The sequence below is a fragment of the Adiantum capillus-veneris genome, chromosome 15 (genome assembly GCF_014529385.1).
Source record: "Adiantum capillus-veneris isolate H3 chromosome 15, ASM1452938v2, whole genome shotgun sequence".
NCBI lineage: Eukaryota > Viridiplantae > Streptophyta > Polypodiopsida > Polypodiales > Pteridaceae > Adiantum > Adiantum capillus-veneris.
Genome location: NC_140945.1, coordinates 36927359 through 36999447, shown reverse-complemented (window position 1 = coordinate 36999447; position 72089 = coordinate 36927359).

Here is a 72089-nt window from a genome sequence, read left to right as displayed (position 1 = left end):
GGTGATTGAAGCTCCAAGCATCGAGTTACAACCTGTCAAAGCTAACAAAGAACGGGGGTTACAAGTTACCATGTGATTTATCCTCATTTTTTGACCAGCGGTTTGGAGCCTCAAAAGTGTCAAAATACAGAGCAAAGAGTCTTATGCAAATCTTAGGACATGGGGTTTTGTATGGTAGTTACAAAGTGGTATTTGGGTTGGGGAGAAGTGAAAGGGGACGAGAAGAAGTAATCTTAAAAACGGTAGGGTTTTGAAGGAGTTAATGGTTTTATTAGAACACCCAAAGGAGGTGAGATGTGTGGGGCTGCCACATCTGCAAACATTGCCCCATATGAAATCTCTTAACATAATTTTCTATGGTATATATAGCGCTTTGTATACTCCCGATTAGCATCTCATAAGTGAGACCCTCTAGTTAGGGGGAGAGCTCATGGCTATGGTGTCCATGCGTGGAGCCTATGCAGGCCGCTTTGTTAGGTGTTGGGAAGTAGGCTCTATGTGCATGCAGGGTGGTGGCTAGGCATTGACGGCTGTTTTTGGTGGATGGTGGTTATTCTTAGTGATGCTTGCAAGGGATGTCCTCCCCCCCCCCCCCCCCCCCCCCCCCCCTTCCGGCACCTACCCCCAAATTTTTTATCGAGGAAAACCCTACTCCCAGTTGTGAGAGGGGGTGTCGTGTGTTGAGAGGGGATGCTTCCCAAGGCCCGATTCAACTTAGACGCCTCACACGTGGTGGTCAAAGAGTATTTTCTCATGCAAATAACCGTGCAAACTTACTGAAAATATTCGAGTGATAAATGGAGGATAGTGAACTTCAAAAAAGGTAAAAATATTCAAGTGATAAGTGAAGGAGAGTGAAGTTAAAAAAAGAAGAAGGCAAAAAAACCCTTTTTTGCATGTTTTTCAAGGAGGAGGGGGTTGTTTTTTTGTTTAGCAGAGATAATGGAGGAGAAAGAGCTCTAAGAGAGCGGTCTTTTTTTTGTATACTCCATCAAAACCCACCATTTTTTATAAGAAGCAATCTCTTGTTGTATCTTGTTGTTGGGTGCCTTCTCTCCCATCCCCATTTTTTTCCCCTTTTATTGTGCTACCATGTGGGGTTGTGTATGCACATGTGAGCCCCTCAAGCCCATTGTATGTGTGCAAAGAGAGAGGGGGAGCTTAATTGAAATTGATAATTATCTATTCATTGAAGCTGACATGTGTCAAAAGCATTAGCAATTAGTAGACTATGCAAAAGGATATTACATTTTATGTATATTTGATTATTCAAGTGCTCTTTATGAGCTATGAACATTATTATGTCCGGCCAGCCAGTTTGTACTCATTTTTAAGCATTCAAGAAATCTATAAATATATACGTGTAAGAGGAAAATTCTCACTCTTGCATGGGGGGAGATTGCAGCCAATGATAGTGTCTATTCATATCTCCTCTCCTCTCTTTTATCTCACCGTGTTGGTGTAGCACTCCACTCTAGGAAGTGCATATGCATGTGTTTTCCTACTCTTGTGCTCTCTCTCTCTCTCTCTCTCTCTCTCTCTCTCTCTCTCTCTCTCTCTCTCTTATTGCGTATAGCTTGGATTATGTACAAGGATGGTTGCGAGGCATGCAAATCTGAGGATGGGTGTGAGGTATGCAAATCTATTGTTTTATACCGTGTAATATGTTTTCAGTATTTTGCAGGGTCTTCTACGCTTTTTGCATGTAGCAGTGGAGAGCAGTAGGCTACGCTCCGCTGGTTATGGAAATCTTTGTATACCACAATCAAAGATAAAAGTTTGATCTCTTCTACAAGTTCATTTTCCTGTTTTCTTTCTTGCATGACTAGTTGAATGTCAACAAAAGATTTTTCTTCCCATATTTGTGTGTTCTTCACTTTCATAGAGAAAAATAATACAAGATAATAAGGATCAAAGCTTAAATGAAGAAAATTAATTATTGCATATATCAGAGATTTGGCAGCGATAGTGTTATAGTAGAGGAGAATAAGAGAGAGAATTAAAAATAAACAAATAAATAGATAAACACATAAACAATCTATCAATTTGTTTTTGTCTCTCTTCGTTAACTCCTCGTAGTAGGCAATCCTACAGAGAGAAGGAGGAGAAGCATTGGAACTAGCATATAAAAATAGTTTCATGTAACCTTTGAAATACCTCATATGCTCGATGAGAAAGAAACAAGAGTAAGATGGAATCCAAAAGGGGAATGAGAAGATTAAGTGGGGAGACAAATCTTGTTTAACTCAAAACAAAATAGGACCAATCCCAATAGGCGGACAAGATCCTTCTTCTTGTAAAAATGGCAAAGGAAGAATCCACCTTGGGCATCAGAGCTTGAGTACCAGGGTGTTGAGTTGAAAGAATGAGAACGATTCAATGTCTTCAAGGTCGTAGAAATTAATTCCAAGGAATATGAGAGGACTCTCAAGGTAGACCTTCTAAAATTGTGGGAGACAACCCTTTATCTATTTTTTTTTTCAATATCTGACAAGCCATAGTATTATTTTATTCTATTGAAAAGAACCCTGGGGATCCTCAAGACTAATGACCATGGGATCTTTAATGAAGACCAAGTTGTGGGATCAATGACACATATGTTATCTCAAAATTCAAAAACATCGTGCATCGTTGAATCTAGTTTGAGTTTAATTTTTTTGGCCGAGTTTACTTTTTTGCGTTTGTGTCTACCATAAAAGGGTTTGTTTTTCCTTGGATGCCATCAAAACCTATGCACCTACGTGGTTAGAAATAACACCTCTTAATGGGCAGCTCGTGAGTTTGATTCAGATGGCGGACATTGATCGTGGCTTTTTTTTTGGCCGTCCACTCGCCTTGAGATTCACGCGCTTTGCTCCTAACTGTGAAATTCATCTCTCCCACTTCATTAAATCATCCGTGCCACTTAGTGACCAAGCTGGGGGAGGAGTAACATCGTGAGTCCGTAGAAGACCACTAAAGATGGCATAGGCAGGCAAGGTTGCGGAGCAGCTGTCAGTCAAAACAAGACACAAAAGAGTATAGGTGGTGCATTCCATAGTTCTTGGACAGTCCCAACATGCCCCCCAAACACACCATTTGTAGCTAACAACCCTTGCATGGTGGAGCTACAGAAAGTGCACAACCACCCAACCTTGCATGGCTAACTTGACATCCTATTGTTACGAGACTCGGCACCCTCCTATTGCATATGGTTAATTGCAATTGGAATAGCTAGCTTGATGGTTAATTATGTGTTGTTTATTTGAATTTTACTAATAGTGAGTGCATGATGGTTTTTAGATTGGAACTCTGGGAGTTGACGAGGAGGCATCAGCAAGTAATAATTCTCTTAGTCATTTTATCCTAGCATAGTATTTTAGAAATATGCCACTATGGCTCCTTTGTAAATAGGACAGTGAGAACCCACCCTAAGAGGGTCATGCAATAAGAAGTGTGTACCACTCATAACTAAAGTAGGACTAAAGTGTAAAAGAGGGCCCTCTAATTTTGGCACCAACAATAAATCAAAATATCTAATACCAAACTCCACAAGAGAGGTTCCGTGGAGTTTGGGGCTAGGATTTAAGGTCTTTCTTGTGTAGATGCTCTTAATTTTCCATCCCCCCGCTCTTAAGATATTCTGTGTTTACTGTGTACTCACTAATTAAGTCTACATCTTCTCTTCCATGTTCTTACACCCTCTTACAACTTGTCTCTGTCAATTCTATGCTTTTAGTGTGTGTGTGTGTGTGTGTGTGTGTGTGTGTGATAGTCTAGGTGTGTGTGTGCTTGAAAATTGGGGAAAGAGGTTGACAGGTTGATGGTGATGTATGTGAGCAAGTGTTGAATTGTTCTAAGCAACCGGTCTCCTCTTCTCCCAACAATGGTGTCATAGCTTTGGTTCAAGTTATCGGCACAGAATTTTCAATTTGGAGAAGATTCTCGAATTGGCAGATTAATCGGCAATTTATTCCACAAATTTAACTGACCGAAAATATAATCGGGTATGTACAAATCTTAATTTGAGATAAATTGGTAAAATTTGATGGATTTGTGAAGACATGCGGGAAAGCTAAAGAAGGAAGAGAAGAGGGAACTTAGAAGAAGAAGAGGTGGAATTAAAGAAAAGCAGAACAAGGTCCATAATAATTCTTGGAGCAGTCGACAAATACATCACCAAGGAATTTTAGAAAGCAAAAACTTGAAAATACATCTAGTACAGTATTGGGAGTTCCCTCTTACAAACACAACGGTCAATTTGTAAGCCATTGAAAATGTCTAACCATGTGTGGTGCCCATATCTAGCAAGTATCTCCCATAGTCTATACTATCTGTATCATGTGACTATCTGTCCAACCCCATGTCTATGGTGTCTAGCACTCTCAACATCTCCTTTGAGGTGTCATAGAAGACTATTGGTTGCCTATTCATGCATTATATCCCCCATGATAATGATGTACCCATCCCTAGAGAACTCCCATATGTTATCATCAAGCACAAAGAAAGGAGACTCTCCTATAGGTGACGCCTAGGTTGATGTACTTGGAGCAAAGTAGCATATGGAAATATAGAGGAATCTACATGTGTCAGTATTCAATCTTACCCACATGTACCTAGCATGATCCTCTCTCCAAACAATATGTATAAGCGACAATAATTCTTCCCTGAAAATAACTGCTACCCCCCCTCCCCCCCAATCCTCTACTCCCATGCTTAGATCTTGCATCTAGCCATCTCCCACCTGTATCCAATCACATGCGGCATCATTTTACTCGGGGCATGATGAGTCTCTGAATAGAACACAATATCTCTATCTCTAAAGTTGTCCCATTAATGATGTTTCCTTTCTTTTAGATCTACCTTCACATTGGAACATTCACAATGCTTTCCACATAAGTTTTGTAAGATCTTTCAGAGGACCCCTACCTACACATCATATTTATGAGGATCCACCTTCACTTGTGGACCAAGAAGAACAACTCATCCTTGCACAAATAGTTGATCAAGAGACCACCACAACACGCAAATAATAATTCTCTCAGTCATTTTATCCTAGCACATTATATTAGAAATAAGCCACTATGGCTCCTTTGTAAATAGGATAGAGAGAACCTACCCTAAGAGGGTCATGCAATAAGCAGTGTGTACCACTTATAACTGAAGTAGGACTAAAGTGTAAAAGAGGGGCCTCCAATTTTGGCACCAACAATAAATCAAAATATCAAATACCAAAATCCGCAAGAGAGGTGCGTGGAGTTTGGGGCTAGGATTTTAGGCCTTTCTTGTGCAGATGCTCTTAATTTTCCATCTCCCCTCTCTTAAGCTATTATGTGTTTACTGTGTACTCCCTAATTAAGTCTACATCTTCTCTTCCATGTTCTTACCCTGGGGCACTCACTTATCAAAAGATCCCTATATCACGTGCGTTCAAGAGGTAATTAATAATACCCCAATATACATGCTATACTTACACTGTGAGCCTATTTAAAAAACCCCGACCCCCCTCTAATGTATACATAAAAGTATACATTTTGATCTTTTAATAATCCTCTCCGGTTAACTCACATGATATCATACACATTCTAAAAAGTGACTGCCCCGGGGTTCTTACCCCCTCTTACATCTTGTCTCTATCAATTATATGCTTTTAGTGTGTGTGTGTGTGTGTGTGTGTGTGTGTTTGGAAATTGGGGAAAGAGGTTGACAGGTTGATGGTGATGTATGTGAGCAAGTGTTGAATTGTTCTAAGCAACCGGAATCCCCCTTCTCCCAACATCCGTATCTTGCAATCATGCCACGAGCATGCCACAACTTACCCATTAACACACCAATCCCACCCTCTCAAGCTAGAAAATGCAGCCTAGGTTGGCACAGTCCTCCTCAAATAATCCTGGAAAGCCCACTTCTTACAAACTCTCTAAATTACCTGAAAATAATCTTCTCCACTCTTGTCGACCAGCATGCAGTGCAAAAGATGGTGGTGGTTCAATGAAGCTTGCATGAGGCTAGAATTTGCTGAGTCACAGGCCCTTCATTGCTATCATTTGAGCCTATGATATAGTGCAACATTGGGCGTGTCCACCACGCACGTGCTTCTACTTTTCTTTTGTGCCATCATAGAAGGTGCATCATGACTCCAAGATGCTTGTTAATAAGATAAAAAATAATCTAAGTATAGGGTCCGTGCTTGAGACTCAGAGGCTTGCTGCATAGAGTCAACATTTGTGGTGCACAATAAAAATCAATATTTGACTCGTCGTGCTTGTCTGATCCATGCATCTCATGCCACACACTGGGCACTCGGTGGAAATGATGATGGATGCAATTATTGATAATCATCATCCGACGCTATCATGTTGGCCATTGTTGCCTCCTCTTCTTTTAACTTATCCTTATATTCATGCTGACCTTTGATTTTTCCCTAATTAATTATGATAATTCTCTTGGTATGGGTTTCTACAGCAACAAACCCCATCCTTTTTCTTATTCTTCTCAATAACTCTCAAAAAAATTCTCTTCTCCAGCTAGACAAAGTATTATCTCATTCCCTATCGCCAAGCACTACACTCAATTGTTCACCTTCAAAGTACCTATGTGTGTAAAAGTGTGAACCAAAAATACAACTATGTATGGCAAAAACCAATAACACAAAGTTATCTCTGTCAATCAGCCATAACTAGCCACTTTGCACTCAAATCTCATCATATGGTCTTCAAGTCGATGAAAGATACGTATGTAGACTTTTGTAATCACTTTTGTAATGATCTCATAGCTTTCAAGCGCCAAGTGATATGTCAAGTGTATCCTCTCTCTCAGTAGGTGGCTTGTGGTTTATTCTCATTGTATGGGAATGAAAGTTATTTAATTAATGCTGGCTTCCTTCCTTTCACTAAGTGGTTTTTGAGTTTTAGATCGATCAATTGACCCGCCTCGACTGGAGCGTCACTCTTTTTTGTGGATAAATTCAGGCACTGACAAAGTGATATCAATATATTGAGTTATGTTGTTCTCTCTCTCTCTCTTTCTCTCCCTCTTCTCTCTCTCTCTCTCTCTCTCTCTCTCTCTCTCTCTCTCTCTCTCTCTTTTGGGTAATTGATTCATAATCACTGAATCTCCTTAACCCTATAGCCAACACTAAACTTTGTATCTAGAAATGGCCAATGTAGGTTGCTACTGAGTTTCAAATTATTAAGAATGACTGCACTTATTTGCGAGCTTGACCATCACACATTTTCATAGTATTACCTTCTTCACTTTGTACAATCAACATATGTAATCAATGATGAAGATGCTTAGCCATAATTGGATTCAAAGACTTGGTCCAGGTCTATCTTTAATATTATCTCATACCTTACAAGGTGAGAATCTTCCAAGGATCTTCTACTAGATAACAAGGTGGAAAGCACATTCCAAGGGAATTACTATAACAATATTAATTGTTCATGGGCCATTCTATCGGGGTCTTCAAGTATGTACATAGTAATCCATGTCTTCAAGTTTAGATAAGACTCTAAGATCCTAAGTATACTTCAACGGTCACATACACAGTTTATGATTTTACAGAGTGAGATATGCATGTTTGTAAATTGTATCTTTTTACTTCAGCTAGAGACCTAGGAGAAATCACAGTCTTTTTACAGCCACATGAAATTTTTAAAGCCTTCACAAGAATTTAAAACTTAATCATGAATTAGATCATTTGGAGATTCTTCAAACTATAATACACTAGAATTTCATAATTTTTTTTTTATCGTAGAGTCCCCCTTAAAAAACAATTTATACTTGGAGGAAACAAGGAAGACATAATAAACATATGAAGTGCAATGTCTCCTAACTACAAGTGCTATGATTAATATTTCATTTGCAGTTAATGTATGAGCTTAGTATTGTTTTGACACAAAAAAAAAATCCATTTGTTATCCCATCTTTTGAAACCATTCTGTTAATAACACATTCATTATTCGCTTTTTGGTGCTCAAGTCTGCCTACTTACAACCCCAACTTTGCATCACTTTTATCATTAAAAACTTTTAAAATATTAATGCATTAGTGTATAATTAAATTATTCTTAAATCTAACAAAAGATTGTTTTTAGTGCTTTGTCTTTGAGACACACTTTTGGAGATAAAGCTAAGTACAATGCTATCACATCAAAAAACCCTCAAGTATGAGATTTTTCAATGTATTCTAATAATATGCCTCTAGCAAAATCATTTCAATTATCTCTAATAAGTAAGCTCTATCGTTATCGATCCAAATGTCATATATAATATACCATCTATTCTCTTCTTTTGCTTAAGGTTCTCATATTATACAACATCTCTTACAATATCTTTTTATTAAAAAATCTCCCAGTTTACTATATACATTTCATAAATGATCACTTTAATTATTTCCTTGGAAGCTGCTCTGTTTACAAATATTTTCACCAGGCTATATATTTCAATAGGCAAGAATAATGCCGGACACTTTTTGAAAACAATGCTCTTGTACTTGTCTACATTGTGTTATAAGCTATCGAATAAATTATCTGTAATGTCTTGACATTGTACTTACATTGATTGGAATCTCTGTTGACCACACTGGGTCAACAAGATGTCATAACTCAACAAAGCCTTATTTTTTGAGAGTTATAAAATGTTGTGGATTATGGCTAAAAACATAATTTGTAATGAGTAGTAAGTCTAGCTGCAGAAGCCGGGGTGCAATGGCACTTCCAAATTGTAAATACAAAGCCATTTTACCCCTTGAACTCAATTTTAGGTTTAACATATGGTAGCCTTTGTATATAAGGTACCTAGGTCATTTTGTAAGGAGAACTTTATCATAATCTAAGTTTTAAGCTGCCGTCGACTGTGTGTGAGAGAGGAAGAGAGAGCTTCATTGTGGTGCTACTCCCCGCTCATTCATCACATTGGAGATTCCACTGCACCATCGTGATAGGCTCAGTGAAAGCTACGCATCAATGCCAAGCATTCCTTGCGGAACGGAGCACGTGGATTGATGCATCTATGAGCTATTTGTGGCTGTAAATATATCTAATGATGTCTATTTTCTGTGTGCAAGTAGTCATTAGAATTGTGGCAACATAAGCTACGCATAGATATTCACATATTTCAGTTTCAAGCACTTCCAAAATTCAGCTCTGTCTTCATACGCGTTTTCTGGAGATGGGTCCAGAGTGAGGTTTTTGAGTGTAGAGGCTTTGGGACAGGTGTATCCTAGTGAGGGAATGGTGTTCCATAAGTTTTGTAGGATTCTGGTATGGTTCAATGAGTTTCCTTCCATTTGTGTTTATGTGGTTAAATGGTGTAGTTGAGAGCAATGAGATTATTGATTGTGGTTTAGTTAGCTTCATCCTAGCGCTACTCCCTGCTTGTTCATCACATTGGAGATCCGACTGCACCATCATGATAGCTCAGTGAGAGCTATGCATCAACGCCAAGCATTCCTTGTTGCGGAACAGAGCATGCGTGCTAACGCATCTACGAGCTATTTGTGGCCGTAAGTATATCTAATGCTGTCTATTTTTTGCGTGCAAGTAGTCATTCAAATCGTGGCAACAGAAGCTATGCGTAGGTACTAACAGATTTTAGTTTTGGCACTTTTGAAATCTGGCTCTATCTTCATACACTTTTCTATAGATAGGTCTAGAGTTATGGTTTTGAATGTAGAGGCTTTGAGACAGGTGTATCCTAGTGAGGGGATGGTGTTCCATAAGTTTTTCACGATTTTGGTACGGTTTAGTGAGTTTCCTTCCGTTTGTGTTTATGTGATTGGGTGGTGTAGTTGAAGCAGTGAGATTATTGATTGTGGTTTAGTTAACCTTCCAGAGTGTTGTATGCGTGGGATGGTCTCAGCTTGACAAGCTAAAGAGATTGCCTTCATGCACCTATCATGTCATATGTGTCCTCGATTGATATTATGTTGATCTAGGTTGTGTTGCATGCACTTTATGGGTGGTGGACTCGCTCCCGCAACATCCAAAATTTGTTGTAATCACATATTCTTGTTGTATGCATCGAGGAGTACCTTGGGTAGAAGCATAAGTAAAATCTGATTAAAAAGACATCATTCACGTAAGATGTCTTAGAGGCTAGATTTGGGTTCGACCTGACATTTGAGTATACCCTAGTATCCTAGAGCATAAAAGAAGTCCCTAGCCAAAATTTCATTGAATTTGGAGCACATTTGGGCTAAAAAGCGCCAAAAGATAGAATTGGGCAAATTCATGCTTGTATTGATTATAACTTGCACAAAAAGTGGTCAATTCAATTCTGAAACTTGATGTGAGTTGCCAGTGTGGTGAGGAACCTCTAGAGTAAAATTCACTTCAAACTAATTAGGTAGACATCATACGCGTTTGATGTCTAAAGGACACTTTTAGATACCAAAATTGAAATATGAGCTTACTACGGTGCTAAGCACAACAAGACAAGCTTACTGACCAAGTTTGGGCCAATTCTGAGCACATAGACATCATACGCATATGATGTCTCAAGGAATCATACGTGTATGATGCCTTGAGACATCATACACGTATGATGTCTCAAGGCAAGATCTGACAGTCCAATTGCATTTTTGACCACACAAAGGGTTTGGAAATGATGTGTTAAGCTTTCTTTCAAAATTTCATCTCATTTGGACATGTACTTTTGCATTTAAAGAGATTTTTGCAGACACAAGAAGGTAAAGGTGAAAAAGTAGTGATTTTGAGCAACTTTGACATCCAAAATTTGTTGTAATAACATATTCTTGTTGTATGCATCAAGGAGTGACTTGGGAAATATAAGTGAAATCTGAGCAAAAAGACATCATATGCATATGATGTCTTAGGGGCCAAATTTGGGCCAGATCAGACATTTGAGTATACCCTAGTATCCTAGAGCATAAAAGAAGTCCCTAGCCCAAATTTCATTGAATTTGGAGCACATTTGGGCTAAAAAGTGCCAAGAGACAAAAATTGGGCAAGGTTCTACTTGTGTTGACCATAACTTGCTCAAAAAGTGTTCAAATTGAATTTTGAAAGTTGCTGAGAGTTGCTTGAGTGATAAAAAGTCACTGAAACAAAAGTCACTTCATTCTGCCACAAAAGACATCATACGCATATGATGTCTCAAGTGCCAAATTTGAAGTCAAAACTTGCATATGAGCACACAGAAGTGTTTGCCAGCATACAATAAGCCTAGAGACCAAGTTTCATTCAATTTGGATCACTTTTGGCTTAGTAAACCTTCTTGAGAAGTTGCAGACAACCAAACAGAAAAAGGATTGATAGACCTAACTATAAGTGTCAGAATCACAAACTAAGACTTGGAGTGGTTAGAATACATCAAGAAGAGTCTAGAGTTGAAGTTTGGAACAATTCTGAGCCAGGAGACATCATACGCATATGAAGTCTCTAAGCACAGGTTGAGGTCAGACAAAACTGATTTGGCCATAACTTGAGCTTCTGGCATCGGATTTAGAAACTTTTGTTTGTTGTTGGTCAGTGTCTGAAAAAATGTCGTTTAAGGTCTCAAAAATCATCCGAAAGTTAGGGGTGTCTAAAATTGACAATTTGAGAAAATTGTGAGAAACTAGTCGTGGTTTTGGACATAGTTTTGACTTTTCCCTAACTAAAGTAATTGAACACAATGGTCCAAGCCTTCTTACCTCAAGCTAGAGCTGTTAAGCCCATAGATCATGTTCTCTTTGGGTCAAACTCAGCTTATAGAAGCTTTGGAATTGCAACGATAAAGGAGCCTTCGCCCATGATGGATCTTCTAAACTTGCAATTGATAAAGAAAAAGCTTGTTGAAAGAGTTTGGATAACATGTCATACGAGTGAAGGACTATATATATATGTTGAAGATAGTGAGGTCAACCTTTATAGGTGCTCAGAGCCCTACCAAGAAGAGCTAACGGATCACAAGCTCTTATATGTCTATATATATGGAGTCGACTATCAATGGAAGTCTATAGTTGTTGACAAGTATGGATGAGAATACAAACCTATACAAAGCACAAAACTACAGATTGCGTTAAAACTTGGTGGAAATTTGGTCAATGAAGGACCACAAATACATCCACCAAACATGAAAATTCCTATAAGAATTCCAAAAAAGGGAGCCAACTGGATTCCCTTCTAGAGTAATAAGGAGAGATGAAGTGATCACAGAGATGGCAAACATGCCTTCTCAAGGACTAATCTCCAATAGGACAGCTAATCCCTTCAAAGAAGAACCTAGGCATAGCGGATTACCTTAAGCGAGAGAAGGATTAGTTGGGTCTATGGCTAGACTCATAGATAATCGGGGAGTTAGACCATCCCAAATCCAAAAATGGGTAAATAGGAAATATGCCAAAGATAAAGATCCAAGAGATCACGTAGCGACTTTCAAAAGAGTAATTAAAGCAGAGAAAGTTTTGGATTTTGCAACAGACTTTGCAGGATTTGGACTGACTCTGGCAGATGACACTGCTACATGGTTTGACTCAGTAGAGAAAGATGTGATTTTGAGACTCTAGACGAGCTATTTGAGGAATTCATCGAAGAATTATTGCAAAAAGACATAGCTCATAATATGGTCTCACAAATTCATAGATTCAAACAAAAATAGGGTGAATCAATACGCAAAGCGGCATTACAGCTCAAGAGATATGTCAAGTTCTGTCCGAGAGCTAAACTTCCTATGCAAGCACGATTGATGTTGATCTTTATCCAGGGAATGAGGCATGCGGGTCTGTAGAAGGATCTGCATATGATAAGGAACCTGATGCTAAAAAAATTGATCAAAGAAGCTCTTTATCTGGTGGATAACTATAAGAAATATAAAGAAAACGATTGTAAGAATCAAGAGGATGACACATCCTCTCAACCCAATGATTCACACAGGTGACTCCATTGCAAAACTAGCGGCACCTTTCAATCAAGAAACATTTATCAACGAAATGGTCAAGAGGTTAGCTCCTCTTGTAAATGTTGATTTGAGGGAGATTAAGTGGTGTAAAATTGAGTGGAAATGGCCGTCGTGCCATCGCAATGCTCAATCGCACACTCTCTCTCTCTCTCTCTCTCACACACACACACACACACACACACACACACACACACACACACACACACACACACACACACACACACACACACACACACACACACACACACACACACACACACACACACACACACACACACACACACACATACACACACACAAAGAGGTGAAGAAGAAGAAGATGGAGATGGAGCAAGAGCACTCTTCAATTGCACAAATGAGAGAATGAGTGCGCCCATGCTTAGCCAACTAATCCCTTGAATGTTCCAGTTAGAGTGCGCCTCTCATCGGCGATCAGTCTTACCCTTTTCCTATTGGACCGACAATCCTAGTACCTGACTCTACCAAATAAATAATACAATGTCCGTCGTAGGTGATAGGGATGTGCGTGAGGGTTAACAGGTTGTTTGAATAAATTTTTGGCACATTTCAAGCCTGTCCTTTTCTTGTTCCGCATATGGATATGTCATCCACCTCGATTCTTGAGTTTGGTTGTTTTTGAGCCGTGTTTCATAGGCTTTTAAGAGGGCGTCTAATGGCTCATTAACCTTCTCGACCAACATTGATCCTCCTGAGCTAGCACTTTTTGGCTCACTTTCCGTTGATGGTTCTTTGGAGGTTGAGTCACCTCTGTAAGAGAAGGTGCAACCCTTTCCTCATGTTGTCTTATCTTCTTTTCAACTAGGGTAAGTTTCTCAGCCAGTGATTTCTTCTCTTGTTCCCTACGTGCTTTCATCCTACCCTTTCTAGCTTTCCATCTATTCTATTTGCTCTTGGTTTTTTGACTAGGTGTGTCGGTCTCTGGCTCACCCATCTTTGACCTCGCATCAGTTTCCGTTTTCTCTGTCTTTGGATTCTTAGTAGCTTCCTTTTGAGCTTGCTCTCTTGTAATACTTGAACTGGTACGACATTTTAGTTTTTTGAGCTACTAGGTAGTTGAACAATTCTTGAGACATTTGTTGTGATCTTTCTGACTTGGTTTGGGTGTTTTGGACAATCAAGGATCAAGTGGATGACACCACAATCAAGACAATAGGCATTTACTTGTGTGATCTCCTTTTGAGGACATTGTTTGACCAAGTGGGTGTCACGGCTTTTGTGACAATCTATCTCTAATTGAGGAGATTCTTCTTGCAATCCCTCTTGGCTATAAACATGCACTGGCCTAGCTAAGCCTCTATTCACAATGAACCGAAATGTCCTTTCTTCCATCTCATACCTTCTTTAGGTGGAAACGCAGGAGGTGGAGGTTGTACCGGCCTCACCACTCCATTTTTTTCTCTCATCTTCTGTCGCTTTGAAGGGAAGTATCCACTTTGGTTGTCATAATACATTGTAGTTGGTACTAGAGCTTGTTTATTAGATGCTTCCATCATCTATGTGTATCTCATGTCTACAAGCATTCTGACACCTGGCAGCACAGGTTGTTGTCCTAAGACAAGATGTGTCCTTGAAACTCCTACTGGACCTCGCGCATTTTCCCATATAGCGTATCTAGGTGGATAGGTGCTACTGGAATAGGCTGTACATACCTCTCCCTAGCATATTCCATGATATAGTAACACTCTTCCCTCATATGGTTTTTCGAATATCTCCCAGACCCAAGCCCAAGCTCACGCTCAGGCTTAGGCCTCAGTCGCCCTTTAAAATTACATATTTTAGCTTCACACGTAGCTAAAAATCGATTTTTGAGGACCAACGGAGCTTCAGGTGTCTGAACGTTGTGCTGTAAAGCACACTGCAACCCTCTGAGTGATATGCTCATTTCAAGCTATCACACACTTTAATAAAAAAAACCGATCATTAAAAAACATTAAAAAACATATTTTTAAAAAAACAAGTGAAAACGGACGCCTAAAAAAGTAAGCGGTTAACCTTCGAGGTTATTCGCCCCGACGCTTGTAGGGTGCCAAAGGCACATGCATCTACGCTCTGGTCGTGTGCTAGAGATGGAGCAACTAGAGAGAATTTCGACTTACACAAGTTCTCAATATCCACCTACTTTAGGTTCTAGGCCCTTGGCAGGGACCCAAGGTAGTACAAACCAAGAGCCGAACATTGCGGCTAGTGACTCTTCCTCTAACTATGACGTCATGGAGGGTTTCCCAATGCCTAATCTTGATAGCTCAAGCCAAGACATGCAGGCCATGGGTCCATAGTCCGGGCCGAGCGTGCTTAGCTGCTTGAACGAAACCTTTAGTAGAGCCACTCGCTCCGAACATGGAGGTAATGATGTAAATGAGGGGGGTGGGGAAGTAAATTCTCCATTCATGACCAGCGTAGAGCCTATGCCCTTAGAGAATGTGCACATGAATACTTCATTCACTGCACCTCCTGACTCTTCAGAGCTATTCCCCTCCGAGGTCATATTACCCTATGGTATAAGCCTTGCCGAAGTGCAAGAGGTTGAGCGATATATTATTGCGGCTAGGGAAAAGGAAGTTGAGAGCTTACGCAAGGTAGAGCAACGAAGAGAGTTAAAAGATAAATCCCCTATTTCAATATCCTTGCTAAGAGAGCAATCAAGTGCTCCTGACTTAGCAACCGCTAAGGGCCAACCCCTAGAAAGCAACATTGCATCTAGCTCAAAGGACACCCCTAGCACCTCAATCCTAGATGGAGCGTTCTTAAATGAGAACTGGGAGTACGAACTAAAAACGGAAACTCTAACCGACCTATACACAGGTCACACCTATCACATGGGTTGGTTAGATGTCCTACAATCCACAATGGGTACTACTAGTGTGGAGGATCAACAACAAAGAGTTTGTGAGGTCATCCATAGGGTCATTGAGTTAGAGAGACAGAACAAGGGGATCAACATGCCGTCAACAGGTCTCATGAGATTCTTAGATACAAGAAAGGCTAAACAACCGACCTTATCGCAAATGGAGACTCCCTTGATAAGTCCTATGGATCCTCCATATGTTGTTTCGCTAAGGGTCTCAGTGCAATCTGAGCCCACAAGTGATAGCTTTACCTTTCCAAGTTGAGCTCATCTTTCCCTTGATGACACCACGGCTACCATGCCTACCCCAATGATGGGCATGCTGAGAAACACGCCATGGACCTCATTTGTTAGTAAAGCACCACTACATGGTAGTTCAATGCTTGCAACAATACCTACAAGTGTGTACCAATCGTATGCACCTATGGGTCATCGCACTCATGTAGTCCCTACCTCTCCCATTGTTTCAACAACCTATGCCCCACAACCACAACACCCCAAGTTCTTATTTCCATGGGACTATACCGGCTAGCATTAGCATGTCACATCCAACGTCTGCTATGCCTAGGGCCACACCTATGAACTATGGACCGCCACATGGAACAACCCCGTACCAAATGTGGAACCCGAGGGCTTTATATGCACCAAGACCAATGCCAATACCTACTCCATATGTAGTCTCTGGAGCACCTTCACCCACGGTGCCTACTCACTTAGGTGACTTGGCAACATTTGCTCAAGCTATTGGTTGATCTATTACTGAGAATATGCGTAACACGCCTGATAGAGAGCCTAGAAGTAAGGCAGTACAAATAGCCAAGCTCACACAAAAATTTAGTGGAGACGGGGATGCGAGAAAGCATATCGAAGTGTTTGAACAAATATGTGATTCTCTAGGAGAACACAATGACCTGCATAAGAGTAATGCTTTAAGCCTAACCTTAAGTGGGAAGGCAGGGGATTGGTATAGAACCCTAAGGATGGAAGAAAAAATGATTTACCCTACTCTTAGGAGACTGTTCTTGAAAGAATACATACGAGAGGGAGTGCTTTGGGGTGTGGCCTCTCAACTCCAGAAAGCCCAACGAGAGGAAGGAGAGTCGGTGAGAGACTTTATAAGTTGCTTGAAGCATTTGAATTCTCCTTGTAATCCAAATGAATGCTTCAACAATAACCAATTGCTTGATAGATTCATTAGGGGATTACGACATGAGGATATCTACAATGGCCTATTCATTAGAGGTATCACCACTTGGGAAACAGTCACCACCAATGCGATCCAATTGGAGGATAATTTAATGATTCAAGGAGAAAGAGTGTCTGTTGAGCCTAAATCTATTAGCTCGCAAGCATCAGGGTATTAGCCAATAACTCTAAAGCCTATTGCTAAGGAGCCAAAGATATCTAAGATGACTTTAGCAGATCTCACCAAGGCTATTCAAGAGAGTCTTAGGGATAATCATGCTCCGCAAAACAATCATATGTATCCAAGAAGGGAGCAACAATGGTGCTCAGTATGCTATGGACCGCATAGTACCATTGAATGCCCTACTTTTAGAGTAAAATTCAATGGGAACTGCAATGGCTCTGGGAGGTATGGTCATCAAGCTAAGGATTGCATAGTATTTAAGTGCGCGATGGCCAATAGACCAATTTTAGCAAGGATAGACACACCTCGAGTGCCTGGATTGATGCCGGCCCCACCTCTTGAACAAACAGCACAACACATGGTCCCTAGGGCCCAAAATGTTGTTCAAAAAACACCCTTACCACCTCCAGTGCTAGGACCGCAACCACCACATCCAAGAATCACTTCTGTGAATCAAGTATATGTGTAGCAGAGAGAGACATGTGTTGTATGTGGCTTCAAGAATAGGGAAGCAATTGTGTAATTAGAGTGTAGTAAGCTATGCTTTTTGGTATGATTGTGTGCTTAAGAGTGTGAAACTAAAATTTTGTTGTCAAATCTTGCTATTTGATGTGTTCTTATGAGAGGAATGGGTTGTTGTTATTCAACTTGGGCTATAAAGAAGCGTGTGTGTTTTGTAGGTTGTGTTTCTATTTTTCCACATTCCAATGTGTGCTTGCAACCTCAATTTTCATGCATGACACCTTTGCTAGGAACATATCCATCAACGAGTCAAATTTGGTGGCCTCTCCTTTGCATTCAACATCAGGGTTATCAATATGCCTCTACAAAATCCCACATCATCAATGCCCAAAATTCAGAGAAGAGGACAAGGTTATTCCTTCCTCATAGCTTGATAGGAACACGCTCCACTAATCCCCCACCAAGTTTCTATCACACACTCTTTGAGGTGATGTGCCTACCCATGAAACGGATTGATATGTATGCCAAAAATGTTGTTCATGAATGAGTAGTGTCTCGGGCCCACAAGGATCATCACCTATCACATCTTTGGAAGAGACAGAACCAAGACAAAATGTCAATCTTAGGAATCAATTGACTTGACTAGGGCATGGAAGCATGACAAAAGTTTGTCAGTATCTTGTTTGAACACAATACACTCCACTTTGACACTCGATTTGCATTCTAACTACCGGAATCTTGGACTCTATCCTTCAATCATCTCACACAACCACATGCAAATCTTCAATAAAGACAGCTCCGACTGACTCCAAACTCAATAGGCATCATCCTGAGACTATATGGAATAGAGAACTCCCAATACGACACACAAAGAAAAATGAAATTTTCTCTAGCAAGCTAGATGCAAGTTAAATTTTTGGATTTCAAACTTTCCTACTAGGTTCTCCTAAGTTTTGAGAATCTCGTGCAATGGTAAAAATTGTAAAACAAAGCTTGAATAGTGAGAAATGTCACCTGGAAGGTTGTAGAAGTTGATGCTTGGTTTTTTTGAAGTGCTTGCAATGTCGGAATCCCCACATAGAGCTTGATGAGACAAACACAATGAATTCCAAGCATTCCTCGCGGAACGGAGCACGCACATTGATGCATCTATTTGTGGCTGTAAATATATCTGATGATGTCTATTTTTTGTGTGCAAGTAGTCATTAGAGTCGTGGAAACATAAGCTATGCATAGGTATTCATAAGTCGATGCTTGGTTTTTTTGAAGTGCTTGCAATGCAGGAATCCCCACATAGAGCTTGATGAGACAAACACAATGGTTCCCTTGGAATTTTGATGCAATAAGCGTGCGATGCAGTGCAAGAAATTGAAATTAACAATAGAGAGTATAAGAACACGATGCACAAAGGAAGCCTTATCCGCTCATTCATTCCTAATATTGATTCATCAAAAAACTTGACAATGTTGCCTTTTATACCCTAGCTCCGGGTTTTATGGTACAAAAGCTAGATTTTGCCACAATAGTACCAGAAATTACTTATTGGGCTTCAAGATTACATTCCTCTCAATCTTTTTAATTGCATCATAAATTACATCATGATAATAGATACGGGTTTTGGAAACAATATTACAATGAAGGGAACTACACATATGATGGGATTTCTTTCGGTACACACTTGGTCTTCAATGTTGTTAGAATCTTCCAACACTCCTCACCTCCTATTTCATGTCATCCTTGACATGAGTCAAAATTGATGTTACTGGTAAATGAGGAGTCGGCTTTTGAAGTAGTGTCGTGCTTGCTCTTGTAGCCCTTTTTGATATTATGTTGCTCTGTCTTCAAGGGAAAAGGGTTTCATTGTGTTCATCAAATGGAATTCCATCGTGTGATAGATTACGAACTTGCCCAAATGTTGTTGACTTCTGGTCAAAATAGTGTAGTGCTCAATGTGAAGAACCCTGTATAAAATGCTTCTTCAAATGTGCTCATGAAATATGAAGGCATGAACAGTAGTGCAAAGAATCCATGTAGAATTATTTCATCTGGCTGTTGATTGAGATCATAGACTAATCCTTTGTTTCCTTCCAAAAGTGACATCCATGGGGTTTTTGAGACTAAGGGTGTGTGATACATGGTGATACAAGCAACCATCATTCTACAAATCATCCTCAGCATTCGACTAGACAGATCAAGAAGCCCCTTATATTGTTTGGCTGTTGTGTGGAGAGTGTTAAGCATGTACTTTTCATCCAATCTTTCTCTTTCTTTGGGTCCTGGTAGCACTGGATAGTTCAACCAATTGCAGTGTCACTTTTGCAGTGTTTTGTGCTAAATCCATGTTCACACTTTGGGGCACTGGGCAGAATGTAACATCCTTTTTGAGGGAAGTGGGTGCCCTCATCATATGAATTTTCCATTTTGGATGCTTTCGCTAGCCACTCCATTCTCCACTTAGGTTGTCGCTCTTTTGGCTGAGCCTCTAGCAATTCCTACTCAATGGAAACTTTTCTTCAAATACATTCATATTTGATCAGGGAAGAGGGACGGAGTGGGTATACCAGTCCTCATTGATGGTTGTTGGTTTGAGGAGCTGCATATTAACAGAATCGAGAAGTGATATTTCCCATTTCATTGCCTTCTTCCAGTGCTCTTCCTCTGTTTCCGCAATTCTCTGTTTCATCTCAGTTATGGTCTCTTCTGCTAGGCGATGTGCTCTTTTGGCTAGTGTTTCAGGCTTGTTTCTCTCTTTGACTCGTCCTTTGAGTTGTACTGGTCTCGTGGATTTCTTGTGTAGCCTCCTACTTCCCTTTGTCTTGACCCTTACTTGATGTTGGATGAGTAGTTTCAGAAGACAACCTCGGTTGTGGGGTCTATTTTGGTCCTTGCAGAGCATCCTTCTCTCATTGTGAATCATCTTGCTTGCTTTGGTCATTGTCTTTGTGATTGACCATGTCAGTGAAATTTGGTTCCTTACACTCAAGCTTAGCCTATAATCTTGTGGGGGTCACTTAATAATTATGTGATAATCACGTGAGTGCAGTAGAAGGGGTTATTAATTTTGATTTTTTCTCACAACAAATGCAATTGGATTATTTTTTTTTACAAATTGAATAGGGAAAAGTTGTATTTTATTTTTCAAAAATTCGCAGATAAGGAGTTTAAAAAATAGTCCTTGAATACACGTGATATAGAAAATTTATACATAGTGACGCCCCTAAGCCTATAATGCAGCTACTAGGGCTTTCAAATCTTCATTTGCCTTCTTGAGATGTACACTTTTTTCCTAGAGGCCTTCCTCTTGAGCTAAGGCTATTGCAGTGGCATCTTGTTGCATTTTTTCTTGCACTCTGACTACCCTCTCTAGTGCTGAAATTCAACAAATTGCACTGAAAGATGTTGTAGTAGTTTTTTCTAGTTGTGTCAATCGAGGGCTAGCCTTCATTTTGTCAAATATGCGGCGCTGGGCCATTAAATCCTCTTCAGCACTTGTGAATTGAATTTCATTCATTGCTGATTTTCCAGTGTGTTAGCTTGGTTGAGGACATCAATAAAAATTGCTTGTAGATCTTCAATTACTTCTCTATGGTTGGCAATAGCTCGATGGACAAAAATTTGCTATCTCCTCATAAGATTCAAATAGTTTTTGTTGTTGGGAAAGTAGTTGGTTCTTGACTCTTGGACTTCTTGCCTTGCAATCTGAGCTTCTATGACTAAGTCTTCTTGTTCATTCCTGAGAATATGTAGCTCAGCATAGGCACATATACATGTTGAGATCCTGTGTGTGCTCTTGCATAGCCACATTATACATGTTGGCAGCTACCCTTTGGAGTGCTTGGTCATAAGAGCTGATCCTACTCCATTGCCGAGCATAGGTACTAGGTATGGGGATCAATCGTCTGATCTCCTCTATGACCACAGGGAGATTTTGTGGTTTTGGGCAGCTATCTTAGTCCTTTAGCTCCTCGAGGGTGTCATGACCTATGATGTTTTAGGCTAAGAGGTCTCACCTTGTTTTGTTTTGTTTCCATAATATTCATAGAAGTGTTGATCAAACTTGGAGTGCGAGCTCTCTAAGTAGAGCTATCTAGTTTTGGTCTCTCCTCCACCTGCTTTGCATCTTCAACTGCTTTGTTGGCTTCTTCTTCTGCTATCTTGGGTTGCTTCATTTGAGCCCAAATTTCCTATGGTTTCTTAACACTGACAGGAGTAGCCGATGAGTTTTTGGTGCAAATTTTGCAGGGTACCCATTTCTCAACACTGACGGGAGTAGTCGATGGGTTTTTGGTGCGGATTGTGCAAGTATCCATTTCTTGGTGAAATCCCCTTTATCGATTCTTTGCTTCTTAAACTCTTCATATCTAGTATTTCTTCTTGGGATTGCTTTTGTAAATTCTCTTCTTTACTAGGATTAGGTATGGGCATTGGTCTTAAACCCTTCATATCTACTTGATCTTCTTCTGACGACTTTGACTCTTGCAATTTTCTTTTAGATCTCGTATGGGCAGTGGTCTATGTAGAGCCTGACTTTGTCATTTCTTTGTTGCTATCTTCCTTTTGGACTTGGATCCAGTCCTTTTGTGATGAAGCTTCCAAAAGTTCATGGGCTGCTCCGATAGCTTGATAAGCTATCTCGGTTAATACTTCCAAAGCTGACGATATTTGAGCTTGGTGTTTTTTTTTTGTGAGAAACTCGAGTACATATTGGGTGTGATCAATAGTTATCGGCGTGTTTTATTGATAAGCCCATGTGTACGATGTGTCCCTGTATGGTTGGGTGTAGTTGGGACTCTAGTCGTTGGTGTGGAAAAATTGCATGAACATGCGGGTGGAAAATTTTTCTCTTTGGTATGTCATGTTTGCGAATGTTTTTGTTGTTCCTTTCTTTACAAAGACTTCCACTCCCATTTCGTTTTTCCCTTTCATTGATTCTTGTTTGTCTGATAACTGTAAAGCTTTTGCAATTATCTCTAAAGTGATCTTTACTTGAAATTTTTCATTGTTGAGGGTTGATATATCAACTATATCTTCGTCTGTGATGCTGGTGTAGAGCTCATGGGCTCTCTCAATATCGATCCCGCATGGAGGTAGTTGGAAGTAATTTACCAGATGCATCTTTTCCAGTGCTTCCTCAATGGGCAGTTTCCTTGCCAGGTTGTAAGACTCCCAAGGTATCATGGGAAGCATGACCATATTGTTTTCTACATCCCTGTAGACCACTTCATAAACTGAAAGCTCCCTTAAGCTTGAGTCTTTCCTTTTCAATATAATTGAGAGGCTTATTTTAGAGAGTCTTTGAGTATAGTAAATTCTAGGATCTTCTCCAGCGTCTTCTTGTGACTCTACTTCTTCTTCCTTCCCTTGGCCTCGAATTTCATAGCTCTTGTGACCAATTGCCGTAGTTTAGAGAGCGGTTAGAGACTGAAGTGATTTTTTTCCCATTTCCATACATTTGATAAGATTGTTAGTGGATGCCCTTGTTCAAAACTCATGTACAAATCATGCAGAATCTCAACACTTGAAAAAATTATGTTTTCATGCAAAATAGAGAAAAAATCACAATTTTTGTCAGGCTTGTGCTCATGGGATTTTTCTGAGATGTTGATTGCATAGGCTTGATGTACACTACAAATAAAGGCATTGGTTTGGGTTCAATGAGAGATTTGGGTAGGAGGCTTGGTCGTCAAGGTTTATAGTATCTGTTTCAAGATCTTAGCATCATGTATGATGGATATGTGACCTTTTTTCTACTTTGGTCGCATAGGGATGTTTCATAGATTCATACCAACATTTGCATGTGGTTGGATCTTTTTTGGGATTTCTAATTACACTTTGTTGAAACAAACACACTTTTTTTTTTCTTTTTCCACATTTGACTCTTGATTTCAACCAAATTTTAAGGGTGCATTTCTCATAGAGTTTAGTCATCCATCCACATGTACTCTGAAATTGATATGGTGGGCATGGTGCAAGTCAGTTTCACTCACTAAGCCAAGTAGGAAATTGATGAGAATGATGGGTATAGCTCCAGTGAGTATGAAACCTTCATGATTCCCCCCCTTGTTTTCCACATTTTCCTTCCAAACAAGGTAATCCTTGGTTAGCTATTTGTACTTTTAAGATAGCTCATCACCTTCCACTTGAATTTGGACTACTTTCACTAGCTTGGGACTAGTTTCAAGTATTGATTCTGAGAGACTTTTGTCACAAATGATTATGGTGACTTCCAATCACTACAAGAGATGGCTTCATTACTGACGCCAAATTATCGACGTCGTTGGCAAGCGTCGGTATATGCATTGCTAAACCTTGAGGGAGATCAAATTTTTTTAAAATAATTTTTGAATTACAGATGCTTATTCGGACGCACTTATTGATGAGTATATCGATGCGCTTTTTAATGAGTATACCGATGTATATCGACGAACATACCGACACCTGCATTGATGCCACCTGGAAAAACAAAACCGTGGGTTCTCTTCTCTTGTTTCGCCCATGTTTTCAAAACTCTCTTGCTCTCCTCTTCTCCCTTGCTTCATATATGATGTTGTGGGACTTATCAGGCTTCAGATCTCCACTCATACACTCGACGGCAATAAGAAGGTGAGACTTTTTTGTAGATTTATGGTAGATTTTTTGGGGTGTGTGTGTGTGCGCGCGCGTGTTTGCAAATTTTGGCGGTATCCTCTCAAGCATTTTGTGCTCACTTAGGCCACTTGTGAATGCACTATCCCTTTCTTTTCTTACACACACACACACACACACACATGCACATAAACACATAAATAAATAAAGACGCACATAAATTTACACATAATTTGACATAGTACATGCACACACACACACACACACACACACACACACACACAAAATTATAAAATGTATATTAAATTTAAAATTTTAAAAATTGTAAAAATTATATTAAATTGTTTATTTTGAAATTTTAATTAAATACATAATAAAATTTGGTAATAAGAATAAGTTTGAAGAAGAATCATTGAGTTATTTTGATTTGGTTTATGGCCATTTTTATTAGTTTAGAACTTGTCTTTTAGGATTGGCTAGCTGTATGCTTTAGTCGGCTTAAGCTTAGCATTTGGACATTTCAATCCATTTAGGGCCGTTTCACTCCGCTTAGAGCTAGCCGCTTAGGGTTAGTGGGTTTTGGTTTGACCGCTAATAGATGGTCGTGTTTGGATGGTTAGGGTAGGCCGCATAAAGACGCTTAGGTTTGGCCACTCCAAATCAAGTTAGGATGGTGTTTGGCCATTCCAGCCTGCTTAGGGCTAGCTGCTTGGGGTTAGCGTCTTTTGGTTTGGATGCTAATATATGGACATTTTTGGATGATTAGGTAGGTTGTATAAAGTCAGTTAGGTTAGACCACTCTAAATCAGATTAGGACAACATTTTGTCATTTCATCCGCTTAGGGCTAGCAGCTTAGGGTTAGTGGCTTTTGGTTTGGCTGCTAATAGATGGGCTTGTTTGGATTTTTAGGGTAGGCCATGTAAAGCCGCTTAGGTTTGGCTGCTCTAAATTGGGTTAGGGTAGCTTAGCCATTTTAGTCTGCCTAGGGCTATTCGCTTAGGGTTAGCAGCTTAGGGTTTGATTGCTAATAGATGGCCGTGATCAAACGGTTAGGGTAGGCTATGTAAAGCCGCTTAGGTTAGGGTAGCATGTGGCCATTTTAGTCTGCTTAGGGCTAGTCGCTTAGGGTTAGTAGTTGCTAAAGTTGCTTATGTTTCAATCTGTTTAGGGTTAGCTACTTAGGGCTAGCACGAGGCTTGCTTTAGCCGATCGGAGTTGGCCTTGTAAAGGCTCTTAGGGATGTCTTTGCTTCCCATTTCCATGAACATAGCATTAATTCCTTTTCTTGAAGATGCCAAAATCCAAAGTAAAGGTGATAAGAAACAAAATCCATAAAATTTTATTGCCATGAGCATCATAGTTAAATCTTCTTTAATTACCAAAAATTTGTCATCTGACCTTCACAAAATTGGATGACAATGTATCAAAAGTTCTAGAAAATGATGTGGATATCAAGCATACATGATATTGATAACAAGGATCGTGTAGTAGGGCGATCCGGAGGGCAAGAGAGTCAAGAGAAGTGAGTGCAAGATCTGTTATAGAATTGACATTTTACTATTTATTGCAGCTGACATGTGGAAAATACTAGACCCAGCTTGGCCTATGCAAATGTATTTGTATATCATGTATATTTTATTATTCAAGTGCTCTTTTATGAGCTTTGGCCATTTATGACGGGCCGGCCAATTTGTACTCACTTTGACCATTCAAGAATCTATAAATTAAATACGTGCAAGAAGGAAATGGTCACTCTTGCACGGGGGGAGATTGCACCCAGTGTCTGCGTTTCTCTTCTCTCCTCTCCTCTCTCCCCTCTCGACGTGCTGGCATAGCACTCCACTCTAGGAGGTGCACCTGCACGTGCTCTCTCAATCTCTCTTGTTCTCTGTCTCTCTCTGTTCGTATTGTGCTCGATTATGGATTTGTGCGAGTCGACAGGTACGTAGATTTATTCGTTTATGTCTTTCTATGCACTATTTTGAGTATTTTGCACGGCGCTCTACGCTTCCAGTTGTAGCAAGATCGACCTTTATAAAAAAACTATACAAAATTAAGCAACTAGAGCCATGAGAGGAAGTGAAAAGCTTTTCAAATCTCTCTATTACATAATGGAGCAAGAGCCAAGATATTGTGTATCTTAGTGAGAGTAAGGGTTATGGTAATAGAAGCCATGGGTGTAGTAAGGGGCACAAACATTGCAAGTGCATGCACTATGTGTGTAGGGAGGAGCATAAGTGTGTGTGTGTGTGTGATGGGCTCGATAGCTGGTGTTGTATAGCAATTATAGTAATAGTTATTAGCATAAGGGAGTGTGTCTAGCTCAAGGAGTGTGCCTGTCTCAAGGAGTGGTGGTGGGTCCTCTACAATCTACTGAGATTGATATTGCGAGTTTGGCCACTCAGGGCTAGCCACTTAGGTTTCAGTTAAGGGTATGAGGCTAAGTTTGACTGGTAAGAGTTTTAGGATAGACTGTTTTTTTCCTCGATCTACATGCATTGTCATGTAGACGTGGGTGTTCACTTATATCGTACCCATGAATATAGGCATTGACCAATAAAGACAAAAGTATTACCCAGTGGTCTTGATCTTTTTGCACCTCTAGATCAAGGTGTGCAAGGATTGGGCATGGCTAGAGAATGTGAGGTACTTATGTTACATTGTTATCTCCCTTTTGGTTTGGCTCTAATAACAATCAAGCCTTGGAGTTTGATGACAAAGATGCAGAAGTTCACATAGAGATAGATGTCTTTGGTGCATCAACTCTCATAGGAGATGAGAGATTCACTAGTGATTTTTGTTAAGAACTCTCTTGTACTCTCTACTTTTGATTTATGGATTTTAATTATTGTCAAGCAGTGAATTCCTAGTGATTTGTGTTTCTTGAGATGTTTATTTGTGGTTAAGTGAACTAACGTATTGTATATATTTTTTTGAATTAGTTTTTGCAGCCATGGCAGATGACGAGGAGCCATACTCTCGAAATTTTAGTTTTCTAGTTACTCCATCCGGTCACCAAAGTAGATGCGTTCTTTCTTTTGGCATGTTTTTTCCCAGATCTGTATGCGTACACACAACAATTTTGGATAGTAGGTCCTTCTAGACCATCTACAACTGCTATGACCCCTCAGACCAGCATTCCAATCACATTGATTGGTGGCATCACACCTCAAACCAACATCCTATTTACACCGAGTAGTCAATCTACATCGAAGACTACTCTTTCTTGTTCCTCTTCAAGACAACGTAGGTCTCGTCATTCAAGTGGTGGTGGTGGTGGTGGTTGTTTGGTAGTGGTGCTCTAGATGCATCCACACCTTCAAGAGAGTGTCCACCTCTCTCTTCAGTAAATAGTACACCAGTGGGTACACCATGTCCATCTTGGGGATTACATGAGCTTGATCCTAGCAATGTGTACAAGACCAGGGATGGGATACAAGTTATGGATATGACCAGAAAGACCATATGTGAAAGGGTTTGCCAGCTTTGTAAAGTGCGGTTTGGGCACTCTGTGATGGAGCATTAGGATGTTCAGGATGCAAAGAGAAAGAATTACATCATTGATGCCATTCACAGAGAGTACAAGCCAATAGAGGGATACGATCCAGTCTTCAATGACTAGATCATGGGTGTAGCTATTGCGACAATGCCACCTTGTCGATCTGAATCACGAGACAAATAAAAAGTCGACATGGTTGGACATTGAGGAGTGGGCAAAGATTGCTCAAGAGGAGCAAGATCCTTGAGACAGGTTTTTGCAATAGCAAGATGCAGCCATAGCACGCGTGGAGTCTTTAGGATCTTCTCATCTTGGGAGTGGATGATACGAGACTCTTCAACATGAGTTTGTAAGTGTCATACACTATTTAAATGGCATATGTACATATGTTTTTCTAATTCTTATCTTATGGTTAAGTGTTTAAATTACAAGATCTTGCCATGATGCATCCTCCGACGGCGGGTAGAGAGGAGAAATATGGATTCAAGCATGGACTATCAGCTCTTCTTTTGTAGCTATAGGATGAGGGAGAGGCCGTTGATTGGGAGGCCTTAACTTGATCAATATGGTCGATGTATATATTTTCATTTGTACATATTGATGTATAGCTAGTTATATTTTGGCTCATATATACTTTTAGATGGTAGCTATTATATTTATGGTTATGTTTGTTTTGGTTATGGTTTTAGAATTCAATTATGGTTATGTTTTGCAATTTACATGATGGGGTTACGGTTATGGTTTTAGAATTTGGTTATAATTATGGTTTCAAAATTCAATTATGGTTATGTTATGTGATTTACACGATGGTTATGGTTATGGTTTTAGAATCGGTTATAGTTATGGTTTCAAAATTTGGTTAGAAATATGGTTTGAGGTTATGGTTATGGTTTTAGAATTCGGTTATGGGTATGGTTTCAAAATTTGGTTATAATTATGTTTTGTGATTTACACGATGCTTATGGTTTGCGAGTATTGTTATGGTTATGTTTTGTGGATCTCATCGTGGTCAATATGTACTCACACATCTGTAGAATTTTCAAGAAAAATGAAGGTGAAATGCAATTGATTTTGCACTCTCTCCTTTGAGCAGAAAGGGCTGCTTTTGGTGTTGCAATACATGCAACACCAAATGCCAGCCTTCTCTGCTCAAAAAACTTTTGCAGATTTTGGTGTTGATATGAGCATCCAAATAGGCGTCCGTATGCCCATCTATATACACATCAATATGCACTTTTAGATTTCATCTTGTATACCAATGCCAACTATACCGACGAACATACCGAAGCATTTGTATTGACGCATATTCATGGTTATACCAACCAACAAGATTTTTATAACTAGTTTATTTTTGTCAGTAGTACGATTTTCGGTATACGCGTGATGTGTTGTAGTGAATTCATAAGGTCTCTTCATAGGACTGGTTTTTAATTTAAGGAGGACATGAATGACATTTTCATAGCCCAAACTACTCAATTAGTGATGTAGAGAGTTGAGAAAAAAGAGTAATTATTTTCCTATCTAGCATTAAAAAAACCTTTTCAATCATGAATTGATTCATACACATTTATATGCTTCCTTTGAATATTTTTAAGGTACCACTTCATTCATCATGTAGTCACATTGACCACAGGACTATTGTGTCTACAGAAAGGATTCTCAAGCTTTGAAAACTAATCACTTGCCCCTGTGTGGTACAATGCACTATTTCCAACTGCTTTGGAATAGTTTTTAGAATCTCTATGCAAGTTCTTTCCCCAGTCTATACTGCTTAGCATAGAAATGACAATTTCTTGGGCTATGGGATTTTTTCTATTGGTATACCCCCTTGAACACTACCATTATTGAAGTTCCTTCACAAAAGTTCCTTGCTTGAGTGTTCTGAAGCTACAAGAAGTCAAGTAGCGACAGTCGATTCTATTATGTATCTCAAGACTAGTTTAACAGAACCTATTGACCTATCCTTAAGATTGATCCACATAATGTTACCATCACTTTCAATGACTATGAGAAGCCTAGATGTGTTATACTTCCTGCTCAAGTATATCCTATGGTGATAAACCCAAGTGAATACTTTTTTAGAGAGGATGTCAATGAGAAACACATTCATGCCTTACCACCAACAGATACCTCTCGAGGGGAAGAATGGTATAAGAAAGAAGATGTAAACCTAAGCGCACAAGTAGAAGTTTTAAACTTTGAGACTCAACATGTAAGTAAATACAAGGATAGAACCTCAATCATAGGAACCAAGAATTGGTTTATTGAACCTTTACGCATTTACACACCTTCTCCATAGTAATTTGTAACCTTTTGTAATTTATAATTGAAAAAAAACTTCAAGTTTGATGTGATTCAAAGTGTTTTAAGGTCAAATTATTTGAGTTTTAAACTATCGGTTTCTATATGTTTCATCGATTTCTAACTAACTTGAGCAATGGGGTGTGTGTATAGATGATCGTCTTTCTGCCTCAAGGGATATGGGTGAATATACTCTCATGGACCAGAGTTCAGACCGCTAAGACATAAATCTTCACCTAGGGGAAGTATCAAATGGATACAATCCAAATAGGTCTCCCCAATCTCGAAAAAAAATAAATGCTTTTGAAACATCTTAAGTGCATAAGTGAAGGGTGACTTTAGAAAATGAAAAGACACATGAAGGCAGAAAGTCAAAAGACATACGAAGATGGAAAGTCAAAAGACTTTTTGTGTCCATATAAATAGGTGGTCCACTTCTCATTGGTCCATTTGTGTTTCTATTCTTTTTCATTTTCCCTTTAGCATTTTCTTCTCTTTAAAGTGTCCTCTCTCTGTGTGTGTGTGTGTGTGTGTGTGTGTGTGTGTGTGGCAATTCTATATGCTTCCTTCTCACGTCCAACTGATACCATTGCAAATCTACGTGCTTTGTCATTGCACCCATTACTGCATGCTATAGGTTAGCACATAGTTTTGTTGTTGTTGAGAGAATCTTTAAATTAGGAATGCCTTTTAATTTTTTGAAGCCATTAGGAATACATTTTAATTGTTAGGAATCTCCAAGTTAGGGAAAGAGATCATTGTGACTAACCCATTGTTGCATATAAATGCCCATGGACTTTACCCTAAGACCAACAAAGGAGATGTTGATAGCTAGGAATATACTTTCCTTAGTAATGGTGTCAGGATGCTTTAATATTGTTATTAATAATGTGTGGGGTCTAAGGTGTAGTCAATGACACACATTCCTTTAGTCTAGTGTCCTAGAAGTTATTCTTTGACCTATTTGGGAAGACCACAATTCACAACCTACACAATGTAAAGATTTTGTACAATGCCTACAACAGACCTTATTGCTTAGCAGATTGTACAAATATAGAAAGCACTGATGGATGAGAGATGCCAAATGAGTTTTCCAAGGAGTTTGATTATTTTTTTAACTACTTCAGCTAAAAGAATTCGACGATGCACAACAACATGGGAGTACATGTGACCATCTATTCACTCACACAAGAGTGGTACAACTCACATGCCACCAAAGAGATGTTCCTGAACTACTGGGATAACCCACCAGACACTTCTAGAATAGGACCACTATGATCCATTAGAATACCTTCATCGATGGAACTTTTGAAGTATATCTTGAAGCTATTCTTCAAAGTAGAACTAAATCTCTTCGTAACCACATCATCACTGAACACCTTGTCAAATGGTCAATATATCCTAAAGAAGATGCTACTTGGGAACATGATGATGTAATGATACTAAATTATCCAAACTTTATGTCGAGGTGAGGACTCCTTGAATTTTTCAAGTATGGGAGGATGTATGAATTTTATAAAATTGTCCTTTTTTTGCAGTTTTACACTATTATTAGCTTTTTGTGCTTTTGTCGTTTTATAAAAGCAACATGCATTTTAGGATGACCTAAATATATTAAAAAATTTGTATTCACCATCGGGTATAAAAATGACCATCCAACAAAGAAATGAGATTAGACAAGATTTTTACAGGAATTATTTTTATAAAAAGGGACACCATAAATAGGTCAAGGCAATACAAGAAAGTCATAATTATGTCGGGGAATCACGGTGCAGCATAGTTTAGTCACGGTCACATTAGCTATCAGGATACTCTCCAATTAATCAATTTTACTAAAAACTCAAGGGAAATAGGGAGTGTTGGCTACTAGAAGCAAAATCCATGTTTTTAGCAAAGTTTTCCAAAAGCTAGAACCTAATCTAAGTTGAGAGGAGGTGCTAGCTACTGCCTTGGGGAGCAAGTCAAACCTGCAAAGTGCCTATAAATTGGCATAGAAAGCTCAGTTTTAAGTGTTGATAGTTGCAACTTATACCACTCGACAATACATGCTTATTATTATATGGAGTGGTGCAAGCTCTCTTTCACCATCTCCATAAGATCTTCTCTCTTGTTTGTGGGAGGAAGAAGAAGCTCTCTCTCTACTTGCTTACTATCTTCTCTTCTCCTTTCACGGTGTGCACAATCTTCAACGGCTTTGTAGAGTAAACCTCTTCGTAGCTCTCCTCACTGCTATCTTGCCAAAAATCCAAAAGCCTTTCAACAGTCGGTAATCACTCCCAAAGTACGGTAAGAAGCTCTGAACTCCATAGCCATCATCTCTTTCTATCTCTATTCCATTTTTTGAGTAACGACATTCTCAGTGGTTGTTTTTTTGTGCATGAGGACATGTATGGACTATCCGGATGCATAGGAGGATGATCCAATTTTATTTTATCATGTTTAGCACGCTAATTTATGCACATGGTGTGTTTATGGCACATATGTACATAAAAAGCGCTTTTTGTTTCACATCATGTAGGCGGTAGGACTACTATTTTGATCATATCTCTTAAACTTCTATGAATCAAGTCAAACCCTTCAAAGAAGAGACTAAAATAATCATTTAGAACCTTTTCTCTCTCGGGTGTCATGTGAAAATTCCACATGAGCAAAGAGTTATGGTCAAAATACAACTTGCTACCCACTGCACAACCAAAATTTCAGACCCTATGCTCTTTGGAGAACCACTATATATTTTCGTGGGATGAACGAGCCCACTTAACCAAATAAAAACCTTGATTAAACTTGTTGATAAATGTATTTAGGTCTCTGAGATCTTCGTGAGTGTGAGTTATTAACGGTTCTTTGTACAAGGTTACCTACACGTGTAGGGGTGCTACCCAAAGGAGTACCCTATGACATCGTGATTTGGTCGAGGGGTTCACATATTTTTTATGGTTTGTTTTGGTGAGATTATTTCAAGTGTTTGATGCTCATAATCTTGCCTTGGCTTTGCATAAACACCGGATGCTAAGAATCAAAGAGGTGTGGTACCTAAATTGGTATGGTTGGTGTTGATTCCCTACCACCTACTAGTATTTGGGATCCTTTCAGAGCTCGGGTTCACGGAGGGAGGCAAACTGGCCTCAGCGTATGTTTGCCTCAAGTAGGTTGGAGGTGTTGTGGCTCTCTCTGAACGAAGTGAAATTCTCTTTGTCCGTAGTAGAGGGAAAGTGGATGGATTGACCAGTCGATCCCTACATAGGGTCCAACGCTTTGCTAGCCATTTATACTTTTGATGTTATGGTATACCCAAATTTTGTTATTGCATTAACTCATGGTTGTTGTTTCATTCAGATGGGGCATTCAAAGATTCTCTTTGTTCATTCTTTTATGTCTCTGTGCAATCTATTTCATTCTCCACTCTTCTCTCTCTCTCTCTCTCTCTCTCTCTCTCTCTCTCTCTCTATATATATATATATATATATATATATACACACACACACACACACACATATATATACATATGTATATATATTAATTATTAATTAATTTATATAAATATATATATATTCTTGCAATGCACTGTACACTTATATTCACCCCCCACATTGTTATTTTTTGAGTATTCTTTCACTCATACCACCCATTCAGAGGTAGAACTAGTCCACTAGGTGTATGTGGATGTAGTCCAGTTCATGGCTTAAAATCCATGCTAGGTCAGATGGTGTTGAGAACTCCTCCCCTATATGCAAACGCTTCCAAAACTCTGATGTACATTGAAATTGTATAAAAGTCTAAGTTGTGTATTTGTGCATAGACCCCTGGGGGGGTATCTCTCATATAAGAAAACAAGGGATAGCTTATTATCAAAAAGTTGAAGGTTTTTGGTCATTGTGCCTCCTTCATGTTTTTTGGTGTAGTTTTTTGTCCTTGACGAGCCTTCTTTATGTGTAGTCATGCCATGGCAGCATGCTGTTTGTGCAAGTTTTGCACACAGTGGTGCATATATTTGAAATTTGATGCCTTTATAATTTTTTTTTGGAAAATACAAAGATTTTTTTAGGCTTGAGAGAGTTCCTAATGGATATGTGCTTTAGAAAATACAATCGTTTTTCTGCATGGTATAGAATATGGCATCCCACAGGCACTTTGGTTTAGAGTAAGTTGCAAAAGCTTACATTGGTGGCATATGTACACTTTGAAATTATGATTTGAAATAGGTTAAGTGGGAAGCTCTTTTCTTGAGTGCATTGGTTGGAATGCATCGTACTTCCATGCAAGGGCAAGTGCTTCCTAGTTTACATGATGATCTTTTGGGTGGGTGTGTGCTTGTAAACATCCAAGGGATCACTTGTATTTGAGTTGTGGTGTCGTGGGAGTTCTTTTGATATGGTTTATGATATTGAATTTGTTTCTTGAGTTCTATTGAGAGACATTGCATTAGAGGCTCCTATTAGCAACAACCTAGCAGAGCGAACTTATTTTGAGCTCATTATTTGTAGTTTCATTCATATTTTTATAAAAATTTATAATGTCCAAAGTCTTAATTTTGATTATTTTTATATAATTATAAAGCCGGTAGTTGGGGCTATGAGCTTCCATCTTGTAATTACATATATGTGATCTTCATTCCCTTTCTACCCCAGATTTGGATTTGTTTAACATTTTAAAAACATTGGCCAAGTTATAAAAGCCAATTTTTGTAAAGAACCTTATAAATTTTTGGATAATGAATCATACATTCAATCTTTGATCACTATGTATTCTCCCTCTTCCTTCTCATGCTCATATCTCCCTCGGCGATTGTCTATTTGGAGTGCCATCTGCTTCAACTTGTTTACAAGCGATAGCTCTATGCCTTATTGAAAGTTTCTTGCGATGATTTCATGAGTTTGTTGTAACTAACCCTCTTCCTAATTGGTTCATAAATAAATATTTAAGCATTCAAATTGCATTTTAAGTATAGAAGAGGTATCAGGGCGACATTGCTAAGCTATTGAGTGCATTCCAAGTCCAAATGGACTAGGTCAAAACAACCCTATAGATAATCAGTGTTTTTTTGAAAAGTGGTTGAAATGTGGATTTGAGACCTTAAGCATGTGTATTTAGGTTATATCTACCAAGACAATAAGTTTAATGATGATTGGACTTTGTTTGCTTGGTGAATCATCAAGGTTTGCTTGCAGATGTTATGATTGGTTTTTTATCTCTAATGTAAAATTACTACTTGGTGACAAGAATGACTTTGGAGTTAGTGACAAGCGGGAGTGCCAAGTTAGTAGTTCCTCTTTAAAGTCGGATGAGAGGAAAGAAGAGAATGACAGGAAGCAAGGGGAGGGAGATGATGAGAGCAAGGGAGGGGAGGATGAGTGAGAGGAAGTGGGTAGTTATTGGAGTGTACAGGAAAGGCTACTTATTACCACACTATATTGTTGGACTTTATAACTCTAGCTACAAAACAATGGTACATAGTAGTTAGCTAAAATCATTTAACACAATACCAAAATTTGATACTACGGTACCAAATTTGGTGGCATATTACCACCAAAGATTAGTACCATATAACACAGTAGTAACTGAATAATTGTAATATTTTCATATATCTGTGAGGATAGTTTCAAGTGTTTATGCACGCCAAGGATAGCCTCCCTAGGGAACCGTATGACTCTAACAATATGGGAGTAGATCATCATCAACGGTTTTTTATTCAATAGGATATATGTATTAACTTTTCCCTCAACCTTGACATGGTACAAACCCTAATCTAGAATTCCACCTTTTACAATCCTGTTATGCCAAAAATCCTTCAATACTCTAGGTGCCTAGTACATGGTTTTTGTGCACTTTACAAGATAGAAGTCCTCTTTCTCCTCGGTTGCATTCACTGCAAAAGTATCCCCAATAGATAGTAACTGGCTCAACAACTCAAGATCTCCTTCATACATAAGCATGCTTTAATCCTAACTCAAAATTTTCTTACACCACATCTAGGGCACTCTCCAAGCAAGCATCTGAATGATATTCATGATCCTTAGGGCGAGGTCACAATATGAAATCTAGCAGGTTACTTATGTGTTGAAAAACTACCTGGTTTGCAGAACACTGGCATGCGTCACTATGTGTACCACAAAATGGAGCATATACAAAATGGACCACTATGTTTGCGTGATGCCCAAACCTGTTATGGTGCATTTGATTGAAATCACTTTTGAAGTGTACCATCTGAATATGGTAAATACAACAACAAGTATAGCACTCTTTCAATTTTTAGAAAAAGAGTGTCTTGAGTGTCTCAAAGAACCAACCGAGTCTGTTTTCAAAACCCAATTTGGTATTATACTACCAAGTGTGAGTGGTGCCCAAAAGTATCAAATTGAGACTTTGGATCCCTAAGGTACTATACAAGCACACTAAATAGTGTGCCTGGATAGTATCAAACTGGATCCATAATATCAACTTGGGTACATTTTTGTACATTGCATAGTATCGAACTGAATTTATAGTACCAAATTTCTACTATTGCATAGTACTAAATTGGATCCATAATACCACATGGGGTACTTTTCAGTATACAAAAAAGCTTCAAAATTGGTACTATGCATCTAGTTTGGTACTTTGTATGTAACTCTGTAAGAACCAAATTTGTTTCCAAAATCTAATTTGGTATTATACTTCCAAGTGCAAGAAGTGTCCAAAGGTATCAAATTGTTACTGGGAATCCCCTTAGGTACTAGGCCCTGCATAGTACCAAATTGGAAACTTTTCTAGATATAAAAAGGCACCAAAATTGGTACTATGCATCCATTTTGGTACTTGCAAGATACACAAAAAGAATCAAATCTATTTCCAAAATTCGATTTGGTATTAGACTTCCAAGTTACTATGCAAAATCAAGACAAGAACCAAATTGGGTACTATGGAGATAGGAAGTGGTACTATGGTGCTGGGAATTGGTACCTACAGTGATTGCTACCCAAAAAGTACCAAACTGGTACTATTTTGCCTAGAGTAATTGTTGAAAAAAAAACTACCAATTTGGTATTGTACAACCAAACATGAGTGCTACCCAAAGACTACAAAATTTTGTGTTATTCCAACACAAACCAAGGCCACCAAGGATTGCATTGTAGGAAAAGCATATCACATGACAGTCATCTAGAAGATGTATGGGATGTTTGATTGCACATTTTACCTCAACCTTGTGCTTACAAATATCCTTTTTGCTAGGTGAAGCTCTTGTCTCATATTTCCAGAAAACGGTCACCAAATCTCTATGACAAGCACTAAGTGAAAATACTTCATCCTCATCTTTCATTTATAGTCAGCTACTTGCTATCACTATATTCCATCGATGAACACCGCAATTTTGGACTAGTTCAGTGACGTTGTTCTTTGATCACCATTGTTTAGTATCATCATCAAAGAGGTTCCTGGAATTGGAGCTTATCTCTAAGACAGCTAATTCCAGTGTTGAAGGATTTCAGCTACTTAGAGTAGGAAGAGTTCAGACAGGAGACTAGACAGAAATCAGTGACTATACTGAAATATGAATACTGAAATAAGAATAAGACTTAAAGACTGGAGTAAAGTTCAGATTTAGATTCAGAAGACTATTGAGAAGTCAGTATCATTGGAATATATACATCATGATTGAGATTACAGTGAATATGATTACAAAGAGGAAAAATGTAGCCGATAATACTGCCACTGATGCTCAAATGCAATTATAGCTCAAAGCGCTAATACAAGTGATAACAATTGCCAACCTGATATCAAAGTAATGGGCCCTATTTATATGCTTCGGGTTTACTTTAGCAATTACTAAGTGATTCACTATCCATCTTCTAAGAACACGTTCCCACATGGTGACGTGCCAGCCGTCTACATCCTTCCCTTCTTTCTTGAATTTTGGCAAGATTCCAAAATTTCTGAAAAATCCATTGTTTGGTTCTGATGTTGAACTGAAAAATCCATCGTCTTGTTCTGATGTTGACAATCCATCTTCTCAATGTCAGACTCTGACATTCCACCAGAAGATGGTGAAGGATGCAGAGATCTAGAAAGCTCACAGATTGCGAGAGGCAGCTGAAAAGAAAAGTCGCCCCCAAATTCTGAGATAGCACTACCCAGTATCCTTCCAATGGACCGTCTTCCTTTTTCCCTTTCTCTTTGACCGTCTTGGTGCCTTAGAAGTTCCAGCATCAGCATTCTCCTTCTGAATCAATCAGTAAATGGCGTCCTGCTCCAACTGATCCTGCCGTTCTGTGGTCATTTCTACCTCATAAGTTGTGAGAGAATGATAGGTTTTGGTGTCAGGATCATAGAGTGTACGCCTACCCTTGGTCAGTCTGGTTCTGGCCTGGTTCTGGCCAATTTATGACAATGCGAAGCAGTATGGATCCATCCTTGTGGAAGAGGCTGATTTGTTTTGACGCGTGCTTCGAACAGAATCTCAGCCATCTCCCTGTACTGCAGTGCTAGACCCGGCTTTGCTGCAATGTCTTTCTCACGCAATTTGGAAGATTCGATTGTAAGCTGCAGTAACTGATTAGTAACCCTCGTCAATCCTTTGACCTGAGTCTGCCACTGGCCCATACACAGTTGAATCCTCTGTCGCTCTTCCTTTATTGCCTGGATATCATTGATTTGAAGAACATCATTGAAAAATTTCTGCCAAGTCTTCCATTCTACAGTTGATCGCTCATACCAATCCTGAAGCTCATCAATTATTTTGAAATATGTGAGTCGATCAACTGGCTCTTGATATTGAGGATACAGTGCTGGAAAGAATCTTGGCAACTCAATTTCTCTTGCTGGAACAACATACAAGAGAACTGGAGAATCAGGCACAAATTCCAGGAGATTCAGAACCGCCTGGTTCTCTTGTTGCATCATCTTCCTAGTAATTCTGACTAGCTGGAATAGGGTACAGAGAGCAGTTTCCTGTGCTCCGACTGACATGCGAGTTTCAGGTCCTCTGCTAGTGGCTATCTGGTCCTCCAGGATGGCTTTCATTCTCTGGTCCAAAACACCTTTGATAATTTGCAGTTGAACTAGAACATCCTTAAGTTGGACCCTAACGTCCTTCATACAGCGGTAAGTTGGTTTGTTACCCAGCAGAAGTTCCAGTTCTAAAGACAAAGACTGACAATCTACAGTGGACTGTCTTTGCCAGTGTGGGTTTACCACTTTCTCATCAGCATTGAGTATCCATTCTCGAACTCGTTCCAACAGCTGAACTGTACTGGGATGCGCCGGTAGTCTACAAGCTTCCTTATCATGAAAAGCAGAAGATTTCCAATGTTCTACCATTTCTCTGGCTCCTACATATAGCCTTTGGAACCTTTCTAAATCAGTCCACAGAGTATCATCCTCCAGATACTGTCTGGTGATGGAGGCCTGTTGATGTCTCAGCTGCTTATTTAGGGTAATGAGTTGCAGTGAATGCTGATGATCCTTCACTGGTCCTTCATCCTGAGCCTTCATTTTCCCTTTAGCCTCTCTGCTGTGATGGGACTGATCAGGTGGCTCATTTCCAGTGTTGCTGGTCTGCTGTGCTTTAGTCTGCTGATGACTCGACTGTTGTTCTGTTTCCTGTCTTTCCTACTATTCCTCAGTCTAGTCAGGTTGGTCTTGCTGTGACTGGCCTCCTTCATCTAGCCCTGTCCCATCATTGCCTGGTCCTGGAGGTGGAGATGGTGGTGGGGCATCATCATCATCCTGTGTATGCCCGGCTTCTTGATCATCCTCCTCCTTATCAGCTTCATCTTCTTCTTCTTCTTCATCCTCCTCTGGGGATGTCTGCTGCTCAATATAATCCATGATGGCTTGATTCATCAGAGCATTGTTGAATTCACTCACCTTGTCCTGCAAATCACTTTGCAGACTTTCCATCAAGGATTTTAAATTTTCTAAATCAAAAACAGCATTGCCTGCGGGGTTCAAAATTTCAGACAAGCTGTTGTAGATGTATCTGTCCGTCAGCGAACGCTTCAGAGCTGTATGGAGTAATAGCAGCTTCCTAAATTCTGCCCGCTTCGTTCTGAGCCCCATTTCAGCTCGCTCTGCAGCTCTCGATGCTTCATTCCTTTGACTCTTTATGATCATAATTTCAGACTCAGCTTTAGCTAACTTTTTGTTCAACAACTCCTAAGCTCTCTCTGAATGAGCTTGCAATACCCTGTGTTGTATGTTCTATGCTTCCTGGGCTTTCTGGAGTGTGGCAATCTGATGTTGTGCTTCTGCCAATTCAGCTTTAAGCTTTTTAACTTCATCTTCTGATCTAGCAGCTTCCACCAATTGTCCCATATAGCTGACAATGGTATTCCAAGAGGTCTGTATCAGTACTGAACATATGTCTTTGACCGTTGTTGGATCAGAATCAACTGGTTCATATATTGCCACAGGAGCCACATAAGGTAGAGATGCATAATCAATTTTGGTGAGTGAGAGATGCCCTCTCAATTTTTGAGTTTGCATTTACTATAGCTTATCCTTTTTAACCAGTTGCAGAGGGTTTTGAGAAATGACAGGAACTGTTTTAGTCATAGTTGAGGATGCTGGACCTTTCCCTTTATCTAGTTGATTCCTGCCTTTGTCTCCTGACTGGTCTGGTACCTTTGCCTCAGTGATTGGATTTTCCTGATCTTTCCCAGATCCAGTAACAACTGTCTGATTAGGTACAGTTGTCTCAGTGCTCGCTGCCTTTACCTGGCTTTCGATGTGCTTCAAGAATTCACTGCTTTTGGTCAGTGTAATTCTTGGTTTCTTTGAACTACTAGCTTCCTCTGCAGTAGCTTTCCTTTTCAGGTCCTTGAAAGTTGTTTGACTGTCCGTTTCCTCGTCGTCTGAGGACAATTCAATTTTCTTCGGTTCAAAAATGGGCTGCTCATTCCATGCCAGCTTCACTTGCTCATTAATGTCTGCAGCAGTAGCCCAATACAGAAATTGCCAGACATACCATGCCTTGAAAACAGTTTGAAATTTCAACTTGGTAGTCTGTTGAAGTACATTATGCGAGAGTATTTGGCACAGGTTGATATGGACTTGTGGCTCTAGTATCTTGGCCAACAGGATAGAAAATAATTTTTCTGACACATAAGTTGGGTTATTCTTAAGACTGACTGCTTCGGCTACAAACCTGTAAGCAGCAGAGGCTTCCAGTCCTGCTACTGGAACTCCTTGAGCACTTGCCTTGCACTTCTTTCGAGCTGCTTCATCCTCCTTAAGGGCAATACTTATTTGCTGCGCAGTTGCCACCGATGGTTTAGGCTCATTAGGCATCCGAAATGCAAATGCAATGGCTTCTGGTGTCACTGACACCCTCCTATTATTTATCATAGCACTGCTATTTTCTGCATCAAAGGAATCAAGAGCTTGCTTGATGATCCCTGCATCAAAAGAAATCCTTGTAGCCTGCAATACAACTCGCTGATCCTAGAGTTGTAGCAGAGTCATTGCATGATTAGTAAAGACATATCATTGGATTTTACTGTATGGAAGAACAGGAAGGCTTTCCTTTGCCTCAGTAATTATAGCATGGGTTTCTGCAAGAGTTTCCTCCATCTTCTCTGATCGTTTCCTTCTACCCATACACTGTGAGGTCGACGACGATGCAACAGGCGAAGGCGAAGAGGACTTACTTGTGTTAAAGCCGTTGCTTGGTGTCACTGGTAAGGTTGTCTGACAGTCAACTGTTTTGTTGGAGGTCAAAGTTTGCGGTTGTAGTGAAGAGACCTCGGAGCTCGGCGATGGCAAATGGTTGACAGGAGGAAAGCGTCGCGCAGGAGATTTATGAGGAAAAATGTTAACTCTCCTGACTATTATACATGTTCGCGCCATAAAAGCTCCACTACTCGCCGCTCCTAGACTTGTGTGCGTCGTCGTTGATGTGGCAAACATGCATTGGACAAGACTACAACCCATCCTTGTAATAATTATCACTGGCATACCATTTGACCGTTGGCCACTTAAAATTTGGGAAGTGTGTTCATACTGGTTCTGAACTGATTCCCACTCTGGCTGGATCATACTGGTACTGGTTCTTAAATCAGCCTGATCTGATTCTTCAGGTACTGGTCTTGAAGCTGGAACTGGTTGCACATGGAAAAGACCAAAAATATCTGATTCTGGTATCTCTTGATCAACAACCTCCAGTTCCTTAGTGACTTCTTCTAATCCAGTTTCTCTGGTCTCTGAGTAATAAAGTTTGATCTTTGCTCCATTATATACTCCTGGCAACATTAGTCCAGATAAGTCTTTTAATTTGACTGTGCCATTGGAAAAGACCCAATCAAATTCAAAAGGTCTTGCCCAGGCAATCTTCAAATTCGGCTTCTTTGGACCCATTCTTGGCTGATATAGAAGCACAAAGTCTCCTTTCTGGAATTCTCGGACTTTAATTCGGCGATCATGCCAGTGCTTCCTTCTTTGTTGAACAATTTCCTGTTCTAATAGCCCTTTGCCTGAGTTCATCTAACTGCATCAGTTCATCCAGTCTTTTCTTAAGGTTATGGTTGAAGTCTAATCCATACTTTACAGCCATTCTCAGACTGGGGATTACAAACTCCATATGAACCACTGCTTCAGTACCATACACCATTCTGAATGGTGTCATTCCATAGTTACCTTATAAGCTGTTCTATAAGCCCACAGAGAAATCTGAAGCTTCAAATCCCACTTGTCTGGTTTCTTTTGCACCACCTTAGTGAGAATAGTCTTAATTGTCTTATTGCTACTTTCAGCCTGTCCATTGCATCTGGGATAGTAAGGAGTAGATTTCCGATGCTTGACTGAAAGCATATCTAATAGGATTTCCATAGTGTCATTGATAAAGTGTGTCCTTTGATCGATCACAATTTCCAATGGACATCCATATCGGCAGACAATATTCTCAAACAGAAACCGTGCAGTTGACTTGGCTGTGTTGTCAAGAAGAGCTTTAGCTTCAACCCACTTGGTAACATAACAAGTAGCCATCACGATGTACTTGTTCTTCCTGGGAGTCACCTTCTTAAAAGGTCCCATAAAATCCAATCCCCATTTCATGAATACTCCCAATGGTGGGATTGGCATTAAGGGAGTCATGTCTATAGCTGTTGGTCGGCCCATTCTCTGGCATATATCACAAATTTTACGAAAGCTTCTGACATCAGCAATTATTGTTTGCCACCACAGACCTGCTTGCAGAATCTTCTTGTAGGTTACTTCGTTGGAAAAGTGTCCACCAGAATCTCCATTATGTGCCTCTGAGATAACTTGCATTCTTCCCTCCATTGGAACACATCTCCAAAGTATACCATCCACACCTAATCGATAAAGTACTCCCCCAATGATGGTAAATTTCAGGGTTTTTATGATCAGAGCCTTCTTCTGATTCTGTTTCCAATCTTCTGGAAAGGCACCTTGGGAAAGGAACTGATAAATATCATACCATTCAGGATCCACTGATTCTTCTCCTTCTAGCTGAAATAAATCAGCATCCACTGGTTCATCTCTCAGAGGTGATTCTGAAAATCCTTCTCTACTTATGGAAAGAAAGTCAGCTCCACAGTGGTTTCGGCCAGGCTTATGGAAAATTTTGAACTCAAATTCCATAAGGAACATCATCCATCTTATCAGCCTGCCTTGAATAATGAATTTGTTAATCAGAAACAGAAGAGCTTGATGATCCACATAAAAATGGAATAACTTCCCCAATAGGTAATGCCTGAACTTTGTAGCGCTAAAAACCATTCCGAGGGCTTCTCTTTCAGTAGTCGTATAGCCTTGTTCAGCCTGACTGAATCTCCGACTAGCAAAATAGACTGGATAGTCTATTCTGCCATTTGGCTGAGCTAATATTGCCCCCATTGCCAATCCTGAAGCATCGACGTGTACATGAAAAATGATATCCTAGTTCGGCTGCCTGAGGACAGGTTTACTGGTAATGGATTTTTTCAAATTCTGGAAACTCTCCTCACACTCAGCAGTCCAATTGAACTTACTGGTCTTCTTTGTAAGCTCGTATAGTGGCACTGCTTGAGAAGCAAATTTGTGTACAAATATTCTATAAAAATTTACATACCCCAAAAAAGAACTCAGCTCAGAAGCAATTTTGGGTGCCTTAGCTTGCTGGACACACTGTATTTTGTCATTGGCCATTTCTATTCCATTACGGGAAACCACATGTCCCAGTAGCTGTCCCTTCCAAACCATAAATACTGATTTAAATGGATTCAAGCAAATCCTTTTCTCCTGACAGCGTTTAAAAACCATCTCTAGGAATAGAAGATGTTGTTCCTCAGCTGAATAGACAGTGAAGTCATCCATGAAAATGGCAAGGAACTGATGAAGAAATTCATTAAACATCTCCATCATACACCGTTGAAAAGTAGCTCGTGCATTGCACATGCCAAAAGGCATCACCAGATACATGAATGCTCCCCACTCAGTGATGAAAGTGGTCTTGGTCCTATCTTGTGGAGCAATCTGTAACTGGTTATAGCCGCTATAATCATCCATGAATCTATACATCTCGTATCCTGCAATCTCATCAAGCAACATATCAGTAAAAGGTAGGGGAAATGGATCCTTAATGGTCTGGGAATTTAGTTTCCTATAGTCGACACAAACCCTTAATTTCCCATTCTTCTTAGGAACGACAACTATTGGAAATAACCAATCACTGCTTGCTACTTCCGTAATGAACCCAGCCGTGAGAAGATTATCAATCTCCTCCTTGACCTTCTTTGCATAGTTAGGGTTCATCTGGTATCTTTGTAATCTGACTGGCCTAGCGTCCGGTTTTAGTGGGATTCGGTGCTGACAGACTTCAGGATCTACTCCCTTCAAATTTGTATGTTCCCAGGCAAATACACCTCTATAGTTCTGGAACATTATCCGTGCTTTTTCCTTCATTGCCAGTTTCAAGTGCTTGTTGACTTTGATCATTCTGGGATTTTCCTCTGATCCCAGGTTCCATTCCTCTACTTCCTGATCATGTGGAAGCAACCAGTTGGGTCCTCCTCCTTTTCGTTTGGTCGCCTCTTCAGCGTAGTTCCAAGAAGGTCCATTCATTTCTGAATCATTATTCTGATCAGGTGGATATTCTTCTGAACATGCTGATTCTTCCATTATATCAGTATCAGCTGGTTCCTCCATTCTTCCAGTTAGCTGAATAGTTCTTTCCCCTGTATTGAATTCAGTGAATTGGTCAGGGAATTGTTTCTTTTGCTTGTCAGATTGCTCTTTGTTTAGTAGGACTGCATTCAAATCAATTTCTGCCAAAGGAAAGATGTTCATTGCTGCCAGCATTCGCTCAATTTTCTTAGCTCGATATTTCTGACACAACTCCTTCGGCCTTAGTTCCTTTTTCTAGCTCCAGGTATTGTTGGTCTGGATTTTGATTCTGCCACTGGCCACTTCTATGGTTAAAGTCTGGTTTGCGTAGTCATGAACAGCATGTGTTGTTCTTAACCATGGGCGGCCTAATAGCATTCCATATGCGCCTTGCACATCCAAAACTAGGAAACTAGTTTTGAATTTTTTCCTCCCCACTCTTATCTGCATGTTTTCAAACATGCCCGTCGCTTCTACGACTCGATGATCTGCCATCCTTACTTTGAATGGTGCTGGTTTCATGTTGGTGATACCCATTCTTTGCTGAAGATGGGTTCCCATTATATTGACTCCTGCTCCTCCATCCAGTATGACACTTGAGAGAGGTTCCCATTGCTTCCTGACCTTGTAATCTACCTGAATAAGTGGAACTTCATCATCTCGGACAGCCGTCAGGTCTACTGTTATGGCATCTGCCTCAGTCTTCCTACGCTGCCTGATAAAGTTGGCCACCTCAGGTAAGGTCTTTCTTATATCCTCCAGCTCTACAGTCAGCTTCTGGATTCTATCAAAAATTTTCACCTGAATTTCCTCTTGCTACTGGTCAGACTGATTGTCAGAGCTTGAAGAGCTAGTGTTCTCAGACTACCATTCTTCTTTAGCAGTATTACTCTTTCCTTCCTCTTCCATCTCACCAGCTAGTCTATCTACCACAGCCAGCAAGGTCTCTGCGATGGCCGGTACTGACTGATCTTTATCAGTCGATTGGGTTGGTATCTTCTGAATGACTCTAGCCTTGGAACTTTCTGGCTGCTCTGACCGCTTCTTAGCTAAATCCTCTGTGATTTTAGCTGCTAGTTTCCGTTGCTCTTGCCACTCATCTACCACCTTTTCCTTACCCTTGGCCTTCCAAACTTCCCTTTGTTGGGCCCACTTGTTGCTGTTAGAGTTGGCTGGTACTTCTGAAATGTCTGGAATCTCTTCAATGATCACTCCTTTGCTCCTGGTAACTACTTTGACTGGAACTGGCTCTGGTGCCTTAGCCTCAGTAGCAGTTGTTACCTGTGCATCTGGACATTGGGCTGCAAAATGACCATACTTTCCACAGGTATAGCAATTCATTCTTCTGGTCTGGAAGTTGCCTCTTCCTCTTCCTCTGCCCATTCCTGGTTGGTATCTGCCGCGTCCTTGACCAGTACCACTGGTACCTGGTCCTTCTTCTTGGGCTACTTTGATTGGCTCTGTCTTCACTGGTTCAGTGTAGGCAACCACTGATAGATCCTTTCCTTTCTTAAAATGGTGAATTCGGATGCCACAATTATTCCATAGGTGATCAAAGGCCTTGCAGTAGGTACATTGTGGGCATTCCATGGAGATGTGGTCCTTGGATTTACATCTTGAACACCAAGTCTCCATCTTCTGGACCGGCTGTCCTGTGTGGCTAATCTCCGCAATCTGCCTAGCCATTTCTTCAATTTTCTTGGTCCATGATCCTTTCTTTGATTTGTCCTTTGTCCGTTCATTGGAACTGCTCTCGGAACTGCTAGACGTTGCACTGGAAATAGAAGCTTCAGTAGACGAACTACTGCTACTGGTCCTTCGCTTCTTGTGGCTTTTTTCTTTCTTAGCCTGCTGTTCCAGTTTTAACGCTCGCTGGACCAGGTCATTGAATTTCTTTGTAGGAGCTGGTACTTCTTGTTCTCTCAGCTTCTTGCTTCTGAACCCATTCAAAAACCATGCCCTTAATCTTTTCTCAGACGGTGGTTCTTGCAGTTGTCTGGTCAGTTCTTTGATCTTTTCTACATAGCTGCGGACTGATAAATTCTGCTATTTGATCTGATCGAATTCACAGAGAATATCCTCATCTCCTCGATTGTCAGAATATTCCAACCTGAAGGCCTTAAGTAATTTATTATATGATCTTAGTTGGCATGCAGGGTAATGGTAATACCATTTCCTTGCTGCTTCCTTCAAGGTTTGTGGAAAGTATTCCCCCCAATCATCTTCATCAATGTTTTTTAGTTCAGCATACTGCTCAAAATCTTGTATGTGAACATCAGGATCATCCTTTTTCCCTCCTTTGAACATGGGAAAGGAAATCTTCAGGGAAGCGGAGTAATCATGTCGATTGATTCCACCAGTTCGCTTGTTGGCTTCAGACTGACGCTTGGGAGCCTTCTTGCAGTTGTCAGTGTCAGCATCCCAATCAATCTCTGTTTCTGTCTCAGTCTCAGTATCCTCTCCGTTTTGTCTGCTAAAAGTTCACTGAATTCCCTTTCTGCCTTTGATATGCTCATCGTTCTGGCGAGACTGAGAACTCTTGGAACTCTTTGCCTTTCGTGCTACCCGTTCTGCCCGTCTGCGTCGAGAATGACTGGAATGCTGTGAGTCCTGCACCTCATCATCCTGACTATGCTCCTCCTGAGCCTCAGTGTCAGTCATTTTCTCTGGCTTGGGATCAGACTCTCTTCCTGACTCCTCAGGAATGGGGTCCACACGATTGGTAGCTTTCCGACCACGATTAGATTTTGGTGCCATTGCTGAAAACTTCAACTGGGAGAAGAGTCTTTCAGTCAACGAGCTTCACAGCTCAAGCCACCGTGATCTCCAAAATGGAATTGGAGCTTATCTCTAAGACAGCTAATTCAAGTGTTGAAGGATTTCAACTACTTAGAGTAGGAAGAGTTCAGATAGCAGACTAGACAGAAACCAGTGACTAGACTGAAATATGAATACTGAAATGAGAATCAGACTTAAAGACTAGAGTAAAGTTCAGATTCAGATTCAGAAGACTGTTGAGAAGTCAGTATCACTGGAATATATATATCATGATTGAGATTACAGTGAATATGATTACAGAGAGGGAAAATGTAGCCGATAATACTGCCACTGATGCTCAAATGCAATTATAGCTCAAAGCGCTAATACAAGTGATAACAATTGCCAACCCGATATCAAAGTAATGGGCCCTATTTATATGCTTCGGGTTTACTGTAGTAATTACTTTAGTAAACTAAGTGATTCACTGCCCATCTTCTAAGAACACGTTCCCACATGGTGACGCGCCAGCCGTCTACAATTCCCTTCAAAAAAAAACTCACTTGAAGAGTGGGGTGCTTTTAGCTTAGTCAATGTGTTGCAAATGTAAGAAAGAAGACTCAATTGCTAGAGCAATGTTAGACTTACCAACATTGGCTAAGAGATTTCTTGCCTCTTCTTTGAAAATGGGAATCAAACATAGTATTGTAGCACAAATCTATAGCTTTAAAAGAACAAGGAGAGTATGTGAAAAATTGTGTGCGTAGAATGAGGCAATACATCGAAAGATGGCCATAATTGGAAATCGCAAATGAATAGAGGCTTGTCTCATTGTTCCTTAAAGGTCTATAAGAAGGAGTTTCATGCTATACTTTTAGCAAGAAACATACTAAAGTTTAGATCATGCATCACGTATGCAATAATTTGGGGGATAATTGTAATATTTTTAGCAAAGAGAGCACTGTGAAAGAAACACAAAGTGACCAAAATACTTCTACTATGCCGGCACAAGTAGGACCCACTGTGGTGGCTCCTTTGAATTCCATAGAGGATATTCCCAACGAACAAATGCATGACATGATGAGAAACATGCAAAAGATGTCAATGAGGGATCTAGGACATGGTCCAACACAAGGAAAAACCATGGAACCAATCAGGCCATCTAAATGGTATGCTATCGAGAGAAAACCATGAGCCTTTTTAAGCTAGACAAACATTAACGGTATAATTACCCTAATTTCATGTATTTTATGGTGTAATTAATTTGGTATAAATTTCAATTTTACATTTTTTAAATGTTTTTAGATTTTTTAAAGTGTATCAATTTTGCATTTTACTTTGGCATCGGTCCTATTGTTGGGTCGAAAGTGTCATTGTGAAATGCTAGATCAATTGTCACTCTTGATTTACAAGTAGCCAATCAATTTGTCTTCGGCATCGGTTGTACTTTGGACCAGCATTCTCGCCATGCAAATTGGTGAAGCTACTTTGTTTTACAAAGTGGTCACTATTTTCACTTCAACATTAATTCTACTTTGGATTAGAAGTGTCGTTGTTGAACATGGTGGTTACATTTGACTTATGGCTAGCTCTATTAGTCTTGTCATCAGCATCACTCATATTGCTAGATTGGGAGTGTCTTTGTACAAGGGTGATGACATGTATAGGTGGTACCACTTTTGGCACCTTTTGGTGGTACCACCAATAGCCCCCTAATAGCCCATAGGAGGAGGCAACTTGAGTGTTTTTAGATTTTAAAAATGGAGATAGAGGAAAAATGTTAGACAAGGGGAACTAGAACCTAGGAGTCCACCACCCAAAACACCCACTATATAGCATGGCCCCTAGCCCTTTGCCCTAGTTGGACTCCCTTTTCACACTACCTAGCCCGGCCTTGCCCTTGTCTAGTCCGGCCTTACCGGTGTCCTGACATTACTCCTCCCGTAAGAAGAGTTTTTGTCTTCGAAAAAAAAAGTGGGAAACTACTTAAGAACACTAATGTTTTCCCAAGTGGCACCTTCCTCAGGTCGATCTTTCCACTTGATTAAGGCTTGTTGACGTACATGATGATGCGTATGTAACTCACGATAATCAAGACCATGTTCAAGTTCATGCGGTAAGGTAGGAGGTTCAATGAAATCTACCAAAATATATTGGTCAATGACATTGTCATCCCCATGTAACCGCTTATGTAAACGGCTTACATGAAACACCGGATGAATACAAGAATGTGTAGCTAGCAATAATTTGTAGGCACGATCACCTACTCGCTTGAGTATTTTGAAAGGCCCACAATATCGTGGAGATAATTTAGGTGTTGGCCAAGTTTTCAGACTTTCGGAATGTTCCGACACACATAAAAATACTTCCTCCCCTTCCTCAAAGGTAACTTGCCGACATTTCTCATCAGCATACTTCTTATATCGATCTTGCACTTCTCGGACATTCTGACGAGCGAGTTTCAACATATCCATGTGGTCTTGGAGAAAATCCTTAACCTGTTGGAGCTTTTTGGTTGCCAACCCCACCGTAACAGGTGACCTAGGTTGAAACCCATACATGAGCATGAAAGGACTAAATCGAGTTGTGACATGCTTAGCACTATTGTAGGCAAACTCGAGAATAGGTAAGTATTCTTCCCAATCTGACTGTTTTTTGCTAAGGTATGCTCTTAACATATCCTCTAGCACTTGATTAACTCGTTCAGTCTGACCATCTATTTCTGGATGATCGGTTGTACTGAGGTTCAGTTGTGTACCCAATCATTTAAACACAGCCCTCCAAAAGTGACTGTTAAACTTGGGATCACGATCACTGACAATGTTACTTGGCAAACCATACAACTTGTATTTGTCCACAAATAACTTGTCTAATTTTGGTGTCTTAACCGTTGATTTGGTTGGAATAAACTTACATAGTTTAGTCAACATGTCTACGACCACCCATACTGAGTCATGACCTTGTACAGTGGTTGGTAAACCCACAATAAAGTCCATAGAGATACTTTTCCATTTTCCATTGGGAATCTCCAAAGGATGTAAGAGTCCTGCTTTCAGGCGCTATGCTTTCTTAACTTGACATTTGTGGAAATGCAATACATAAACTTGAACAAAGCCATGTATACCCGGACAGTAAAACTGTCGTCGTACGAGAGCATAAGTTTTTCTAATACCCGGGTGCCCTACACTTGGACTATCATGACATTCATAAAGAATTTGGCACCGAATGTCTATGTCTGCCGGTACACAAACTCGCCCCTTATGGAGTAGGTACCCATTGTCGATGGTGAAATGCTTCCATCGTTGTAGTTCATCACTCGATAGAGGAGAACTAGGTGTGGAGATTAACGTTACACTACCATCATTGGAGTGAGAAGGATCCTTCATTTGAACATGGCTCCACACTTTGGAATATGCTTCATCATGCTCATATTTGCCTTTGAGAGAATCCAAAAATTCACTACGAAGTTCCGTGAACAAGAGAGAGTCGATCTCCGACATACGACTTAGAGCGTCAAACACCACATTGTATCGACCTTTACGATACCTGAGCTTGGCGTCATATTCCTGAAGAATCTCGGACCACCTAGCTTTCCGAACCTTCAAATCTGTTTATTGTGTAAACCATTTCATGCTTTCATGGTCAAAAACAATCTCAAACTGAGCACCATACAGATAATGCTACCATGTTTTTAAGGCAGACACTATTGCATAGAGCTCACGCTCATAAGCAGAGTAGTTCTGCTGAGCTGCATCAAGCTTGTTGCTTTCAAATGCAATTGGCCGTCTGTCTTGTAAAACAGGACTGCTCCAATAGCACGGTCACTGGCATCCATTTCCAAAATGAATGGTTTCAAAGGATCTACAATAGCTAGTATGGGAGCTGTAACTAATGCATCCTTGAGCATATTGAAACTGTGTTGTTGAGCGGGTCCCCACTAAAAAGCTTTGCCTTTGCCTTTTAGTTGATCCGCCATGGGAACAATAATATTAGCATAGTTTTTAACGAACCTTTGGTAAAAACCTACAAATCCGAAAAAATATATATAACTCTTCCAGTTTTTTTGGAGAAGGCCATTGCCGGATTGTATCCACTTTGGATTGATCCATATATAGCCCATTAGCTGAAATAACATGCCCTAGATAGTGAATTTCTTCTTTCAGAAAATCACACTTAGATTCCTTGGCATATAATTTGTTTGTTCGTAACAACTAGAACACCTGCCTGATATATTGTAAGTGTTCTTCTTAAGAAGCACTATAGACTAGAATGTCATCAAGGAAACCGATGACAAATTCACCCAAGTACGGCTTCATGACACTATCCATAAGTGTCATGAATGTTGCGGGCGCATTGGTTAACCCAAAGGGCATCACCAAGAACTCGTAGTGTCCAAACCTTGTTCGGAATGCAGTTCTGGGTATATCAGCAAGTCGAATACGGACTTGGTGATAACCTGACCGCAAGTCTATTTTCGTGAAAATGCGAGCATGAGTGAGTTTGTCGAACAACTCATCCACTTGGGGTAATGGGTACTTGTTCTTAACCGTAACCGCATTTAAGCCACGGTAGTCTACGCACATGCGCATACTGCCATCTTTTTTCTTCACTAATAGGATAGGAGAATCCCATGGTGAAGAACTGGGTTGTATAAACCCTCTGCTAAGGTAGTCAGCAAGTTAACGTTCAACCTCAGCAGCCTCAGAATAACTCATACGGTAGAGTGGTTTACTGACAGGTTTATAGCCTGCGACCACATTGATGCTATGTTGCATCGATCATGTCGGCGGTAATCCTGGTGGCAAATCATTAGGAAAAACATCTTGAAATTCCTTTAGTAATTTCTATAACTCACTAGCAAAGTTTGCTTGTTTGGAAGTAGCCATTGGTGGAAGAGATGAGAGAGAAGCATACGGCATTGAGACAGTGAGTAACACAAGAAAACTTGATCTATTTCCTTATCAGAAACGAGCTGCATAAGCTCAGCTTTACAAACCAATGGTGAAGAAGATACATCCTTCTCCCCTAACAACAACACACGTGCGCCATGGGATTCAAACATCAAGCTGTTGTGCTCATAGCTACGCTTCAATGATGGTCCTCGGCTATGCAACCACTCCCTTCCAAGGACCACGTCTATCCTTTCCATGTTCATAACCTGAAAATCCAAGCATGTGGAGTAACCTTGTACTTCCAATGAAACAGCTTGGCATTGAGTATCCCAGATTTTGGTATCATGTCCATTCCTCATTGCTACCTTGTAGCGGTGGGTACTCGGAGTTTGAGGCAATTTGAGTTTTTTCACCAATCTGTAATTGATGAAATTGTGAGTAGCACCGTCATCTACCAAGATTTGCACCTTGTGGCCTTGCAGAGATCCTTGCATACGTACTAACTCATGTGGTGCAAAGGTTTGTTGCCACATGGAATCTATGAGTGCACCGTGTGCACTACTTTCTCCTTGCCATGAGCAGCAGATTTCCCCTTGGGACAATCCTTTTTGCCATGACTACTTCCTAAACATTGAAAACATAATTTCTCTTTTTTAGCTTTATCAAATTCCTCACGAGAGAGAGGACCTCTGGACCCCTTGAGTTTTTTAGATGCTTCGGAATTGGCTACTATAAATTTCCTTTTATTGTGCCCATACTGAGTGTGTGTATTACCATGTGTATTAGTAGGCAGGTGAATATTATGTGCTTTCACTATGGATTCCTCAAGTGTTTTAGGGTCTTGGGTCTTGACGTGCTTCTTCTGTTCTGGTGTCAGACCACGTATAAAACCCCGTACTTGTTGAAAGCTATCTAAGCCTTCAAACTTGAGAATTAAATCCTGATCGTGATATATATTCAAGCAATGATGGGTATTGGCACATGGAACACGTGTCCCAAGCCGTCCAATTCCGATCTGCCTCATTTATAGGCAAAAGTTCTTTGCTAAACATAGCTTCAAAAGCTGCCCAACTCTGTGGTATGATATTCTTCTCCTTGAGAGACATTCACCATGTGTAGGCCTTGACTTCCAGAGTTAAGCTCGTTTGCAGAGCTCTGACTGCGTCTGGATTGCGGTAAGGCGTAAATTCCATTCCACTTGCTGAGAAAGATATTCATTGCATCCTTATTGCAGTCTCGATCTTCTCCCTTTAAAACCGATGGTTTGGTGTTTTTCAACAACTCATCCACCTCTTTTGCAGTGAGAGTGTGCAAAGTATGAGCAGTTGGGCCTTGCCCTGGATTAGAAGGGCCTTGCCCTTGTGTAGCAACGTGCTCATGCATGTGTGTGTTAGCAGGACCCTTGGACTACTATTGCATCAATTGAATCACTAATGTGGATAGTTTAGTGACATTTGCATTTAAAGCTTTAAATTTTTCATCCATGACTGACATTCGTGTTTGTAGTGCACGGAATTCTTGAATGTCGAGCAATTCACAAGTGTCATCACCTACCATAGCATTATGGGTACTCTCCTTGAGAGGATCCGGCCGCGGGCCATCATGGGCAGGATCAGGCGTACTTTGCTTAAAATCAAAAGTCATATTGATATCTGAATCCATGGCAACACAGTCCGGTGCAAGGAATAGTTAGAAAAATACATGAGATTGAGAGCACTTGCAAAGTGTAATTAGCCTTGCTAATTCCGTCAAATTCGATAGTATCCAAGTGAAAATCGCTCCGAAATGTCCGTCGTATAGGGAATTTGTCATAATAATCAATATCTAATTCTCCTAAATGATTTTCTCATATTAAACTGATCATTTAATGTGGGGAGGTACCAGGGGAGAAAAAGCTAGAATATTGGTTAAGCTAGCAGACCAGCCACAGTAGGGATCCAAAGGAGGGAAAATAGGGATCAAAAGGGGGGGCCATCTCCAAAAGAGCCATGTGCAACAATGGGCTAAAAAGACCCTAAGGTTCAGCCCATTAAGACTTCCAAAATGCTAAGGTTCCAAAATTCAAAGGTTGTGTCCAAAGGTCAACCCTAGGGAAAATTGGATGCTTAGTGTGTGTACAAAAGTCTTCTTCAAAGCCTACAAAGGAGGGGGCGAGTCCATTTAGTAGGGGATGAGAGAGAAAGCCGCACACACACACACACACACACAAGCTCCCTTTACACAAAGGGAATTAGGGACACATGTCAGCTCCCTCCCAGATGCCCACAAGGTGTGCCCAATTCCTATTGGAAGACCCTTGAAGTGGACCAATGAGAATTAAGCTAGAGTAAATCTAGTTTAATTAATTTAAAAACATTTAATAAAAGAAACCAATGAGAATTAAGTCTCCTAGAAGACTATTGGGCAGTCTCCCAAGGGGTCCAATGAGCATTCAGGAGCCCAATGGCTTGCCTGATTCCTATTGGCCAGGAGGCAAAAAGGTCCAATGAGAGTTTAGTTTAATTATTTAATTACCTAAAGCTCTCACAAAAGGGGAAAGGGGGACACATGTCAGAAGGCTATCACTTATTCTGCTTAACACCCATCGGCTTGACTTGGGGAGGTCCAATGAGGCAAAAGCCAGACCAATTTAGCAGGAAGGGCTCACCCAAGAGAGAGAGGGGGCTGATTTTTGCTTGGCATTGACACACACACACACACACACACACACACACACACACACTTGACCATGTGTGAAGAAAGAATACTCTTATCTCCTCCCAAGCTTTAATGGAGAGCTCATCACCTACTCCAAGCTTGTGAGATAGAAGCCTACATCAACACTCTCTTGGCATGTAGATGCAAATCCAACCAAGAGCCAAGCATCAATGCATGCTCATCTTCTCTACCAAGCTAATTACTAAGCTAAGCTATGCTAATATGAGTGATTATGTGAGGAGATGTACATCTTTCTCGTAAGATACTCCTTCTTCCTCTCAATCTATTCTCATACCCTGCTAGCTCTCACCATCTTCGAAGGTGTGTGAGGTCTTGGGTCTGAGAACGGGGATAATTCAAGTTGTGTTTGTTAAGTGTTTTGCTTAGTGCATGAAGTTTCCATCTTCATTGCACTAGCTAGTCTTGAAGGAACACAAAGAATTCTATTGTACAATGTCTCTCTTGATGGGAGAAACCATAATACAAAGCCTTTTGGAGGGGGGACCGGCTCCATGAAAATACGGTCCTCAACTGTTGTCAATAGCTTAATATCTCTCTCTTTTGAAAGTATTGTCGATGTTATCTAACTAGGTGTTATGCTTTTTGTTGCTCTCTCCACCCAAGCACTCTTGTAATTCTCATTAGGAATCTATTCTAATGAAATGCCCACTATGTTCATGCTAATTTCCGCTACACATAAGTTATTAGGCCATTAAATGTTACATTGGTATCAAAGCTCAAGGTCTCTCTTTTCTTGCTCAAGAAGGGAGGTCCTCAAGCTAGCTACAAATGGTTGGTATTATTAATTGCCTGTGAGTAAGTAGAATAGGGATTTTTCAGCCTTGCAGTGCGCTTGCCTTCGTGCAGTTAACTGGGCATCACCGTCGAGAGCTATGGTCTTAATAGTGGATTTCTACAGGGCTTGCCTACGGCTTAACCACTATTGAGCTATTAGAAGCTTGACAGGAGCTGGTGTTTTTTTGGTGTCGAAAGACCCTCTCTTCTATTCCTTGCAATTAATGGTATTCGAGCCGCGGGTACAGTAGCTTGAGTGCTTTTTCTAAAGGGGTAAGAGGAGTAGCAACTAGGGCTTGAAGTGCCAAAGTACACCTAAAAAGTTTACACCTAAAAGTTGTTAGAATGGTTGACAATAGTAAAGAGAGTGAAATTAATGTTGATAACTTTGATTTTGCTCATGAGCAAGCTACTAATGATGCTTCAATGCTTGTTAACTATCTTGTTTCTAGGCTTCAACAAGCCATGGGAAATCCATCTCTCCAAAGTGAAGTGCAACGGCAGCTCCGTGCTCACGGGATTCTCCAAGCTCATCACCATGACGAGAGAACACCTAGGAAGCGTCCTTGTGAGACTACCAAAAGAGGTCTCTCTCCGATTCGGGAAGAAGAAGAGAATCCTTATGAAGGGCTCAAGAATTTACTTCTTGATGATGTATCTCCTTCCCAAAGGAGAACTCTAGAGCCTCCACTGAAGGAACGAGAAAGAAGCGAGTCTCCCGCCACCTCGGCGGAGATGGCTCCACGAAGACGACGGGCTAAACGCTCTCCATCACCACCAAAGCGGAGAAGACCATCATATTCTTCTCCCCACCACAATTCAAAGAGGGATGATAAAAAGCAAGAGAAGAAAAAGGCGAGAAAGAGGACACCCTCTTCTCCATCTTCTTCATCCTCTTCCTCTTATGAAAGCTATGGTGAAGATGACAAAGATCAAGACAAGAAAAAGGCGAGAAAGAGGTCACCCTCTTCTCCACCTTCTTCAAATTCTTCACCCTCTGAAGAAAGTGATGGTGCAACCTTTGAACCATCAAAAAGAAGAGGCCATAGGAAATCCTATGCCGCATGGAAGAGGTCGTCCAAGCTGAAAAAATTCAAAGAGGGAGGGAAGAGCATCTCTTTCCTTACCTATGATGGTACCTTTGGTGCTACGGACAAAGTCTTGGCCTTTATCCAGCAATTCGATGCGGCGTTTGGAGATGAGGGCTTCACGGAGTCCTCTAAGCTACGCCATGTAGCTATGCACTTTCAAAAGTCCGCCAGACAATGGTGGTCTAGCCTACAAGCCAACGGTGAAGCTCCACGAACATGGAAAGCTTTAAGAGCTTCCATTATGAAGCAGTTTTTGGCCACCGATGCCAAAGACAAAGTACTCACCGAATGGCGAAGCTTAAAGCTCTCTCCCAATGAATCTATCCACAAATATGTAGACAAGTTTTGGGACCTGCAACTCAAAGCCACTGTCTTCAAAAAGTTGGATTTTGGAGAGCAAAAGCAACAATTTTGTGCGGGCTTAACCGAAGAAATGGCGGAGTATGTCAACTCCCAAAGACCACGTACCATATCGGCGGTAATACACCACACTATGGTCGCCTCTCGAATCAATTTCCAAATGGGGGCAAAAAGAAATAATAAGCCCCCGGAAAACAAGGTTTCCAATGAGCCTAAGGGGAAGGACATTGTCCAAAAGTCTCCTAAGGGCAATTCCAACAAAGCTAAAGAGAAGGGAGTTTACAAAGGTAAGAATAAACTCTCTCCTGAAGAGCTTGAGCGTTATCGTAAGGATAATCGGTGTTTCAAGTGCGGCGAACAAGGGCATGCGTACCGTGCTTGTCCCCAAAAGAACAACCGCCAAGATCCTCCTAGAGCTTCCTTGGTTGAAATCCAAGAGGAGGAGACTCACCAAACTCACCACAAAGGATCTCCTCTATGCCATGCTTGGGGAAAGGTAAGAGAACATGATGCTTTTATTCTCTTTGACCCTGGTTCTACTCACAATTTTATATCTCTAGAGTTGGCCACCAAGCTAGGAATACAATCCTACGAGATGGGAGATGTCCTACCCGCAGACAGTGCCTTCAAGGGGCAAGAAGCTTCAATCACTCCCTTAATCGGGAAATTGAGGCTTCATGTCCAAGGCTATGTGGACAAAGAGGACTTCTTTATCTCTCCTCTCAAGCATGCGGATGTAATCCTAGGGGCACCATGGTTTGACCGCCTGGTTGCCGATGTTAAATTTCCTGAAAGGAGAATCTCCTTTGAGTTCAGGGAAAAAGACATGTATATAGATGCTAAGGAAATGGGTAACACCATCCCCATTGTACATACACCAGCTTTCAACAAGTCAATAAAGAGCTCGATTTCCGTGTACATGATTTTTGTTAAAGACTCTCAAAATGAACCTAATGCTTTAGCAAAAGAAAATAAAAGCAACCAAAAGGAATTAGAGTTATCCAATTTTCTCAAGGGGTTTCAAGATGTTTTTATTGACGACATCCCTTGTGAGCTACCTCCTAAATGAGGTAATGATGACCATGCAATTGAACTTCTTCCAGGAAGTTCACCACCTAATAAACCTCCTTATAGAGTTTCTCAAGCTCAACAAGAGGAGATTATGCGGCAAGTGCATGAGTTAGTTGAGAAGGGTATGGTTAGGCCAAGCTCATCTCCATTTTGCTCACCTGTGCTATTAGTGCAAAAGAAAGACGGCACATATCGTATGTGTGTCGACTATAGAGCACTAAATAGGATCACTATCAAGAATAGGTTTCCCATTCCATGGGTAGAAGGATATCATCAAATAAGGATAGTTGATCAAGACATTGTAAAGACCGAATTTTGTACTACATTTGGTCTTTACGAATACATTGTCATGCCTTTTGGATTGACCAATGCACCAGCCACATTCAACCGCTTGATGGAGAAGCTGTTCAGGCCTCATCGAACCTTCACTGGAGTGTTCTTTGATGATATTATCATCTACTCTAATTCATTGGAGGAACACAAGCAACATCTCCAGGTAATATTTCAAGTTTTAAGAGAGAATAAACTTTATGTTAATCAAAAGAAAAGTGAATTTTTCTTGCAAGAGATTCAGTATTTAGGTCACATTATCTCTCAAGATGGCATCCAAATGGATCCATCCAAGTTAGAGATAATAAAAGGATGGCCTAAACCAAGGAATCTTCATGAACTAAGAAGCTTTATAGGTATGTGTGCATACTATAGACGCTTCATAGAAAAGTTCTCACAAATTGCGGGACCATTACATGACCTAACAAAGAAAAGCGTTAGGTATACATGGTCTGCTAAGGAGAACAATGCTTTCGAAAATCTTAAAGAAAAGCTTATCTCTCAACCTGTGCTTACACTACCGGATCTCTCAAAACCATTTGAGGTCCAATGTGATGCTTGTGGTGATTGCCTTGGAGCTGTTTTGCTCCAAGAAGGGCACGCCATAGGCTATGAGAGTCGAAGGCTCGACCCTGTTGAGCAAGCTCTAGGCATATATGAAAAAGAACTCCTTGCAGTTCTACATGCCTTAGACTCATGGAAACACTATTTATTGGGGACTCCTTTCATTCTGCGAACGGATCACCAAAGTCTTAAGTACTTCATGACGCAGACCAAGCTCTCCGACAAACAAATGAGGTGGGCAAATTTCCTTTCGCAATTTCATTTTCATATTGCTCACATTGCTGGCAAGCATAATCAAGTAGCCGATGCACTCTCAAGACGACCGAGAGTGAATGCGGTTTCCATAGCAACTCACAATGATCTATCTTCAATGATAGATGAGTATGCTATTGATTCCGATTTTAGAGATGTGATTTCAGCCCTTGCATTAGGGAAGAAAGAAGAACCATTTACTTTACAAGATGGTTATCTTCTCTATGGCAATAGACTATGCGTTACTAACTCCCTACGTGAGAAAGTAATGTATGAATCTCATGCTCCCCCGTATGCGGGGCATAGAGGGATTCAGTCTACCTTAAAGGGAATTGAAACATATTTCTATTGGCCTACCATGAAAGTGAACATACAAGAGTATGTTTCCAAATGTGTGGTATGTCAAAAGACAAAATTTGATAGAGGGAAGCAACCTGGATTGCTTCAACCCTTGCCAATCCCTAATTCACCATGGGAGAGCATATCCATGGATTTTATCTTTGGATTGCCTAAGTCTATCCATGGGAATACGGGAATATGGACGATAGTAGACAGGTTCAGTAAACAAGCTCATTTTATACCTGTCAAAAAGACTATCAAAGCCCATCAAATGGCAACCCTCTTCATTTCACAAATTTTCAAGTACCATGGCTTGCCAATGTCCATAGTGTCGGATAGAGATCCTAGAATGACCAGTAATTTTGGAAGGGTCTCTTTGAGAATTTAGGGACAAGGCTAAATTTCTCTTCGGCCTATCATCCACAAACGGATGGCCAAAGTGAAATAGCTAACCTAACAATTCTCGATCTACTAAAAGCCTATGTAACGGAAGTAGATCAAAGATCCCAATGGGAGAAGTACTTACCCTTAGTGGAGTATGCTTACAATAACACTGTACATACTTCCACGGGAAAAGCACCTTTCGAGGTAATTGAGGGAAGATCAAAAAGTCCCTTGCTGCTTAAGGTACATGGGAAGATCTTCGCTGCAGATGAGTATAGCCGAGACCTACAAGAATCTTTTCAAAAGATTAAAGATGCTATCTCTATCTCACAGTAAAGGAAAAAGGCTGCTGCTGACAAGCACAGAAGAGCCCAAGCCTTTAAAGAAAATGATTGGGTGTTGTTAAAGTTTCCCAACGCTGGATTAAGGCACACGACGGGCAAGAATCCTACGGGCCACCAAAAGTACTATGCTAAACTAGCAAAAAGGTACTATGGTCCCTTTCAGATTCTTAGGCCAATCAATGACATGGCCTATCAACTTAAGTTGCCGAATCATTGGCTCATACACAATGCTTTTCATGTGAGCCTATTAAAGCCTTACAAAGGAGAGCCACCTCAAGAACCAACTATTGAAGACCCACCAGAGATCGAGGACCCAGAGGAGGTGCTGTAGCCCGAGTCCATTCTCCGACATGAAGACAAGGTATTAAGAGGCAGTAAGACTATCCGACGATATCTTATTAAGTTTAAGAATTATCCTTTTGAAGATGCTAGATGGATGCAAGGCATACAATTAAAGGATAACCTAAACCTTGTCAATGCTTACAATGCTTCCCAAGAGTAAGAAAATGTACAAAATGTTAAAAATGAACAAAGTTTTTGTCTTATAAGACTCTCTTTTTCTTTATTTGTGCACAAAAATAAAGTAGTATGCATGCTTAGGTCAAGTTTGTGGAGACGATGTCTCCCAAACACCAAGTAGAGCTTGTCACTCTACTATGGAAGACTGATAGGACTGATGTGCAGACATGCTTGTGGCAACCTCAGGCTCTCAAGCGCCAAATGGACCAGTCATCCATTATGGAATGATGTCGTAGGGTAACATAGGGATCCTCTACCCGCTAAGAAAAGGACTCATGAATATGCTTTATCTTCTCTACACCATAGTCAAGGACGACTATGATTTCAAGAGAGAGGTAATGTCATAATAATCAATATCTCATTCTCCTAAATGATTTTCTCATATTAAACTGATCATTTAATGTGGGGAGGTACCAGGGGAGAAAAAGCTAGAATATTGGTTAAGCTAGCAGACCGGCCATAGTAGGGATCCAAAGGAGGGAAAATAGGGATCAAAAGGGGGGGCCATCTGCAAAAGAGTCATGTGCAACAATGGGCTAAAAAGACCCTAAGGTTCAGCCCATTAAGACTTTCAAAATGCTAAGGTTCCAAAATTCAAAGGTTGTGTCCAAAGGTCAACCCTAGGGAAAATTGGATGCTTAGTGTGTGTACAAAAGTCTTCTTCAAAGCCTACAAAGGAGGGGGCGAGCCCATTTAGTAGGGGATAAGAGAGAAAGCCGCACACACACACACACAGGCTCCCTTTACACAAAGGAAATTAGGGACACATGTCAGCTCCCTAAGCCAGATGCCCACAAGGTGTGCCCAATTCCTATTGGAAGACCCTTGAAGTGGACCAATGAGAATTAAGCTAGAGTAAATCTAGTTTAATTAATTTAAAAACATTTAATAAAAGAAACCAATGAGAATTAAGTCTCCTAGAAGACTATTGGGCAGTCTCCCTGTAAAGAATGAGGATGCAAGAGAGCTACACAAGACAAGCACAAAGCACACAGAGATGGAAAGCTTCTTCTTCTTCTTCACAGAAAAGAGAGTACAAAAATGACTAAGTGCTAAAGCTGAAAAGTAGCACATATGTACATGTGGTCACTAAGTGTGAACTCGCTAGAAGCGTACTAGGCTGGCACTATAAGTGTAGTCCAACTGTAGAATCACTGGCAGAGACCCTCCGTGTCGGTCACCTAACGCGCCAGTGAGTAAATGCCGTAAGCGGCCAAGACCCGTAGTGGATGCCAGCTCAAGGTGTAGAGCTCGACATCTCAACACTCCCAAGGGGTCCAACGAGCATTCAGGAGCCCAATGGCTTGCCTGATTCCTATTGGCCAGGAGGCAAAGGGGTCCAATGAGAGTTTAGTTTAATTATTTAATTACCTAAAGCTCTCACAAAAGGGGAAAGGGGGACACATGTCAGAAGGCTATCACTTATGCTGCTTAACACCCATTGGCTTGACTTGGGGAGGTCCAATGAGGCAAAAGCCAGACCAATTTAGCAGGAAGGGCTCGCCCAAGAGAGAGAGGGGGCTGATTTTTGCTTGGAATTGACACACACACACACACACACACACACACACACTTGACCATGTATAAAGAAAGAATACTCTATCTCCTCCCAAGCTTTAATGGAGAGCTCATCACCTACTCCAAGCTTGTGAGATAGAAGCCTACATCAACACTCTCTTGGCATGTAGATGCAAATCCAACCAAGAGCCAAGCTTCAATGCATGCTCATCTTCTCTACCAAGCTAATTACTAAGCTAAGCTATGCTAATATGAGTGATTATGTGAGGAGATGTACATCTTTCTCGTAAGATACTCCTTCTTCCTCTCAATCTATTCTCATACCCTGCTAGCTCTCACCATCTTCGAAGGTGTGTGAGGTCTTGGGTCTGAGAACGAGGATAATTCAAGTTGTGTTTGTTAAGTGTTTTGCTTAGTGCATGAAGTTTCCATCTTCATTGCACTAGCTAGTCTTGAAGGAACACAAAGAATTCTATTGTACAATGTCTCTCTTGATGGGAGAAACCATAATACAAAGCCTTTTGGAGGGGGGACCGGCTCCATGAAAATCCGGTCCTCAACTGTTGTCAATAGCTTAATATCTCTCTCTTTTGAAAGTATTGTCGATGCTATCTAACTAGGTGTTATGCTTTTTGTTGCTCTCTCCACCCAAGCACTCTTGTAATTCTCATTAGGAATCTATTCTAATGAAATGCCCACTATGTTCATGCTAATTTCCGCTACACATAAGTTATTAGGCCATTAAATGTTACAGAATTCCTTATCCCTTGTAGCCGAATCAATTATGCGTGCAACCGTTAATTGATTTTGAAATATAATGTCATTTTGAACTCCCGTCAGGATGCTTTGATTAAATTTCTAAGTCTCTGTCGGTAATACGTAGAGAATTGGTGTGGGTGTGTGTGTTTACCAGCCCTGCCTTTGATTCCCTTGGATCGATGCTTACTGCTTACCAACTCCGAAATGAGAGCTCCTTGCTTGAGGCGGGGTGTGTATCACCCCTTGTGGAAATAAAGTCCTAAGGCCAAAGTCCTTAGGCGTTTTTTATGTGAAATCAAACCTTCACATGCGCCATGGCCGACTGCAGTAGCGCGCGAGGAGGTAGGGAAGAAATGGCGGTCGCTCTGCAGGGCGCAACGGGCTTCGGCCCTGGGTTGAGTATTGCTCCCCCGCCCGGCGCGATGCCCTAGAGCCTGCAAGGGTGCCATTTGATGCAGGTCCAACCTTGGTGGCTTCTCCTTGCAAGGGGAGTTTCCCACGGCTTCGGCCTATCGTCCTCCTCACGGGAGGTGTGTTCCACGCTCCCTTGATCCCAACATGCAAAAGCTCATGCAAGTTTGTGTGGCTCCCCTCCTCCACGGCTGTGCCTTTCCCAAAAAAAGAACCAAGCTCTTGATACCAATGTTAGACAAGGGGAACTAGAACCTAGGAGTCCACCACCCACTATATAGCATGGCCCATGGCCCTTTGCCCTAGTTGGACTCCCTTTCCACACTGCCTAGCCTGGCCTTGCCCTAGTTTAGTCCGGCCTTGCCAGTGCCCTGACAGAAAATATGTTTTCAAGGGTATTAAGTTATTGTAAAAGCGTGCAAGTTATACATGTGTATCTAGCTAATATATTTGGATGATTACAACCCACACACGTGGCCTCCCATACTTTCAAAAGTGAATTAATGTAAAGTTGTGGCCCCCGCTAGTCTCCTCAGTGCCGTCCTCTACACAAGCTTTGAGACTCTTCTTGCATGTCTTTCAGACTCAAATTCTTACATCAGACCTTGCACCTTGCTACTTCATCTCTGTGTTCTTAGCACAATCTCCCTGTCATTTGATCTTCACTGCACGCAGAAATGAGCACTCCCTCCAAGAGGAAAACACCCTCCCAGAGGTCCAAGAGAGCGGTCGACAAGCCTGTAGAGTATGTTCAAATGACTCATTTCCTCGTGCCAAAATTTGCACCTACATATTTTGAATCTCTCTCTAAAAGTGGCCCCCTTACATCTAAGTCTGCTTGGAAAGGTAATGTGCTACTTCACCTTATCTATATGCAATGCATGCAATGCATGCATGCTAGATTCATGTATATGCACATGCAGGTCAGTTTTGGTGCAACAAAACCAACTTTCTTTAGCTCTTATTGGAAGCATCTTCAGAGTTCCCAAAATTGTTATGTTTTTGCTTCTCAGCATTGAAGTTGCACGAGGAGTATGGCATGATCCTTGAAAGAATCTTAGTTGCCACCTGACCAGTGGCTGACTGTGTTCAAGGTCTCTGAGAGGAACAAGACAAAGGTCTTCCTCAGAAGCATGGTTCATGCCCATCTCTACTACGATTGTCACTTCCTCGACCAGAAAGTGTACCACACTGCCCCTTCCAATTGTGAACTCATGAGAAACTTTGCTAGGGGGTTTGCCTATGAAAACTATGTTGTTTCCAAAGAAGCTTCTAAAGGCCACAGGATTGCATGGACAGTTGTCGATGGAATGGTAGTGGAGAATGTGAAGTCGCAAAAGGGGGGCCTAAATAGAAAGCTGATGAAGTTCAAGTCTGATTATAGTGTGTCTATATGACCAGGTTAAAGGGATTTTGGTGTAGACTACTATGGATCTATTGTGTCCAACCTCCCGTTAAAGCATTTTGAGGTACGATCCCAGCCCGTGTAGAGAGTGGGTTGAGCAAATTGCCGATGAACTTGATCGCCAAGCTAATAAATTTGAAGACAAGGTTGTCTCCGCTAAGGCCATCTTGGCTAAGAAGCATGATTTATGGTTGCATAACAATGGTAGCTACAGTGCTTGTGCTCCAATTATTGCAGAGACAAAGCGACTGAGAGAAGAGTTGTTTCTTTCTTCGTCCTCTAGGGAGGAGAAGGAGAAGATATCAAAAATATGATAGCCGACGTAAGACACAAGTCAGTGTCTTGAGTGTCGGTATATGGAGACTTGCCCTCGTAATGCATCTGAGATTCCCAATACTGTTGCTTAGACTGGGAACAAAAGAGTGGCCATGTCGAACACCTGTGTCTCCTACAGCAATGCTAACAAGAGGTTGTGTTGATCCCCGTGAACGTAAAAAATAGTGTTGTTTGGCCTTACCTCGGCACATGTTGTCAGTGGTTCATGTCCGTAGAACCGAGACAAGCTTGTGAGTAATTCCATATGGAGCCTTGCTCCTTATTCCAAAGTGTGATAACCACAGCTTTAGTTGGACATGAATGGAACGACCTTGGTCATCATACTCAAACATGTATGTTTTCTCTCAGGTCATCGTAGCCGAGATGATCATAATGCAAAGCTCCTACAAGTATTAATGTATGCAAAAAGACATGGAAAATTAAAAAACAAGAAACCTCGAACCTTATCAAAATCTCTTGTTGAGGTCGGATCGCATTTGCTGTATTGCACTCATGCAATCTTTGCTGATAGAGGATTATGTCATCAAAAACCGTCCCCAAATCGAGCCTTGTCAGAGAGATGGCGATAGTCGCTTTAAGGTCAATACAGATGCCTAAAGAAATCTTCAAAATCAATGTGGCCCTGCCAAAAAAATTTGCAGAATCTGTGAGGGTATGTTCGTTCATGCGATCGGGTTCGGAGATCGGATCGGGTCCGGAGATGCTTGTACGCAGTCCAAAAGCCGAGGTTTAGGGGTGTGCATGCACCCCTAATCAATTTGGTAATTTTAATTGTGGCCACCATGGGCGCCCCAATGTGAAAATCCTACTCTCTGCAGCAACGATGGCGTGCAGATGATGCCGCGCGAGAGAGAAAGAGAGATGGAGACATCCCTGCTGTGCCTCGGCCTTCGAGCCCGTGACGTAAACTGCAGCTCTCGGCCTCGTGCTCACATCGAGCCTATCTGCACTAAATTCGGCTAGAATGCGCCTGTGTGTCTTCCATCTTCCCCTCGTTAGGGGCTGTGCCCACGGCCCTTTGCGGCTTGCCTTCAACCCCTGCTAAGCGGCCATGCTCTTGCAGCCCAAGCCTCGGCATCTTCTTCTCCACCATGCAAGCATGCAAAAACCCTTCCCCAATCTTGAGGACCACGCCTTGCCCTGAAAAAACCTGAGGCTCTTGATACCAATGTAAAGCCCATTGGGGAACTACCTAGGAATGATCCTCCCAACCACCCAAAATAGCCCCTTGGGCCTCATTCCCTATCCACACTAGCACCCGGCCCCTTGGGAATGCAGACGTCATGGCAAATTTTCCCAAGTTCGTATGCGATTAGCATATTCCAAACTGTGGAAACTTCCATACAAGATGTCCTGAAGTGAAGCCGTGCTTCACATAAAATCATGAGATTTCCCAATATTTTGAGCATCGTAGCTAGCAAGTGTCATAGATTACGCAACACTGCTTGAAGCAACATTTGCTTGACAAGTTGGCATTGTGAAAATCCTTGCAAAAGTGAAACTTAAAGTTAGCATACTTACCTACGACTGCCCTGGGCATTGAAAGTCATAGCATCCAATGCATGACTACCTGAGAATGATCCTCCCAACCACCCATTAAATAGCCCATTGGGCCTCATTCCCTATCCACACTCCTTGACCACCGGGCATTGCCCTTGGCATGACAGTTTCGGCTTGGTCCAGGCAGTGGGAGCTGATGCATCGGTGGTTATCTTCGGATATGGTTTCGTGGCTATTGGTCAGTGCTTGGCAGATAAGACGGAGTTGGGTGGTTGCCCCCCTGCATCATGTGGGGCATCTCTTGTGCTATTATCAATAGTATGTGGGTGGTGGGTTCACCCATATTGATAGGTACTCCAACTTGTGGTGGATGGAGCTACTTCTTTGACTTCTTGATGTTATGTAGAGGTTCGGTGATCGGAAGTGTTAGCTGTGTGGAAGCTTTTGGTTATTTTTTGGGTCTCATCTCCTCTTTGGCATGTGGTTCTACTCGGTCCATTGTGGATGGGATCCTCCTTAGTGAGAGAGGGTGGATTCCCGATGGCAGCCACACTGGATGATACTTCTTCTATCAAGGGTGGCTCCTTGTTTAGCCAGTCTGTTTGTATTGTGGTTGATTAGGCCCCACCCATTAGCTGATGTATATGTGTATGGTCATGATGGTTTGGTTGATGCCATGGATGAGGATAGCTAGTCGTGTAATATTGTGCTCCTTTGTATACTTGGGATTACTTTTGAATCCATGGCTTAGTTTGAGCATGGTCCGGTTGTAATTTTTTAGTGATTAATATAATCTTCTACTCAGTCTGATGAGTGAGTTTTGCAAAAGAATTCAAGCAAGACTCAGATACTAGATTATCTAAGGGTTAGTCAAATCAATCAAGAAATCCAAGAGCTGTAATTCTAAGGGAAGAAATAACTTGGGTGATGTGGTCATAAATCTAATAATGTCAAGCATCTCCTCTTTTGGATCCAAAGAGAAAGTAAACTTGAATCACCCAATGCTCTTCTTCCCATCAGGATAACTTTAGATCAACCTTCAAATTTGTGATCGATTTACAATGACCAAGAAGGATACACTGTTCAACCTTTTTCGACTCTCAACCCAGGTGGAAAGTCACCTCTTCATTACGAGAAACATTATCGTATCTAGCTGGTCCATGTTTTTTTCCCCAAACTCACAATAGTGAGAGGACGTATTGAATTCTCCAAACAAAATTTGCAAAGAGACGTAAAGCTCGTGTCGAGCCTTGAGGGATATCATATTACATCGACATAGTCCTAGGCCTCAAAAAGAGGTAACCCACTAGACATCATTAGGTCAGCTCAAGCCCATTAGTGCGACCATAGTGGCCCACACCCACTCATCCAAGTCTTCCTTATGCCAAAGACTACAATCGAATCCTTGCTTTCTTGGATGATCTCTATGAAGCTAGCAATCATAGTATCATTCTCAAACACCCGATGGTTTCTAGCCTTCCAAATTTTCTTACAGTAGCAGAATCTAACTATTTGTGTGCAGACCAACATAACTTGGCTTTTCATCACCCTTCCTCCCTCCAAGAAACAGATTGTACTTGAAGAACCCTATTCCCAGGTCCTTTGAACCCACTTGTAAATTTTCCTTGTGAGGCCCTAATAGTCAGGCACTCCTTGAAGAGGTGAAGGAGGTCCTCACGTGCCATTTTGCACCCCAAACATCTATCAGAGCCAATCCCTATGGCATGAATCTTTACTCTTATAAGTAAAACCCCCCATAAATCCTTCCACACAAAGATCTTCATCCGCTGATGGCCATATAGGAGTCCATATGTTGTTCGCAATGGCCACCCATCTTGCCTCTGCCCATTGTTTCCCCCATTGCTTGTTAAGGGGGGACAACCAATCAAACGAGGACATCAGAGTGAGATATACATCCTTGATTTTTGGTTTGTAGAAGTGTCTGCTCTTGGGCCAACGCTAGGCTTTTCACTCAAACTTAGACTCACAAACGAGCATACAACAGTTGTCTAGTCCTTCCAGAATTCTGGATGCCAGTTGTTCAATCGTTTTCCATCTCCTAATAATGCTATCCCAAAACTGGGCCAAATGAATGAGTCCTTTATTATTCATCTTTCTAGCAATATCCCTCCAGACCGCGTTCGTAGGAATGTTACCTGCTTTAGAGAGCCAGGGGGACCAGTGGTTGATGGAGTTTTGGAAACATCTGGTAAGCTCTCCCCACTCCAATGCCTCTGATGCTCTATTTCCTTTCCGCACTAACTCCCCCGTAGCTCCTATGAGGCTAAGTTTGGACCATTCGGAAGCGTGCAGCTTGTCATGCATCTCGAGGCCTTTCCATTGTCCACCTTGAGAGAATAGCTTCACCTTGTCAACCATGTCCTTAGTCATAATTTACCATGCCTGGTCTTGCTCAAAAATAGGCATAAGGAATCTAGCGCACTGGGCCTCTGCATGGATAGCACGGTTGAGAATCCTTATTCCTCCTTGCTCCACCCGTCTCACGATCAATTCCCAACGGGCCCACTATCACGATGTCATGTCTTTTTTGTTAATAATTCCATTAAAATCTTCTCATAGGCTTCAAGAAATCCTTCCAATTGCTCTTTTGCTAGCTTGAGCAACAGACTAGTGAATGTTATGTAAGGTCTCATAAATGAATTGATCACTTTCACCCTACTCAGAAAGGGAAGCACTGCATACTCTCATCTTCTCATCTTGCTCCTTATCCTATCCAAACCCATTGGAATCTTTGATTGTGTGTTACCTCCACCCCCAGTGGGGCACCCAGATGCCTGAAAATCTTACCTTTTGTAACTATCTCTCCGACCACACAGATGGATCAAAAGAGCTGTTTTCAGAGAAAGATATCACTCTTGATTTTTTAGTGTTGCATTTTGACTAGAGGGGCAAACAAGTAGCCCTGCTTTATTGATTTTTTAATTTCAAAAGCACCCACAATTCTATCATTAAACAAAATCTTAGATTGACTTACAACGTTGAGGGAGAGAGCTAATTGACACATTCATGGGCCAAAGCCCATAGCTTTCATGACATCTTTGATGAACGACCATGTGATTCTGTCATAGACTTTGTCAAGATCCAATTGTAGTAATATACACTCTTGCTTAGTGAATAAAGTTATTCTATTCCGACCATAGCTGCCAGGATGTTATTGTAAATTGACCTTCCTTTGATAAATTTGTGTTGGTGAGGAGTAATCACTTTAACAGGAATGGGAGAGAGCTACGACAGATTTGGCTAACCTTCCTTTGATAAATCCGTGCTGGTGAGGAGTAATCACTTTAACAGGAATGGGAGACAACTACGACAGATTTGGCTATAATTTTATATGCCACTGACATCATGGTTATAGGCCACCAATGTTTCAATTGAGAGCAACAAATTTCTTGGGAATGGGTTTAATGAGACCCCTTTTAATGCACGAGTCGAGGACTCCATTGACCAATGCTTGGTTAGCCATTCGAGTGATTAGGGACTTCAAATCCTCCTATAATTCTATGAAGAACTCCGTCGTTAGAGAATCCCATGCCGGGGATTTGTCTTTGCCTAAAGTATTTAGTTCAAAGAGGCCTTCCTCCCTCAGAAAAAGCCTCCTCCAGGAGGTTGGCGTTTGACAGTGATACCATTTTCTTCGCGCTCCTCAAGAGGTTGGCCCTAGCTTCCTTCACTTCTAGAGAGCGAGCTTCACGCTGGCCTATGACTTGGCATACATAATCGAGCATCATCTTAGCCATTTCTTCTTGATCCTCAACCTCCTTTCCCTCCTCATCTAGAAGCGAAGGGACCACGCCACGGCATCTTTTGACTTTCAAGGCCTTAAAAAAATGCTATTGCATGTTTATAAAAAACTTTCAAAAGGAGATTCAGTCCAATGCTTTTTTCCATTCAAAAAATAGCTACAAGCATTGTACTTGTAGCATTTCAATATGCCCGCCGCCCCCCCCCCCCCCCCCCCCGAAAAAACAAACAAAGAAACCAAAGAAATCCATGTCGGCACGCAGGGTTGGAGAGAAGAGAGAGAGAGAGAGAGAGAGAGAGAGAGAGAGAGAGAGAATATCTACTCAAGTATCTTCGATTTTTCTTTTCTTTGTTGTGGAGGAGACCTAATTCTAGCATTAGAGCGCCCCCATAGGGTGCTTTTAGAGGGTCCTTTAAAGGTAAATGGTTTGTCCCATAGACCCTTCAAGATTTCTTAGAGGTTCATTAAATGAGGGCCATGATCTAAACCGCCCATTACTCTAGGGGGTACTTGAACCACCCTCTAAATTTAAAAGGGCCCTGTGTGACTTGGTATTTTAGGTCATTTAAGCTTTTGACCTATGATCGGAAGTTCCCTCTCTAGTTTTTTGCACATTTTGAATTTTTCAACATGGGAAACTTGGAAATAGATGTTGATATGGGCACTTAACTTTTTAAAAGGGTCCATCTACATTTTAAAGGGCCCTTCCTATTGAAGGGTCTATGGGGGAGCGCTCTTAAAGCACTAATGAATCGGCAAGCCAATCACTGGGCGTTCAACTTCCTCCTCTTTCTATTTGGTTGTCCAACAGAAAAAAATTAGGGAAAATTACCAAAATACCCCTCTAATTTGTGGAAATTCACAAAATACCCACAATATTTTGTCATAAATTTCCAAAATGTCCTTTAAATTTTCCAAAATTCCCAAAATACCCCCTTGTGAAATTAAATTTCT